This window comes from Capricornis sumatraensis, chromosome 4 (assembly GCF_032405125.1).
Source record: "Capricornis sumatraensis isolate serow.1 chromosome 4, serow.2, whole genome shotgun sequence".
Taxonomy (NCBI): Eukaryota; Metazoa; Chordata; class Mammalia; order Artiodactyla; family Bovidae; genus Capricornis; species Capricornis sumatraensis.
The window spans coordinates 102,656,600-102,728,688 of NC_091072.1; the positions used below are offsets into that span (position 1 = coordinate 102,656,600).

The 72,089-nt window shown below is 37.4% G+C and overlaps 1 protein-coding gene and 2 pseudogenes across 1 annotated transcript; all 3 read right to left on the reverse strand.

Moving 5' to 3' along the window:
* Window positions 1–19,601: 19,601 nt before the first annotated feature.
* On the reverse strand, window positions 19,602–20,530 carry LOC138078374 (olfactory receptor 6C2-like; annotated as a pseudogene).
* A 13,748-nt stretch (window positions 20,531–34,278) lies between these two features.
* Window positions 34,279–35,217, reverse strand: LOC138078288 (olfactory receptor 6C2-like). The gene has a single exon (XM_068970959.1). It carries the CDS (start codon window positions 35,215–35,217, stop codon window positions 34,279–34,281), a length of 939 nt encoding a protein of 312 aa, XP_068827060.1.
* Window positions 35,218–55,161: 19,944 nt separating this feature from the next.
* Window positions 55,162–56,090, reverse strand: LOC138078863 (olfactory receptor 6C2-like; annotated as a pseudogene).
* Between the last annotated feature and the right edge of the window lie 15,999 nt (window positions 56,091–72,089).

Here is a 72,089-nt window from a genome sequence, read left to right on the forward strand (position 1 = left end):
TTTCTAACTCATTTTTGGACATTTATATTGTTCTTGATATTAAAAGATTAAGTGAGAAATAAAGTCACCAGCCATTTGATTCATAAATAAGGAGATAATGTGGTAAAAGAAATGATCAAAACTAGTATTTCATGTTACATCTGGTCTTATCCCAAAGATAATTTATCTTTATAAAATTTATTTGTGGAATTTGCCTCATTAAAGGACTAAAAATGAAAAACAAAGGTTGAAAAATAAAATCACATATCCTTTGATACAATTCAGTGACCATTCATTATTTTTTTAAAGTTTTTTAGTAAAATAAAACAGAACATTATTTCAGTAGCATAAGTAACCTCTCTAGATCATCACAACTGGATATGCTACATGCTCCTTCAGTTCAGTTCAGTTCAGTCGCTCAGTCGTGTCCGACTCTTTGCAACCCCATGAATCGCAGCACATCGGGCTTCCCTGTCCATCACCAAATCCTGGAGTTCACTCAAACTTACGCCCGTCGAGTCAGTGATGCCATCCAGCCATCTCATCCTCTGTCTTCCCCTTCTCCTCCTGCCACCAATCCCTCCCAGGATCAGAGTCTTTTCAAATGGGTCAACTCTTGGCATGAGGTGGCCAAAGTACTGGAGTTTCAGCTTTAGTATCATTCCTTCCAAAGAAATCCCAGGGCTGATCTTCAGAATGGACTGGTTGGATCTCCTTGCAGTCCAAGGGACTCTCAAGAGTCTTCTCCAACACCACAGTTCAAAAGCATCACTTCTTTGGTGCTCAGCCTTCTTCACAGTCCAACTCTCACCTTCTTGTTTGGCTCCAATTTGAACAAGTCAACAAAAAATGATGTTTTGAGAGAATTGGGTACCTAACAGTATGTTCCCAATGGCTCAGTGGTAAAGAATACTCCTACCAATTCAGAAAACTCAGAAGGTATGGGTTCAGTCCCTGGGTCAGGAAGATCCCCTGGAGGAGGAGGAAATAGCAACCTACTCCAGTGTTCTTGCCTAGGAAATCCCATGAGCAGAGGAGCCTGGTGGGCTACAGTCCATGGGGTCACAGAGTCAGACACAGCTGAGTGACTGAACATGAACATGCACAAGTGTGAGAAAGGTGAAAAATGACACCAAAGACTTTTTGCTAATTTTACTAGCTTGGAAACTGCATCAGAATTAAGCAAAAAAGAAAAAAAAATTATAGTTTAGGAATTCTCACTGAAAATATACAGGTAAGAAAAGATTTGTGTTTAAGTTCTGGTTTAAAATACATCAAAATATTTGAAAGCTTTTCAAAAAACATGTAAAGCAATATAAAATAGCCTTCATATTTATCGAATCTTCTTGATCTGTACATGAAACTATTTTTCCAGTTCTCTACCTTCGTGTCTACTTGAAAATATTCATAATATAAAGTTTAGAGCAAACATCATTTTTACTGTTTTAAATAGTAGCTGCAGTCTTGGTAAAATCACTTATAAAATGAGAAGGATGACTATAACTGCTTTTATTCAATACTCTGCTGGATATTCTATCCAGGGAACTAGTTCAAGAAAAATTGAAAAATATCAGAAAGGAGAAAACAAAACAAACAAAAAAATCATTCTCTGCAAGTAACATGATTTTCCTCCTAGGACCTTACTGTATTCGCACTAAATGTTTCTTAAACTGGAAAGTCTCCTCTCCCGGATACCAACCTGAATGTGCCGATCTCATCTGAAAAGTCTTCCAAAAACTATTGCCTATGTTAACTGGACCTTATTTGTGCTCCCATAACAAGTAATTGCTACTTCCATTTTAACACTTCCTCAGATAAATTGTCTGTTACATTAATCAGGGACTGTTGTCCTTTTTACTAGGTTAACTACCCAAACTAACACAACTCTAGACTTACAGTCAATGGTAAGAACACTGTTGTATAAATATGTACCTATTCATTTGCTTACACATTCAAACCTATCTTCTGTACTATTTGGATTTTATCTTGAAACTTCGTCACTGGTTTTGATTGTTTTAATTTTATATGTCCTTGTATTTAAAATGCAGGATTTTTTGTTTTCCACATTTGAAACACTAGTTTTGAATAAAATTATGCTAGTGAATAAAGTGAATAAAGTTTGCTAGTGGATAAAGTTATGCATACCATAATATTAACACCCTCTTTGTCTATGTTATTATTTTCCATGCTGGCCAAATTCTTAGCTGGCAGCTCTGCACTACTTTAGCTGTCAAGCAGATGAACAGTTGTATGACTTCTTGGTGACTATTTTTGCTTTTGTGTTGAATCTGGTAATAAGATACTTAAACTGAAGGTCGAGATATTTGTACAGATGAATACACAATTTTCACAAGCTATTCACCTTAAAATAAATAATAAATATTATTACATCTTTAAAAGATAAATATACAATTTACATCTATTTAATTCCAAATCACCATAGTTGTCTTTCAATCTGTCATTATTTTGGATAAATTCTTACTATTTAGAAATCTCACCTATATTAAAATAGCTTTATGAATGCACCACAGTTTTAAATCAGTTTGCAGCAAACTTTTGTGTGTCTTTGTTTTCTCTAATTGATAAAATGTCTGCAAAAGGCATCTTTTTATAGATATTATTGCATGATTTCACAATAATTTCTGAAAATAACACTTTAAGGAAAAATGAGATACTTTTGTACACATCTATCAAATCATCATCTATAAACTATGTATCACTTTTTGTTTCAACTCACTATGTGAACTATGTAATTGCATCTACTCTGAAATTACTACAAAGTATCAGCCTTTTTTTTTGTTTTTTAGGGTTATTGACACTTGTATTTGATACAGGCTTTCCTCATTGGGTCTTAACTCATGCATTTTATACCATGGAATATTCTTTTGTCTAGTCTGCATTTAAAGCTGTCATCCTTGTCTTTCACAGATTAAGGTTTTTCTTCCCTCTGAAATTTCTATTTCTGATTCTTCAGTGTTTATCTGCATACTATTTTAAAACCAGAGTTTAAGGAATTTCTAATTCTTTATTTGGTTTAGTAGTTGTTCCTCAGCTATCACATCAATGCTTGACTAACGTACTCAAATATTTTTAAAGTTTAAACTAGTCATTCCAGGATTTAGACTCTTATCAAGTTGAATAAAAAGCAATTTGCTTTTTAATTTCCTGGTGAGATTCAATTAGTTATATGATTGGCTCACATTTGTTCTGTTAAAATATTACCTTTCTTCAGAGGTTAGGACAGGATAATCTCTTACTTTATGACCAGTTATTATAGTAAAACCTGAAAGTTTATTGTAACCATCATTGGAAAGGACAGATGACAATGGTTTTTCTAAAAGAACTTTGACATTACTAGGAACTGTAGAGACATACCAAAATAACTGCAATAGATACTTTTAATTAAAAGGAAGGTTTCTCTTTTCAGTATTTCTATTTGAAATTTTTTAAATTTAAATTTATTTAATTGGCAGCTATGAAATCTTTTTAGTATTTCTAAATCCATTATGCTCCAACCTGTGACATCTAGAGCTTCACAGCATAACATGCTCTAACCCTTATTACAAAACATTCTTCAATTATTACAGTGATTAATAAGGAATGTTTGAGAGGCAAAGTTCAAGAAAATTCTTTACATCTTTCAAAGACATTCATATTTTTAAAAAGTGCAAGGATAAGTAGTTTTGTCAATATTATGATCTAAATTTTCATATTAGGTGATTTTAACATAGATACACATTTTTTTCTCTTTAAAAAGAAAAGTGAGAGTATGGCAGAGATAATTTTTCATTGCATAGAAATTCACATTAAATTTATGTAAGCTATAAAAATCAGCATTCAAATATACAATGCAGAAAGATCTCTGAATCTTCATGTAATAATTAAAACATGTTATATCTGATTTTGGTAGAAAACAAGAGAAGAAATAAATCAGATTCATTGAAAATGAAAATAAATGCAGTGGCTATTATATTTACTCTTCTGAGAGTTAATAATACCTTCAGCTGATTCTTTAACAAAAAGAGTCTTAAAGCCTAATCTGATGAAAAGAATCTATTAGAAAAAGTTTGTGTGAGACTTTGTTTTTCAGCTAATTACTGTACTTACCCTGACTAGTGCTGTTAGGATCAGGGTAACTAGAACTGAGTTTTTTCATCTCCAATACACTGAGATTGCCCTCAGGGCATTCAGGCCAGGTCCTTATCCTAAGCAATGCCACCCCCTCCTCCCTGTACCTCCCCCACTTGCTAGCAGGGGATGCAAGCGTCTAGGCTGTTGCACTGCTGGGAGTTGCTGTTGGGCATGTAATCTGTGAGTTTTAATTATTTATTTATTTTCCCTCTGGGTTATTTTGCCCTCTGAGATTCCAACGCTTGCCACAGACCCACCAGAGAGAGTGTTTCGTGGTGTTTGGAAACCTCTCTTTTTAAAGACTCCCTTCCCGGGACGGAGCTCCATCCCTACCTCTTTTGTTTCTCTTTTGATCTTTTATATTTTGTCCTATCTCCTTTTGAAGACTTGAGATAGCAACCTAGACTGTGGGATAGCTATCCCGTGATCCCACAAAAAGCCCTAACCACTCCCAAGCATGCTCACAGAACAAAGGACTGAGCAGAGCTAGCTGGCTGTGGACCGGCCCATCTCCTGCCAGAGATAGGCAGGCGAGGGCAGCCAGAGCCTGAAGGGGGCAATCGTGGCCCCAGAGAGGCATCCTATACTAAACTGCAAGCAGACTTTGTTGCTAACCAAGACTTCTTGGGATTCTGGACGGTCGATATCCACTGCGAAGGTCACAGCCAGAGATCAGCTTCCCAGAAGACAGAAGGTGCGCCCATTGTACACCCAGAAAACCAAGCGGCTGGGACAGGGGAGGGGATAAGTTGTAGTCTTCAGTGGCGGGGGGGGGGGCGGGGGGGCGACAATGCGCGCCAAGGATCTGGTCACCTGAGCTGCTAGGACCTGGGATGGGCACAAAACGCAGGCCCAATCAAGTCTGTGCCTTTGTGGAGTACCCGAGAACTTGACCTGAGCAGCTTGGACCTGGGAAGTGCATGCAAACCAGGGCCTGCATCAGACAGTTCCCAGCAGAGCAACCTAGAGTCTGAGCAGTGTACACTGGGAAAGCACAGAAGCCGTGAGTGGGGTCAAACCCAGTGCGGCTGAATCACTGTGAACATATGCTAGTGATATTTGTTTGCAGTGTTCCTCCCTCCCCAAAGTATGACTGAACATGCGAGCCTAAAAAAAAAGTGACCACCACAGCGCCCCATGTGTCAGGGCAGAAATTAGACACTGAAGAGACCAGCAAACAGAAGAAGCTAACATAAACAGAGGGAACCACTTTGGAAGTGACAGGTGCAATAGATTAAAACCCTATAGTTAGCACCCACTGCATAGGAAGGGGCTTATAGGCCATGAGAAGTACAAGCCCGACCGAGGAACTATCTGAAAATGAACTGACCCCACACTGTCCACAACAGCCCCAGAGAAAGTCTAAGATATATTTTTACTATTATCATTTTTTAAATTAAAAACCAATATTTTATTTATTTATTTATTATTTTTAATTCACCATTACTCCTTTAATTTTCATTTTTATAACCTACTGCTGCTGCTGCTGCTAAGTCACTTCAGTCGTGTCTGACTCTGTGCGACCCCATAGATGGCAGCCCACCAGGCTCCCCCGTCCTGGGATTCTCCAGGCAAGAATACTGGAGTGGGTTGCCATTTCCTCCTCCAATGCATGAAAGTGAGAAGTGAAAGTGAAGTCGCTCACTCTTAGTGACCCCATGGACTGCAGGCTACCAGGTTCCTCTGTCCATGGGATTTTCCAGGCAAGAGTACTGGAGTGGGGTGCCATTGCCTTCTCCTATAACCTACTATTATCTTGCAAAAAAAAAAAAAAGAAGACTCTATTTTTAAAGCAAACTTCATATATATATATATATTTTATATAGTTTTTGTGACTTTGTGTTTTTTTTTTGTTGTTGTTGTTGCTTTGTTTTGTTTGTTTTAATATAGTATTTTTGAGAATCTAACTTCTGTGCAAGATTTTTAATGTTTGCTTTTTGGTATTTGTTATCAACTTTGTACCTTTAAGAACCCAATCTTCAGTACCAATTTTTAACTGGGAGCCAGAGAACTGGCCTGATTGCTCCCTCCCGCTTTGTACACTCCTTTTTCTCCATCAGGTCACTTCTATCTCCCCTCTCCTACTTTTTTTCTCTCCCCAACTAGGTGAATCTCTTTGTGTGTTCTGGGCTGTGGAGAACACATATGGAACTGATTACTGGCTGGATCTGTCTCTCTCCTTTTGATTCCCCCTTTTATACTCCTGGCCACCTCTGTCTCCTTCCTCCCTCTTCTCTTCTCTGTGTAACTCCATGAACATCTCAGAGATCCAGACTGTGGAGAGCACATAGGGAAGTGATTACTGACTGGCTTTCTCTCTCCCCTTTTGATTCCCCCTCTTCTCCTCCCGGTCACCTCTATCTCCCTCCTTCCTCTTCTCTTCTCCATGTAACTCTGTGTACCTCTCTGGTGTCCCTCACTGTGGAGAAACTTTTCAGCATTAACCTAGATGTTTTATCATTGGTGCTGTATAGATGGAGAAGTCTTGAGGCTACTGTAAGTATAAGACTGAAAACCAGAGGCAGGAGGCTTAAGTCCAAATCCTGAGAACACCAGCGAACTCCTGACTCCAGGGAACATTAATCGATAGGAGTTCATCAAACACCTCCATACCTACACTGAAACCAAGCACCACCCAAGGGCCAACAAACTACAGAGCAAGACATACCATGCAAATTTTCCAGCAACACAGGAACATAACCCTGAGCCTCAATATACAGGCTGACCAAAGTCACACCAAACCCACTGACATCTCAATACTTAAAACTGGACACTTCAATGCACTCCAGAAAGAAGAAATCCAGCCCCACTCACCAGAACACGGACACACGCTTTCCTAACCAGAAAACCTTGACAAACCACCTGTCCAACCCCACCCACAGCGAGGAACCTCCACAATAAAGAGGAACCAACTGTCAGAATACAGAAAGGCCACCCCAAACTCAGCAATATAAACAAGATGAAAAGGCAGAGAAATACCCAGCTGGTAAAGGAACAGGATAAATGCCCACCAAACGAAACAAAAGAGGAAGAGATAGGGAATCTACCTGATAAAGAATTCCGAATAATGATAGTGAAAAATGATCCAAAATCTTGAAAACAAATTGGAGCTCCAACACACTGAGAAATTTTCACACTGAAACCTTTGGTTACCTTTATGCCTAGCATATATATTGTAGCTCTGACTTGACTGAAAGTAAAACGTTATTCAGCTCTTTCCCCCTCTGGCTCTGAAATCACTGATATTACAACTTCTCTGTAAGTGGCTTTTCAACTTTTAAGATTTATTTTTGATTTATTTGCTAAACCTCCAAGTAAATAATAAGCAACTGGATCTTTGGTGACCCATATTCAAATATGACTAATGAGTCTTCTTTGTAATGAACTTAGGCAAAAATTCTGAGAGATGCAGTAGTGTGGGCAGTGTCCTCAGAGACACAAAGATGCCACAATAGCAACAGGCATAGGTGAAAACAAAATAGTAAAAATCCAGATGGTCAAGAAGTAGAAATGATAGGGTAATGATAACCCTGTATGTGAGACAGCAAAAGAGACACAGATGTATAGAATAGTCTTTTGGGCTCTGTGGGAGAGGGCGAGGGTGGGATGATTTGGGAGAATGGCATTGAAACATGTATATTATCATATGTGAAACGAATTGCCAGTCCAGGTTCGATGTGTGACACAGGGTGCTTGGGGCTGGTGCACTGGTATGACCCAGAGGGATGGGGTGGGGAGGGAGGTGGGAGGGGGGTTCAGGATGAAGAACACATGTACACCCATGGCTGATTCATGTCAATGTATGGCAAAACCAATACAATATTGTAAAGTAAAAAATAAACAAATTAATAAAAAAAGAAAAAGTAGTTTGCTTTTCCTGTATTTTTTCCTTACATATGGGAGATCACAACTTTATCCCAGCTGCTACTTTTGTCTCAATCATTAAGTAAGATTACAAATTTGGAAAATATTAGAAAACTCAAAGTAGGTGATAACTTGTCTTAATATTCTAAAAATATGAATATGAATATTTTTAAAATACCATTTTTATCTCTCCTTTGAGCACTCCTATGATGTGTCTATATAGGTTCATGTAAAAAAAGTTTTCATTTAATTCAAATTAAGATATGCTTTCTTTTCACAATAAATTTAATTGTGGATGCTGTCACATATGATTTTTACATTAAGATACTTATACTCTCTTTCCATAATAAACACTGGTGTGGTGTTTGTGACCGTTTTTCAGTCTTAATATTATTTTCTTGGATTAATCCTGAGTACTTAAAAAACCCAAAAAATCTATAGTATATGCACTAGTAATTTCTTGACCTGTTGGCTGGAAATGTTAATTTTTCTTGCATCTTACATAAAGAGGGATGGAGGGAGAAAACAAACAAGAAAGAGAGCAAATAACATGTCAAATAAGAAAGCAAATAGTAAGTGAAAAGAATTAAACACTATTTTAGCAGTAATTATGGGAAATGCAAACGCATTAAACACTGTCAGATTAAACAGAAATAAAACCCAATCATAAACTTTTAATAAGACACTGATAATAAATTTTTTTGCTTATGTGACACTTTATGTAAGTACACACATTGGTATTAAAGGATAAAAGGAGAGATATATTGTGTAACACCATAAAAAAAAGCTTTAGTAATTATACTGTTATCAGATAAAGTAAACTTTAAACTAGTTGCTATTTACATAAACAACTGTTCATATCAGCTTTATTTAAGCTATTGTTATTCAGTCTCTCAGTCGTATCCTACTCTTTGCAACTTCATGGATTGCAGCACTCCAGGCTTCCTCTGTTGTCCCCTTCTCCTCCTGCCCTCAATCTTTCACAGCATCAGAGGATGAAATGGTTGGATGGCATCACCGACTCAATGTGCATGAGTCTGAGCAAACTCCAGAAGATAGTGAAGAACAGAGAAACCTGGAGTGTTGCTGTCCATGGGGTCACAGAGTCAGAAATGGCTTTGTGACTGAACAACAAAACTTAGAAAAGTTGCCTGACAAAAATCAACATGCAAAACATAGTACCTCTACACAGTAGCCAGAAACAGTTAGAAAATAAAAATTCAAAATTCATATAAAAAGCGTGTTATTAAATACATAGGAATCGGTTCAGTTCAGTCATTCAGTCGTGTCTGACTCTTTGCGACCCCATGAATCGCAGCATGCCAGGCCTCCCTGTCTATCACCAGCTCCTGGAGTTCACTCAAACTAATGTCCATCAAGTCGGTGATGCTCTCCAGCCATCTCATTCTCTGTCCTTCTCTTCTCCTCCTGCCCCCAAATCCCTCCCAGCACCAGAGTCTTTTCCAATGAGTCAACTCTTCACATGAGGTGGCCAAAGTACTGGAGTTTCAGCTTCAGCATCAGTCCTTCCAAGAATAAATCTACCAAAATACTGTGTGAAATGTCTATGAATACTGTACAAGGCCTCTACACACTTTAAACTGCGAAATTTTTAGAAAGTAATGAAGACACCAATGGGTTGGCTATATACCATGTTTTAATGTATTGGAACTCTCAGTGTTGTTAAGACATTAATTTCCTCCAAATTGGCCTATATATTCGAAGCAATCTTAAAATTACTAATGATAATTTTTGTTTGCAGAAATACCCAACACTTTTAAAGTTTTATGAAAAACAATGGGTTGAAAAGAACCAAAGTCACATTTAGGAAGCAGAAGCAATTTGTTTGAATAACTATACAAGTATCCATGCTCATTCACTCAATTGTGTCAAACTCTTTGTGACTGCATGGAGTGTAGCCTGCCAGGCTCCTCTCTCCAGGATTTTTGCAGGCAAGAATACTGGAGTAGTTTGCTATTTCCTACTCCATGGAATCTTCCAAAACCAGGGATTGAACCCACATCTTTTGTTTTTCCTGCATTGGCAGGTGGATTCTTTACCACTGTGCCACCTGGGAAGACCTTGAGTAACAATACTTAATATGAAAACTAATTTTAAAACTACTGTAAATGAAACAGTAAAATATGAATTCAGAGAAAATATCAATGGCAAATAGATAGGGAAACAATGGAAAAAGTGACAGATTTAATTTCTTGGTCTTTGAAATCACTGCAGATGGTGACTGCAGCCATGAAGTTAAAAGACGCTTACTCCTTGGAAGAAGAGCTATGACAAACCTAGACAGCGCATTAAAAAGCAGAGATATTATTTTGCTGACAAAGGTCCTTATGGTCAAAGCTATGACTTCCCTGTTGCTCAAAAAGTGAAAGGATCTGCCTGCGATGCGGGATACCAAGGTTCTGTCCCTGGGTCGGGAAGATCCTCTGGAGAAGGGAATGGCAATCCATTCCAGTATTCTTGTCTGGAGAATTCCATGGACAGAGAAGCCTGGCAGACTACAGTTCATGGGGTCACAAAGAGTTGGACATGACTCAGCGACTAACACACACATGGTTTTTCCAGTAGTCAGTTATGGATGTGAGAGTTGTACCATCAAGAAGGCTGAGCACCAAATAACTGATGCTTTTGAACTGTGAAGACTCTTGAGAATCCCTTAGACTGCAAGGAGATCCAACCAGTCCATCTTAAAGGAAATCAATCCTGAATATTCATTGGAAGGGCTGATGCTGAAGCTGAAGCTCCAATACTTTGGCTGTCTGATGTAAAGAGTTGTTTCTTTAGAAAAGACCCTGAAGCTGGGAAAGATTGAAGGCAGGAGAAGGGGACAACAGAGGATGAGATGGTTGGATGGCATCACCAACTCAATAGACAAAAGCTTGAGCAAGCTCTGGGATATGGTGAAGGACAGGGAGGCCTGGCGTGCTGCAGTTCATGGTATCGCAAAGAGTCAGACAGGACTGATCTGAACCACCACCACAACAATAATCAATGGAATGAAATTATTAAATCTGAAAAAGATTCACTCATGAAATAATTGATTATGATAGGGTTGCCACTGCATGCAAGGAGAAAATGTCAATCTTTTCTGTAAATAATACTGATTAACTTAGCTACTCACACATAAAAATATTGTTCCTTATCTCAAACCATAGACATAAGTTAATATCAGATGGGCAATTAGCTTTAATTTGGGAAACAGTTGAGAGAACTTACAGTTTAAACCACTATTACCTACTTATGAAAGTTATTAGGTTATGCAAAAATTTCTGAAATAAAAAACCAAGAGCCCTATAAACAACAGAAATAAAATCATGAATTGGTGTTCACTGTGGGAGAGCGCAAGGGTGGGATGGTTTGGGAGAATGGCATTGAAACATGTATAATATCATATATGAAACAAATCACCAGTCCAGGTTTGATGCATGATACTTAATCCTTGGGGCTGGTGCACTGAGACTACCCAGAGGGATGGTATGGGGAGGGAGGTGGGAGGAGGGCTCAGGATGGGGAACACGTGTATGCCTGTGGTGGATTCATGTTGATGTATGGCAAAATCAATACAATATTTTAAAGTAATTAACCTCCAATTAAAATAAATAAATTTATATTAAAAAACATAAAGATCAAGACATAATAGAGGATAAAATAACTATAATACATACTTTTGACAAAGGATTGATGCACAAAAGATTCATAAAACTTCCAAAAATAAATTTAAAAAGGAAATCTAATAAAAAGGCAAATTATTTTGGTAGGCACTTTACACAAAGGATGTCCAATATTCAAAAAGCATATGGTAAGGTGTTCAATATCACTAGTTATGACTAAAATAAGTAGGTTTGACAAAGTTAAACATTGGCAAAAATGTGGAGCAATGATAACATTTATCCATTGATGATAGGAGAGTAAATTGGCACAGTATGTTCAATAAATAATTATTTGACAGTTGAACACACAGCTATCATATAGCTTATCAATTCCATTTTTAGTTCTATATGCTAAAGATATGTAGGAGTGCATATTTTTGCCAAAAAATAATATAATAAAATTCTTAGCAGCTTATAAGTCATATATGTGAAAAGCCTGAATTTCTATTGAGAAAGTGATTAATGAACTGTGCTGTTTCTATTATTGACAACTTATAAATTAAAATAATAAATTATTGCTGACATAACTGTTTGGAAAACTATACAGACATAATGTTGAGCAAATGAAACCAGAATAAAACAGGTCATTCTGTGCATTTCTCTTCATATGGTAATCATGAATATACAAAACCAATAATGTTTAGTCTTGTAATGCAGTATAGCAGATTCATTTGGGAGTATATTGATCTGGAGAGCCATGAAAGAGATTTCTATGATTTTGAAAATATGCTATATTTTCACCTGTGTAATGTTTAGATCAAACCAGTTAATCCTAAAGGAAATCAATCTTGAATACTCATCAGAAGGACTGATGATGAAGTTGAAGCTCCAGTACTTTGACCACCTGATATGAAGAGCTGACTCATTGGAAAAGACCCTGATGCTGGGAAAGATTGAAGGCAGGAGAAGAAGGGGACAACAGAGGATGAGACAGTTAGAGGGCATCATTGACTCAATGAGTTTGAGCAAGCTCCGGGAGATGGTGAAGGACAGGGAGGCCTTGTGTGTTGCAATCCATGGGTTTACAAGGAGTTGGAGGTGACTGAGTGACTGAACAATAACAACAAATGCTTACATGGGTATCTATACTTACAAGAATTCATCAAACTGTACACAGTGAATTTTTTTCTTTATAGTACACCTGAATGTTTAAAAAATATTTGTGGTTTTAGAGAAACATACTGAAATATTATAGATGAAGTAATATGCATATTTGTTTCAGAAAGTCAAGTAGGGGTTGAGAGGAATGGACCAGTTTGTGGATGGGACAATATCAGCTATAAATTGATGCTTGACACTGTGATGCATACAGCAGTGAGCATTATGAAATGTGTATTTATAAAAGCTTAAAATTAAGATAAATAAAGTACATAGCATATGACTTGGCACAGAGTAAGCACCTCAAAATATATGTTTATTAAATTAAAGTTTTAAAAAAAAGTTTGGACATTTCAAAGAACTTAGGAGACTAGTTCTGTTTGGGGCTGATGCCTTCAATCTTTCCCAACATCAAGGTCTTTTACAATGAGTCAGATGTTCACATCAGATGGCCAAAGTATTGGAGCTTCAGGTTCAGCATCAGTCCTTCCAGTAAATATTCAGCATTGATTTCCTCTAGGATTGACTGATTTGTTCTCCTTGCTGTCTAAGGGACTCTCAAGAGTCTTCTCCAGCACTGCAGTTCAATACTATGAATTATATTCTCCTTGTCCTGAATCCCTGATCTGACAAACTTTTGTTGTTTCCAAGCAGTGATCAGTGAACTTAACAATGAAGACTTGACTCATTGGAAAAGACTCTGATCCTGAGAAAGATTGAGGGCAGGAGGAGAAGGGGGCAACAGAAGATGAGATGGCTGGATGGTATCACCGAGTCAACGGACATGAGTTTGAACAAAGTCTGGGAGACAGTGAAAGACAGGAAAGCCTGGCATGCTGCAATTCATGGGGTCACAAAGAGTTGGACATGATTTAGTGGCTTAATAATAACAACATTGTCAAACTGAGGGTGAGGGCATTGGTGAGGCCAATAAAGGAAGTGTGAGAAGATTGGGCAAAAGTGCAAAAATGCTGTGGAAAAACATGAGTCACCAGAGAATCAGAGCTTTTGTAGCAGAATGAACTGGAGTAAAAGCTGTGGAAAATTGAAACAACGAGTTGCCAAAAAGCTTTGCCTGTGTTAGAAGGAGCTTCCCAAGTTCCCTGAACTCATTTCAACCTGCTTCTCTTACTAACCCCTCAGATACAATTGTAGCTCTCAGAACCCACATGGTTTAAATATGCAGAGTCCCATTTTCTATGCTAATTTATCTATATTTAACAGTTCAGCTCTTTTTAAAGGAAAATTAGAGTTATGCTAGTAGGACCAACATTTATATTGGTCCAACATTCCAACATTCAATAGCTCTTTTAATTTTATTTCACAAATTGATTTTACTTATACATTATCAGTATTATATTAAAAAGATATATTATATTTTGTAGTTCAAGCTTGCTGTGAGCATTTTTATTATGTGTAATTTATACTGATTTTAATACATGTAGGGTTTGCTTGAGGTGTTACTTGAAAATAACTTATTGAAAGTGTTTCTCTGGTAAGGCTTCCTTAAGTTAAAAACAAAATTTTTGATCAAACACATAGAATTTGAATTCTGGATCTGCTACTAACGAGTTTGGTTAATCTGAAGTTCTTTCAATATAAATATAGCATGAGACACATGTGCAATTTAGAATTTTCTAGTAGCCATATTATAAAATAAAACTGAAATTTTTAATAAATCCAGGATGTACTCAGTTGTGTCTGACTCTTCGTGACCCCACAGACTATAAGCCACCAGGCTCCTTTGTCCATGGGATTTTCCAAGCAAGAATACTGGAGTGGGTTGCCATTTTCTCCTCCAGGGTTTCTTCCCAACCAAAGGGTCAAATGTCAGTCTCCTGCATCTACTCATTGGCAGATGGATTCATTACCACTGAGCCACTTGGTAATCTTAAATCCAGTACAAAAAATATTATTTCAACCCGATATCAATATAAAATTATTTTTGAGATATGTCACAGTCAAGTTCCTTGAGATGTAACTGATGTCTTATTTGACCTGCTTGTTTGTCAAGGTGTAAATTGTGAAAGTTAGTAAATGCAGTTTCAACTAATATAGGGTCAAGAGGCCTGAATAGGGTCTCTTATGCCCTAGGACAGCAGCAGAGCCTAACAGGAAGAAGGACTTCCTCTTTTTCCTTGGCGAGAGTTCAGCCTATGAGAGATTGTCACAATTCAGCCAATGCAAAGTCATATACTCTTTGTTTACTATGGCCTTCCCAACTTCCTTTCCCCTCTTTAAAAGAGTCCTTTCACCTTTTTCTCAAGCACACATGGAACCTTCTCCAGGATAGATCACATCCTGGGCCATAAATCTAGCCTTGGTAAATTCCAAAAAATTGAAATCATTCCAAGCATCTTTTCTGATCACAATGCAGTAAGACTAGATCTCAATTACAGGAGAAAAACTATTAAAAATTCCAACATATGGAGGCTGAACAACACGCTGTTGAATAACCAACAAATCACAGAAGAAATCAAAAAAGATAATCAAAATATGCATAGAAACAAATGAAAACAAAACAACCCAAAACCTGTGGGACACTGTAAAAGCAGTTCTAAGGGGAAGGTTTATAGCAATACAGACATACCTCAAGAAACATGAAAAAAGTGAAATAAACAACCTAACTCTATACCTAAAGCAATTAGAAAAGGAAGAAATGAAGAACCCCAGGGTTAGTAGAAGGAAAGAAATCTTAAAAGTTAGAGCAGAAATAAATGCAAAAGAAACAAAAAAGACCATAGCAGAAATCAACAAAGCCAAAGCTGGTTCTTTGAGAGGAGAAATAAAACTGACAAACCATTAGCCAGACTCATCAAGAAACAAAGAGAGAAAAAAATCAATAAAATTAGAGATGAAAATGGAGAAATCACAGCAGACAACACAGGAATACAAAGGATCATAAGAGACTACTATCAGCAGTTATATGCCAATCAAATGGACAAAATGGAAGAAATGGACAAATTCTTAGAAAAGCACAACTTTCCAAAACTGAACCAGGAAGAAATAGAAAATCTTAACAGACCCATCACAAGCACAGAAATCAAAACTGTAATCAGAAATCTTCCAGCAAACAAAAGCCCAGGACCAGACGGCTTCACAGCTGAATTCTGCCAAAAATGGAGAGAAGAGCTAACACCTATCCTACTCAAACTCTTCCAGAAAATTGCAGAGGAAGATAAACTTCCAAACTCATTCTATGAGGCCACCATCACCCTAATACCTAAACCTGACAAAGATGCCACCAAAAAAAAAAAAAAAAAAAGTAAGAAAACTACAGGACAATATCACTTATAAACATAGATGCAAAGTCCTTAACAAAATTCTAGCAATCAGAATCCAACAACACATTAAAAAGATCGTACACCATGACCAAGTGGGCTTTATCCCAGGGATGCAAGGATTCTTCAATATTCGCAAATCAATCAATGTAATTCACCACAGTAACAAATTGAAAAATAAAAGCCATATGATTATCTCAATAGAGGCAGAGAAAGCCTTTGACAAAATTCAACATCCATTTATGAAAAAAACTCTCCAGAAAACAGGAATTTAAGGAACATACCTCAACATAATAAAAGCTATATATGACAAACCAACAGCAAACATTATCCTCAATGGTGAAAAATTGAAAGCATTTCCCCTAAAGTCAGGAACAAGACAAAGATGCCCTCTCTCACCACTACTATTCAACATAGTTCTGGAAGTTTTGGCCACTGCAATCAGAGCAGAAAAAGAAATAAAAGAATCCAAACTGCAAAATAAGAAGTAAAACTCTCACTGTTTGCAGATGACATGATCCTCTACATAGAAAACCCTAAAGACTCCACCAGAAAATTACTAGAGCTAATCAACAAATATAGTAAAGTTACAGGATATAAAATCGGCAGACAGAAATCCCTTGCATTCCTATACACTAATAATGAGAAAATAGAAAGAGAAATTATGGAAACAATTCCATTCACCTTTGCAACAAAAAGAATAAAATACTTAGGAATATATCTACCTAAAGAAACAAAAGACCTATATATAGAAAACTATAAAACTCTGGTGAAAGAAATCAAAGAGGACACTAATAGATGGAGAAATGTTCATGGAGCGTAAGAATCAATGTAGTGGAAATGAGTATATTACCCAAAGCAATCCATAGATTCAATGCAATCCCTATCAAGCTACCGATGGTATTTTTCACAGAGCTAGAACAAATAATTTCACAATTTGTATGGAAATACAAAAAACCTCCAATAGCCAAAGCAATCTTGAGAAAGAAGAATGGACCTGGAGGAATCAACCTGCTTAAATTCAGGCTCTACTACAAAGTCACAGTCATCAAGACAATATGGTACTGGAACAACAACAGAAATATAGATCAATGGAATAATATAGAAAGCCCAGTGATAAATCCATGCACCTATGGACACCTTATCTTTGACAAAGGAGGCAAGAAGATACAATGAAGAAATGACAATCTCTTTAACAAGTTGTGCTGGGGAAAACTGGTCAACCGCTTGTAAAAGAATGAAACTAGAACACTTTCTAACACCATACACAAAAATAAACTCAAAATGGATTAAAGATCTAAACGTAAGATCCCAAACTATAACACTCCTAGAAGAAAACATAGGCAAAACTCTCTCTGACATAAATCACAGCAGTATCGTCTATGACTCACCTCCCAGAGTAATAGAAATAAAAGCAAAAATAAACAAATGGGACCAATTTATACTTAAAAGCTTTTTCGCAGTGAGGTAAGGTGAAAAGACAGCCTTCAGAATGGGAGAAAACAATAGCAAATGAAGCAACTGACAAAGGATTAATCTCAAAAATATACAAGCAGCTCCTGCAGCTCTATTTCAGAAAAATAAATGACCCAATCAAAAAATGGGCCAAAGAACTAAATAGATATTTCTCCAAAGAAGACATACAGATGGCTCACAAACACGTGAAAAGATGCTCAATATCACTCATTATCAGAGAAATGCAAATCAAAACCACAATGAGGTACCATTTCATGCCAGTCAGAATGGCTGCTCAAAAGTCTACAAGCAATAAATGCTGGAGAGGGTGTGGACAAAAGGAACCCTCTTACACTGTTGTTGGAAATGCAAACTAATACAGCCACTATGGAGAACAGTGTGGAGATTGCTTAAAAAAACTGGAAATAGAATTGCTTTATGACCCAGTAATCCCACTGCTGGGCATACACACTGAGGAAACCAGAAATGAAAGAGACACGTGTACGCCAGTGTTCTTCGCAGCACTGTTTATAATAGCCAGGACATGGAAGCAACCTAGATGTCCATCAGCAGATGAAGGGATAAGCAAGCTGTGGTACATATACACAATGGAGTATTACTCAGCCATTAAAAAGAATGCATTTGAATCAGTTCTAATGAGGTAGATGAAACTAGAGCCGATCATACAGAGTGAAGTAAGCCAGAAAGAAAAACGCCAATACAGTATACCAACACATATATATGGAATTTAGAAAGATGGTAACGATAACCCTGTATGTGAGACAGCAAAAGAGACACAGATGTATAAAAGAGTCTTTTGGACTCTGTGGGAGAGGGCGAGGGTGGGATGATTTGGGAGAATGGTATTGAAACATGTATATTATCATATGTGAAACGAATCGCCAGTCCAGGTTCGATGCATGAGACATGATGCTCGAGGCTGGTGCACTGGGATGACCCAGAGGGATGATATGGGCAAGGAGGTGGGGGGGGGGGGGTGTTTCAAGATAGGGAACACATGTACACCCGTGTCGGATTTTGTCAATGTATGGCAAAATCAATACAATATTGTAATTAGCCTTCAATAAATAATTTTTAAAAAAAGGGTCCTCATTCTTGTGTGGGGACTTCTATATGGCTCACCATAGAAACAGACTACAAATAGCAATTCTTTATGATCTTGAATAAACACTTTTTTTTTTTCCTGCTGGAGAAGTAATTGGCAATCTTTTTAAGTAAGAAAAATGAAGGGATTCAGCATAGGAGGCAGTCAGCACCATCATACCCTTGTAATAGCCACTTATTCCAGTTTAACAAAGATGAAGGTAGAGATCAGTCCCTCTTCTAATAATTTTCTTACCAGCCAATGCATATTGTTAAAGATTAATGTATAGAAACAAATTCTTATGTATTGGATTGGCCCAAAAGTTCATTCAGAGTTTTCTGTAAGATATTATGGAAAAACTTGAAAGAACTTTTTGGCCAATATAATACATAAATAGTCTTTTTCCTCAAAAATTCACACTGAAAAATTGTTAGCACTTTAATTACACATGTTTTCTGTTTAAATTGATCTGTTAGTCTGGAATTTTTAGAGTATTCAATATTGCAGGAGACTATTTTTCTAATTCATTTTCTACCTTAACATACAATCATTTGTAATAGTTTCTTTTTTTAACTTAAAAATAATATTTTTATTATTGCTCCTTGTGATGGTTTTGTTTTTTAAAATGCCCTGGTCATGTATCCCTTCTAAACTATAAAAATGTAAAGGCAATACTTTTTTTTTTTTTGCCTTTCTATTGTTTCTAATAGTTGAAAAAGTATCGAAAAGCAATCTTGAAATCTAAAAAAAGGGAAAAGCAATCATACAACTACCCTGTTCAAAATGCACAATGAACTTGTATGTTTTCCTTCTTTCATTTCATTGTTAGGCCTTTGGTAAAGTCTTGTTAGTGTGTAATGTCAGTCTGTTTCTTAGAAATGTATAATACTGTCTTTTTAAGAGAGCTGCCTAAAACAGTTTCCATACCAGGAAAGAAATGACTCAAAAGCTTAAAGATACATACCTAGGAACAAATTATCTTTTTATGAAAAATTTATTTCTTTACATTAGCAAATTCCATTAGATCTTTGATAATAATGCAATTTTTTTGATTGCATCACCAAAGGCTTGTTTAACTTGCTTCTCAAGGTGTAAATGAAGAGGTTCAACATAGGAGCAATTGAAGTAGTGAGCATTGTCACACCCTTAATAATACCTGCTGATTCCTTTGCTGAAGGCTTAACATAGATGAAAATACAGCTTCCATAGGTGACGGAGACCAAAATCAAATGGGAAGAACATGTGAAAAATGCCTTTTTCCTTTGCTGGGCAGAAGGGAATTGTAAAATGGTCTTGATGATGCATATATATGACAGAACAACACACATGAAGGTCATGATAAAGGTCAACACTGCACAGACTATGATCATTTGCTCTATAAGCCACATTTCTGAGCATGAGATTTTTAGAAGGGGGACTGCATCACAGAAAAAATGGTCAATGACATTGGAGTCACAGAATTCAAGATGCAGGCCCAGACTAAGTGGAGTGATTATGATCAACAAGCCAGCCATCCAGCAACAAAGGGTGTCTTCTACGGACCATGTTGTTCATGATAGTCACATAATGCAGGGGATTGCAGATGGCCACATATCGATCACAGGACATGGTAGCCAGGAGAAAAAACTCAGTTACACCAAAAAGATCAGCAAAAAATACTTGACTGATACAGTTATTATATGCTATTTTCTTATCACCTGCTGATATGTTATATAAATATCTGGGAATACAAGCAGATGTAAATGAGATTTCTAAGAAGGAGAAATTTTGCAGGAAAAAGTACATGGCCGTTTTCAGGTGAGAGTCTATGAAGGTGAGGGAGATGATTATCAGATTTCCAGTTACACTCAACATGTAAGTGAGAAATAAAAAGATGAAAATCACAATCTTCAGCTGTGGATCATCAGTCAATCCCAGCAGGATAAAGTAGTTACTGTGTGGTTTCTCATCACTGAATCCTGGCGTCTACTCAATCTGCATTTACAATTCAGAAATATTTGATATGCATAGAGTGGTTATTAATGAAGGCAAAACTATGCAAACAAACTCACAGACATTAAAAATTTTTGTTCACAAATATTTTCAGTACTCTGGTATCCTAGCTTCCACAATTGTATATTATTGATCATTTCAGGGAAGATTAAAAAATCAGAATTGCTTTATCTATATCATACTATGAAATATTATTGGTGCTTCTTCCTCATTACATTTTATGTTTTGTTTCCACTTTATATTTTGTCTATATCTTGGATTTGATTTTCCTTTTATATTTGGATTTAGCTGCTAATATATTGGGAAAGTAAGAGTTTTTTCTTGTTCACAGACCAAAACATAAAACTGAATTCCAAACTTTCATTTCTACCTTCATGTGTTTCCTTAAAATTTTGTTATTGACACAGTTGATCACAAATAGTTTGTCTCACTAAATGTATTCCACATCCAGTACTGAAGATGTTGAGCTCTAGGATCACAATTTTAAAAGTTTATATTTCCTTTAAACAACTTCTTTCTTATTCACCTATGCCCCTGACTCTATCTCATATTTTTATTAATGTTTATCTCATAATTTATTGCATAATTATCTCATAGTTTAAAATTACACTAATTTCATACTGTGGTACATAAGACAAGGAATATTTTGATGACAATACGTGGTGTAGAATAGCAATACGTGTTGGGTATAAACATATAAGGATGTAAAAAATCATCACAACTTTTTGGTTTTCAGTCTGTTTAGTTAAGGTTAAGACACATTCCAAAATACTATTATTAATATTACTAACTACAAAAAATTCAGGTTAAATTCTTAAGCATATTCTTCAAGCATGGCTTGAAGAATTTTTAATGCCTGTGAGTTTGTTTATTCACTGTGACTCACTTATGTCATTTGCAAAGTGGAAATAATATTATTATCCTTCACATGTATATATGTGCAGTGTTGAAAAATAAAATGTTAACATTTAGAGTACTTATAAAAAGTGCCTGGCAAATAATGAGTAATAAATTTTAACTATTTCAATGACCTTGTCCACAATGATTTTCCTTTTAGAGACCATGCATTCAATCATCAATACATTGTAATCACATTTTGTCACAATAAATCTAATGAAGCAATTTATTCCAAAGTTTATCAAAGAACTTCTTTTGGCTGTTAGAGTTCAGAAAACTTCATAGGAAACATCTAGTTTTAACCATATAGTAGTTATAGAATTCTCTCATAACTTACTTTAATGCCACATGTTTTCCTGTCATCTTTTGGCTTTCTAATATCTAGACACTTCTTTTTTTTTTTCTCCTGAACTCTATGGTGATAGTTCTTAGCATTTCTTTACTATTTTTCTGAATTTTTTTAATTGAATAAATTTGACATATAACATTGTGTAAATTTAAGTGTATAGGGTATTACTTTGTTACATTATAATTGCTACATGATTGCTCATGTAGTAGATACTTATCACCTTACATAATAATAATATAATATTTCTATCTATATGTACATTAGATCGCTTTGATTTACTTACTACTCATTGCAAGTTTTTACCCAAAGCTTTACTTTCTTAACATATATACTCTTTTTGAGTGTTTTCTTGAACTTATCTCCAAAATGATTGACCTTCAGTCATATATCCAAATATACTGCAAATATAAAACTTCCAAAATGAAACTCTTGATTTTTCACACTCTCCTCCTATTTTTTAATAACCAAACTGGTATTTTATACTTCTTGGATCTTTGTTATATACTTGATATTGAAATAAATACTTCACATAGATTATCTATCTGGAATAGTCTTCCTTCCAGTGCTCATTGTTTCCCAATTCCATCTCTGTTCCCAGTCTTGAATTTTGCTGGCCAAGCACATACTCAGCCACTTGTTTTCATTTTTTAGTTTCCAGGTATATTAATTTGCCTTGGTATACAAATTATGTTATTTTTAGATGATCTATTATTTATTTGTAGCTCAAAATAATCTTATCAATAACTATATACTGCCCAAGATTAAAGTGCTCTGAAAATGACGTTTACTTGATACCCACATTAGAATTTCCACTGATAAATTTTATACAATCAGGAAAGATTAATTTACCAGAGGCAAATATTACCCAAGTCTCAAAAAATGTAAGTGAAATGCAGAATTTATAATACTTACATTCTGACAGTTAATCATAGACTCTCTCTACTAGTTACTTAATTACAACTATTCTTACAGCTACAACTTGAAAATGAATATAATGCTAATAGTATTAAAAGCATGAGAATTTCTGGTTACTACTGATTGAATGGGAAACAGAGGGTGAGATGGTTGGATGGCTTCCCCGATTCAATGGACTTAAACTTGAGCAAAGTCTGGGAGATGGTGAGGAACAAGGTAAGCTGGCATGCTGCAGTCCGTGGGGTCAATAAGAGTCAGACATGACTTGGTGACTGAACACCACCAACAACATTGAATCTGGTCACTTCTACAGTAACAGCAGCTTGGGAATGCATAATTTCCTTAATTTTGTTTGTCTGCAAATACATCAACTTCCTCACAATAGATGTAGTGCTAAGACAAATCTAGGAAATATCTTAAAAAAAAAAAAAGAAAAGAAAAACTTTCAATAATTGAGAAGAAAAGTAGGCTCAAAGGAAATCCTAATAGTTTTGGACATGCTAATGTTTTGAACTAGTATGCTCAGAAAGAGGATTTTCCAGTTTCACCCTTGATATTTATTTCATTTGCTGAATCTGGCACAAAAATTAATAAATAAGAGAGTCCTTGGTGAGTCAGGATCAAAAGCTACTAATGAAGCATCTTGTAATCATCTTGTATCATTTGAACTGTGGGTAAGTGAAACAAGATAAACTAGTATAGCAACAGAGGGAAAACAACCTTTAGAGACAGGAAAAGCAACAGAAACACTTTGAGAGTGGGAGGACAACTGACTTTAATTAAAAACAAAACATAGTACAGTTTCTTTTAACTAATTCTTGTGTAAGGTAAAGAAGATAGCTCTCTCTCTCTCTACTTTTCTATCTGTTATAAAATGAATATATTATATATTAAGACATTTGATGAGACATATGACAATAAAAAATTACAGTGAAAAAGAATAAAGGAAGAGGTAATGGGATGAAAGGCAACATTCTGGAGAATGTCCTTCCATGCTTTTCCATACTCCTGCAGATATATCCATGTGTATCACATGTAATAATTACAAATGCTTTAACCTTATTAAAAATGCTTCCATACTGTGGTACTCAGATTATCACAGTTATTTTACACTTGGGCTTCCCAGGTGGCTCAGTGGTAAAGAATGAACCTGCAATGCTGGAGTTTTAGATTCAATCCCTGGGTTGGAAAAATCCCCTGGAGAAGGAAATGGCAGCCTCAGTTCAGTTCAATTCAGTCGTTCAGTCATGTCTGACTGTTTGTGAGCACACCAGGCCTCCCTGTCCATCACCAACTCCTGGAGTTCACTCAAACTCATGTCCATCAAGTGGTGATGCCATCCAGCCATCTCATCCTCTGCCATCTCCTTTTCCTCCTGCCCCCTATCCCTCCCAGCATCAGAGTCTTTTCCAATGAGTCAACTCTTCACATGAGGTGGCCAAAGTACTGGAATTTCAGCTTTAGCATCATTTCTTCCAAAGAACACCCAGGACTGATCGCCTTTAGAATGGACTGGTTGGATCTCCTTGCAGTCCAAGGGACTCTCAAGATTCTTCTCCAACACCACAGTTCAAAAGCATCAATTCTTCGGCGCTCAGCTTCCTTCAATACTATGGCCTGGGAAATCCCATGAATTGAGGAACCTGCTGAGCTACAGTCCACGGGGTTGCAGAGAGTTGGTGATGACAGAGTGACTAAACAGCAACAATACCACACTTAGATATGTGTGAGCCTATTTATGTCTCAATAATTATTTGTATGCATCATTTTAAACCTATTTAATCTCAGTTCACTGTATTACTATAACAACAGCATTTAAATTCAAATTTGTCATTGTTGTAAATAAATGTTGTTTCCAGTTTTACCATCATAAACTATCACTCTATAGATAATTATGCTGATTCTAATTACCTTTAATCATTTTAGGTTATTTTATAGTTTCTACAATTATAAAAATATTACAAGAAGTTTGAAAAAATATTTCTTTATACTGTCTGGAAAACTGGATCAAAGTAAAATTTTTCTTTGATACTGAGATACATACTTAGAACTATAATCCACTAATACTAATAATTAGTATGTTCCTTCAAGTCACGTGTATAAGAGTATCTTTGTGCATACACTCAAGAATGCTTTTCCTTTAAAAAACTATTATCTTTATTCATTTGTGGATTGATGTAGGTCAAGGTGGGTTGCAGATTGAAGTAAAATTTACATATAATAAGCGGAACCTTTAAAATATTTTAGTTAGTGAATTTTCAAAATATATAGTTCCCTAATCATTACTTTCACTGTAAAGACAAAACACATTTCCATATTCCCACAAATTTCCTTTGTGTCCTTTCCTAGTAAACTTTTTGTTTCTAGGCAGCCAGTGATCTTTCTGTCATTTAAAATCAGATTTGCCTTTTTCTTGTGTTTCTCTTTATTTTTATTTTTATTTGTTTTAAATTTTTATTTTTACTTTATTTTACTTTACAATACTGTATTGGTTTTGCCATGCATTGACATGAATACACCACGGGTGTACATGTGTTCCCAAACATGAACCCCCCTCCCACCTCCCTTTGTGTTTCTCTTGAATGGAATAATCGTGGCATTCTTCCCTTATAATTTTTTAATATTCAATTTTACTATTGTAAATGTAAGTAGTTCACTTACATTACTGAGAAATATCCATGATTTAGACATATTACTAAGTCACTTCAGTCATGCCCAACTCTGTGCGACCCCATAGACGGCAGCCCACCTGTCTCCCCTGTCCCTGGGATTCTCCAGACCAGAACAGTGGAGTGGGTTGCTATTTCCTTCTCCAATGGATGAAAGAGAAAAGTGAAAGTGAAGTCGTTCAGTCGTGCCCGACTCTGTGTGACACCATGGACCGCAGCCTACCATGCTCCTTCGTCCATGGGATTTTCCAGGCAAGAACACTGGAGAGGGTTGCCATTTCTGTCCCCAATGCATGAAAGTAAAAAGTGAAAGTGAAGTCGCTCAGTTGTATCCTACTTTTAGCGACCCCATAGAATGCAGCCTACCAGGCTCCTCCATCCATGGGATTTTCCAGGCAAGAGTACTGGAGTCGGGTGCCATTGCCTTCTCTGTTAGACATATTGCCACTTTGTTAATAGTTTTTTTTGTTTGTTTGTTTTGTAATTCCTTTTTTCCTTTCTTTTTCTTTTGCCCTCTTCTTTTATCGTGTGACGACTTTCTGTAGTGGAGTGTTTCTTTTTTTCCACTTTTTGTTTTGTTTTCACTGTGTACAGTATGTTTACTTTTATGTTGGAAATGCATATGCTTATAAATGTACCCAAACTAAACAAGACCTGACACCAAAGCAAGATAGAACTTACAAGAGTGGAAAATCACAGGTTACTCTTTCTCATGAGTGTAGATGTAAAAATGAAACAAAATATTGAATCCAGAACTATATAAAAAGAATAATACATCATGACCAAGCAGAGTTTGAAGTCAACATAACAAAACACATTAACAAAATAAAGGAGAGAAAAATCATCTCAATACATCCAGAAAAAGCATTTATCAAAATTTAGCACACATACATGATATCCTCAGAAACTAGAATTAAAAGGGAAAATTTTCAATCTGATGAAAAGCATGCAAGAAAAACTTACAGCTAACATATTTTAACACTGAAAAAATTGGATGCTCTCCCCTATTGTTAGGAACAGGACAAGACTCACTCACATAACTTCAGTTCAGTACTAGTTGAAATTTCCAGCAATTTCAATAAAGCAAGAAGAAGAATAAATACATAAAAAATTTGAAATAAGGAGGTAGAAATGCTTTTTTTCATACATGATTGTGCACACAGGAAATTTTAAGGCATTTACAAAAAAATTAAAAAATAAAAAGAACTACTGAACTAATATGTGAATTTAATAAGATTTCAGATGCAAAATCAATGTACAAAAATAAATTTCATTTCTATACACTCAAAACAAACTTGAAAATGAAACTTAAAATACCATTTATAATAGCATAAAAATCAGAAAATATTTAGAAATATATTTGAGAAAATATGTGTAAAGCTTCTTCAGTAAAAAAATTGCTGAGATACATTTTAAAAGACTCAAATAAGTGTGGAAATATGCCACATCTATGGGTTGACAGATTCAGTGTTGCTTGTCAATTCTTCCCAAATTGATTTATAAATTCAAATGCAATTTCAATCACTATCCCAACTAGATTTTTTTTTTTTTTAGAAAATCTGACAAGCTATATGTAAAATTTATGTGGGAAAGGGAAGCAGCTGATATCAAGTCAAACCAATCTCAAAAATGCCGCAGAATTTATAATACATAGATTCAAGACACTTTAAAGCCACAGTGACAAAAACAGTGAGGTACTGGTGTAAAGATCAACACACAGATAAATAACATAAAATGGATCATCCAGATTCACAGATACGTGGCCAACTGACTTTGACAAAGGCACTGGAGTAATTCAGCATGTAGGCAAAGATTTCGTGGGACACACAATCAAGCACAAACCATAAAAGGAAAAACTGATAAACTGGATTTCATCAAAATTAAAACTGTTCTTCAAAAGACATCATTAAGAAAATAAAAAAGCAAATCACAGACAGGGAGAAAATAGTCACAATACACATATTTGAAAAAGGATTTGTATGAGATAGCACTGAGGTAGAAATTGTTAGGTAGTCAGTGTAGAAGTCAGAGTCTTTGTTCTTTTTCTAATTTAAATTCTCACACACAAGTGTTTTGGCTCCACTAGCCTAAGTCTGTATTTGTTCCAGGTTCCAGGCATTCAGAAGAATGCCTTCCTGGTCCGGAGGATCATAAAACATTCAGATCCAGGACAAGACAATTAACTCTTGTCCAGTTTATCAAGGAGAAAATTTCTGGGTAGACAATTAGCTTCTAAACATACATCCATGCTGTGCTATGCTTAGTCGCTCAGTAGTGTCTGACTCTTTGGGGCTTCATGGACTGTAGGCCCCCAGGCTCCTCTGTCCGTGGGGATTCTCCAGGCAAGAACACTGGAGTGGGTTGCCATCTAGCCCCTAAATAATAGTCTGGGGGTCTTGAGAAAGGGTCGAGGGATGGCGTCGATATGTCTAGAAAAACTGAGAAACTGGGAGATCCAAGAAAGCCATAAATACGACAAACTGGACATTGCAACATTTAAACTGATTGATCAAAAATTACATGTATCTGGGCCCGAGCCAATCAAAAACGAACAGATCAATGCTAATAAAGATGTAAAAACTGCTGATATTCCCATCTTTTGGGGCTCTTTACCCCTTCTCAGTGTCTATGCTGAGGGCTTTGTGTCTCTATCCTTTTAAACATGAACTTTGCCTGCGTGAGTGTTTGAGAGTTTGTGAAATTCATTCTTTGGCTCCATGAACAGAACCCCGTTTCCCGTTTCAGCCCCAACAGATGTTCACTAGCCCAGAAGTTCTCTGAAACCCATCTTTCTGGATTTTATGGAGGCTTTATTATGTAGTTATTATTGATTAAATCATTGAACTAAATCTCCATCAAGTACCCTCTCTCTTTGCTGAGGTAGGGGATTTCAGTTCAGTTCAGTTCAGTCACTCAGTCGTGTCCAACTCTTTGTGACCCCATGGACTGCAGCACACCAGCCCTCCCTGTCCATCACCAACTCCTGGAGCTTGCTCAAACTCATGTCCATTGGGTAATGCCATCCAACCATCTCATCCTCTGTTGTCCCCTTATCCTGCCTTCAATGTTTCCCAGCATCAGGTCCTTTTCCAATTTGGGGACTGTAAATTCCAATCCTCTAATCAATTGACTGATTTCTCTGGCATCCAGGCTTCATCCTAAGGTGATTTAAGGGCTTCCCATATCTTCTCATTAACATAAGGAAAGATATCTTTATTGCTCTCATCCCTCAAGAAATTCCAAGTGTTGTAAGAGCATCCTGTCAGGAACTAGATGATGACAAATAGGTAATTTTTTATAAATCAGAAAATCACACAGCCCAGAGATCTTTATCGTTCATGATAAGGTAACAGTACCAGTGTTTTGATTACTGTGTTGTTTTCTGAGCCCATTTTGTTTTTTGGCAAATATATAATAGATATTCTGATGATCCTTTCATAAAATTTCAAGGGTGAAGCATAGACATGTTGTAAAAATGTAAAATCTGAAAGGAATAACCCTTTTAATAACAGTAGGTATGGATTAATGATGGGTTGATTATCATGTACAGGAATATTAAGTAGAATCAAGGTTTAGATCTTGGTATTCACTGAAATCATATTGATAAAGGCTTGTCTCTTATCTGAAAAATGTGTATGTACGTATATATTATGAAAAGATTTTATTGTGGTAAGAACACTTTGTGAGATCTACCCTTTTAACAGAATTTTAGTGTAGAATACATTATTGTTGATTGTAGGTATAATGTTGTAAAGCAGGTCTCTAGAGTTTATGAATTTTACTTAACTAAAATTTTATGGTTTTTCATTAATAATTCTTCATTCTCCTGACCCTTTCAGCCCTGTTCCCTGGTAATCACTATTCTAGTCTTTAATTTTTATTAATTTGACTATTTTAGAAACTTCATGTAAATGAAATCATGAAGTTTTTGTCTTTCTGTATCTTGTTTATTTCACTAAGGATACTATCTTCAAGGTCCATCCACACTGTCACATCCTGCTGAATTTTCTTCTTTTTGAAGGCTGAGTTATACCACATTTAACTTATCCATCAATCGGTAGGTAGACATTTAGGTTGTTTCTACCTATTAGTTATTGTGAATATTGCTGCAATGAACATGAGTGATGATGAGCACACATCTCTTTGAGATCCTTTTCAGTTCTTTTGTGTGTATATCAGGAAGTGGGATCATAGGGTAGTTCTATGTTTAATTTTTTAAGGAAACTGAGTGACTATTAAAGAAAAAAAAATGAAGGAAAAAAAGGGTGATCCAATAAATAATAAGAATATATATAAAATACAGTGAAATAGAAGTTGTAAAAGACTAAATGTGAACACAGAGAGGCCTGTAGGTTCAAGAGCCTATAGCATAAATTGTAGTAATAGAGGAAATAATTTCAGATGATGATCTGTGTGTTTCTTTTTCTAGGAAATGTGGTAAATAGTTTGTGTTCCTCCAATGTATAACCTTTTCATACTGTTCATGGGGTTCTCAAGGCAAGAACACTGAAGTGGTTTGCCATTCCTTTCTCCAGTGGACCACATTCTGTCAGACCTTTCTACCATGACCTGCCAGTCTTGGGTTGCTCCATGGGCATGGCTTAGTTTCATTGAGTTAACAAGGCTGTGGTCCTAGTGTGATTAGATTGACTAGTTTTTTCTGTGAGTATGGTTTTAGTGTGTGTGCCTTCTGATGCCCTCTTGCAAAACCTACCATCTTACTTGGGTTTCTCTTACCTTGGGCATGAAGTATCTCTTCACAGCTGCTCCAGCAAAGTGCAGCCTCTGCTCCTTACCTTGGATGAGGGGTATCTCTTCACTGCCACCCTTCCTGACCTTCAATGTGGGATGGCTCCTCTAGGCCCTCCTGCACCCATGCAGCCACTGCTCCTTGGACATGGGGTTGCTCCTCCTGGCCACCGCCCCTAGCCTCGGACACAGGGTGGCTCCTCTCAAGTATCACTATGAACAAAGCTAGTGGAGGTGAGGGAATTCCAGTTGAGCTATTTCAGATCCTGAAAAATGATGCTGTGAAAGTGCTGCACTCAATATGCCTGCAAATTTGGAAAACTCATCAGTGGCCACAGGACTGGAAAAGGTCAGTTTTCATTCCAATCCCAAAGAAAGGCAATGCCAAAGAATGCTCAGACTACTGCACAATTGCACTCATCTCACATGCTATTAAAGGAATTCTCAAAATTCTCCAAGCCAGGCTTCAGCAATACCTGAACCGTGAACTTCCAGATGTTCAAGTTGATTTTAGAAAAGGCAGAGGAACGAGAGATCAATTTGTCAATATCCGATGGATCACGAAAAAAGCAAGAGAGTTCCAGAAAAACATCTATTTCTGCTTTATTGACTATGCCAAAGCCTTTGACTGTGTGGATCACAATAAACTGTGGAAGATTCTGAGACAGATGGGAATAACAGACCACCTGATCTGCCTTTTGAGAAATCTGTATGCAGGTCAAGAAGCAACAGTTAGAACTGGACATGGAACAACAGACTGGTTCCAAATAGGAAAAGGAGTGCGTCAAGGCTGCATATTGTGACCCTGCTTATTTAACCTATATGCAGAGTACATCATGAGAAATGCTGGACTGGAAGAAATACAAGCTGGAATCAAGATTGCCAGGAGAAATATCCATAACCTCAGATATGCAGATGACAATACCCTTATGGCAGAAAGTGAAGAGGAGCTAAAAAGCCTCTTGATGAAAGTGAAAGAGGACAGTGAAAAAGTTGGCTTAAACTTCAACATTCAGAAAACGAAGATCATGGCATCTGGTCCCATCACTTCATGGGAAATAGATGGGGAAACAGTGGAAACAGTGTCAGACTTTACTTTGGGGCGCTCCAAAATCGCTGCAGATTGTGATTGCAGGTTACTCCTTGGAAGGAAAGTTATGACCAACCTAGACAGCGTATTGAAAAGCAGAGACATTACTTTGCCAACTAAGGTCCGTCTAGTCAAGACTATGGTTTTTCCTGTGGTCACGTATGGATGTGAGAGGTGGACTGTGAAGAAGGCTGAGTGCCAAAGAATTGATGCTTTTGAACTGTGGTGTTGGAGAAGACTCTTGAGAGTCCCTTGGACTGCAAGGAGATCCAACCAGTCCATTCTGAAGGAGATCAGCCCTGGAGTTACTTTGGAAGGAATGATGCTAAAACTGAAACTCCAGCACTTTGGCCACCTCATGCAAAGAGTTGACTCATTGAAAAAGACTCTGATGCTGGGAGGGATTGGGGGCAGGAGGAGAAGGGGGCGACAGAGGATGAGATGGCTGGATGGCATCACTGAGTCGATGGACGTGAATCTGAGTGAACTCCGGGCGTTGGTGATGGACAGGGAAGCCTGGCATGCTGCGATTCATGGGGTCGCAAAGAGTCGGACATGACTGAGAGACTGAACTGCACTGAACTGAATGTATAATCATTCATAGCATTAAAAAATACAATACCTTCATATACAACTTTTCATATTTCTTTTGAAAACATTTGTAAGTTTCCAAGATTCCATACATCTGGCTGTTTTTTCTTTATTTCTTTTACTTAATTTTTGATGTGTGATTGCCTATTTTAAAGACATTGTGAGTTGGCATTTCAATATATGTGTCTGCATCTGGCAGGCTTTTGCAATACCAACATATTTACATTCCTCAAAATAGTTGTTTTCCATTCTCACAATTTTCCCCTTCATTTCTTTCATTTTCTTTCTTTCTTTCTTTTTATTTTTTTTTTTGAAAAAAACTTATAACATATAACAGGCTTCTCCTGAGGTACAGTGGTAAAGACTCTGCTTATAAAGACTCTGCCTGTCAATGCAGAAGACACAAGAGACACCAGTTTGATTCCTGGATTGGGAAGATACCCTGGAGTAGGAAATGGCAACCCACTACATTATTCTTGCCTGGATAATCCCATGGACAGAGGAGCCTGATGGGCTAGAGTCCATGGGGTCACAAAGAGTTAGACACGACTAAGCATGTATGTATTACTATTATTACCATAACGTTGAAAAGTTTTGTTATTAAAAATTCAATATGCATTTTTTGTAATTTTTGTTTTAATATTTGGTATTTAGTTTTGCTATAGATTAACTGATAATAGGTGCCTGTGTTTCTTGCTGGGTTCTCTACTCTCTTCCCTTGATCAACATGTCTGTTTTTTTGCCTGTACCAAACTGTTTTGTTTAGCTTTTAGTATTTAGTATTAGTATTTAGCAAAATGCTATTTACTATTTCTATAATTGTAAAGGTTTATTATTCTCCTTCATAAAAGTGCCTATTTTCTGCAAGTTAACTTTTGCTTTCTTTAACATAGTATTGCTTCTGTTAACTCCCAAAGGTACATGGGAATAAAATTATACTAGTTGTTCTCTATTGTTCAGTTCAGTTCAGTTCAGTCACTCAGTCGTGTCTAACTCTTTGCGACCCCGTGAATCGCAGCACGCCAGGCCTCCCTGTTGATCACCATCTCCCAGAGTTCACTCAGACTCATGTCCATCGAGTCCGTGATGCCATCCAGCCATCTCATCCTAGGTCATCCCTTTCTCCTACTGCCCCCAATCCTTCCCAGCATCAGAGTCTTTTCCAATGAATCAACTCTTCGCATGAGGTGGCCAAAGTACTGGAGTTTCAGCTTCAGCATCATTCCCTCCAAAGAAATCCCAGGGTTGATCTCCTTCAGGATGGACTGGTTGGATCTGCTTGCAGTTCAAGGGACTCTCAAGAGTCTTCTCCAACACCACAGTTCAAAAGCATCAATTCTTCGGCGCTCAGTCTTCTTCACAGTCCAACTCTCACACCCATACATGACTACTGGAAAAACCATAGCCTTGACTAGATGGACCTTAGTCGGCAAAGTAATGTCTCTGCTTTTGAATATGCTATCTAGGTTGCTCATAACTTTTCTTCCAAGGAGTAAGCGTCTTTTAATTTCATGGCTGCAGTCACCATCTGCAGTGATTTTGGAGCCCCCCAAAATAAAGTCTGACACTGTTTCCACTGTTTCCCCATCTATTTCCCATGAAGTGATGGGACCAGATGCCATGATCTTCGTTTTCTGAATGTTGAGCTTTAAGCCAACTTTTTCGCTCTCCTCTTTCACTTTCATCAAGAGGCTTTTTAGCTCCTCTTCACTTTCTGCCATAATGGTGGTGTCATCTGCATATCTGAGGTTATTGATATTTCTCCCAGCAATCTTGATTCCAGCTTGTGTGTCTTCCAGTCCAGCATTTCTCATGATGTACTCTGCATATAAGTTAAATAAGCAGGGTGACAATATACAGCCTTGACATACTCCTTTTCCTATTTGGAACCAGTCTGTTTTTCCACGTCCAGTTCTAACTGTTGCTTCCTGACCTGCATATGGATTTCTCAAGAGGCAGGTTAGGTGGTCTGGTATTCCCATCTGTCTCAGAATCTTCCAGTTTATTGTGATCCACACAGTCAAAGGCTTTGGCATAGTCAATAAAGCAGAAATAGATGTTTTTCTGGAACTCTCTTGCTTTTTCAATAAATAATTTAAAAGTTTTTCATTTGAAAGTCATTTGAAAAACTAATGGCAACCATTACTTATTCTTTCTCTGGAAAATGTAAAAATTTATCAATGTACTATTCTTCTCTCTTGGTAGGTCTAATTTGGAGATATGCTTCTGTTTTAGCTGTTGTGTTTCATTTTTGATACTTTTATTTTGGAGGTCAAGGTAGAATTTAAATTAAAAAAAAATTAATCTGCTCATTTATGGAAGGATCTTAAATGATGTTTCTGAAGAAGTCGTCACTAGACCAGGATGAATGAGAGTGTTTTGAGTAAATTAACCTGATGGAAAAACTTGGTCGTTCAGTATGTGTTTATTTGGCTTTACATTCTCTTATATATTTTTGGAAAATATTGCAATTCTTTTGATTGAATTATTGAAGGCTTGTTTGACTTGCTTGTTTCTCAGTGTGTAAATGAAAGGGTTCAGCACTGGAGAGATGGAAGTAGTTAGCATGATTACACCGTTGTTAATGGCCACTGAGTCCTTTGCTGAAGGTTTGATGTAGATGAAGATGCAGTTACCATAGGTGATTGAAACCACAATCATGTGGGAAGAGCAAGTAGAAAAGGCCTTTTTCTTTTGTTGGGCAGAAGGGAATCCTAAAATTGTCTTGATGATACAAGTATAAGACAGAGCCACACACATCAGTGTCATAAGGAAGGTCAGCACAGCACAGATGATAACAGTCTGTTCCATGTACCAAGTATTTGAACGCGAGATTTTCAGGAGGGGAGATGCATCACAGACAAAATGATCAATGGTATTAGAATCACAAAATTCCAATTCTAGGCCTAGGCTAAGTGGGGGGATTACAATGAATAGACTGGCTACCCAACAACAAAAGACAAGTCTTCTGCAGACCGTGCAACTCATGATGGTCACATAATGCAGGGGTTTGCAGATGGCCACATAGCGATCATAGGACATAGCAGCTAGGAGAAAAACATCGGTTACACCAAAGAGGTTAGTAAAAAATACTTGGCTAGCACAGGCATTGTAGGTAATGACCTTGTCACCTGTTGCGATGTTATATAGGTATCTGGGGATACAAGATGATGTGAATGAGATCTCCAAAAAGGAGAAATTTTGTAGGAAATAGTACATGGCTGTCTTAAGGTGGAAGTCCAGGAAGATGAGGAAGATGATGGTCAGATTCCCAGTTATGCTTAGCATGTAGGTGAGAAAGAGAAAGATAAGAAGCAAAACCTGCAGTTGAAGGTCATCTGTCAGCCCCAGCAGAATGAATGTGGTTACTGTACTATTTCTCATTGCTGACTGCTGAGTTCTGTTAAATCTACATGTTAATGTTGAAATGTTTCATTTTAGATTATTTTTAACAGTGTGGAAGGTATCATATTCAAGTTTTTCCTAATTTATCATTATTTAAAAATACTTACAATTGAAATATTCACTTTGTACAGGACTACTTTTCACTGTGTTGGGTCTATCATTTCGTAGGAGCAAAGAAGTCTTGTGATATTCAAGAGTTCTCTGTTTGATGTTGTTTCTTGATATTTTGTTCTTTATTAAAATATTAAGATATGTAAGATCATTTGGGTTCACTGTGCCCACACTCTGTAGTCATTTGAAATCTCTGTTTGAGCTCTATAATTAAAGAATTTTCTTTTCTATTTTTGTTCATTGCATACACTTCCCCTCAACACCTCTAAACTCTATCATGTGTGCATGTACACACACACAGAGACATACACACACACATAAACACACACACACACACACACACACAAAGTTCTTCAACTCCCCACCTGACACTGCTTCTGTCAATGTTTATCTTTCACGAAGTAATCACTTATAACCCACAGTGATTCTAAACATAGAATGTCTTAATGCACAATATAGTTGTACTTATGCATAATATATGTTTATATTTTCATGAAATGCCCTGGTAAATAAACTTCAAAGATAGTACAGATGATGTATTTTTCTGACTCTTTTATCTGTCTGTTAGTATTCTCTTCTTTCATATCTCACCATACTAATATCCCCTTTTTATTTTCATTAATTCTTATGTTTTGCTATGTCTTTCAGATGGTCATTTGTAAATCAATATCTTTGTTTTGTAATACTTGATTCTCAGATGAAATTTGACATATCTATTTGAACATTCACATGGACTATGTCACAAATAAAATGCATGATTTATCTCTCTCCTTTCTCCTCTTAATATGTTCCTTTCAATAAAGATAATAGATTGCATTTATTAAGCACATTCCATGTGACAGATTTTCTGGTAAATACTTCTGCCACATCATATGCTTTCTGTCTTCAACTCACTTGAATAACTTCTACTAATTTTCAGTTTCTCCTTGAAGGCCTCTGGAAAGTTTCCTTAAAGTGTGATCACTATGCTAGCTCTCATTCCAGCCTCTGCATTCCCATAGGAAACAATGCTTGCTATCATTTTAACACTTAAGAAAGAACAAGTATTTATGCATTAAGTTTCCTCTGGACCCCTCAATTCATGTGCATGTGGACTCACTTTATTGTGTGAACTAATGTATTGCTTTACTGATATGGGACAGGGTCAGCTCTGACTGTCTCAGTAGAAAATGCAGTTAAGGCCTCAGGGTTACAGTACCTGACATGAGGAAGAATAAATGAATGAGGCTCATGGATTGTCTTACAGAACAGCCTAAAAGGATTGGAAATATATCAGCAACTAAATTAGATTAAGTTGATATGTAAGAGAAATATTTCTGTTGCTCGTCTCCTACCTTCCTCCAACTCTTCCTAAATCTCAGGCAACACATGCATCATGTCATTGAATGAACTTAGCCCAGTTGCTACCATTGGATATCATTCAATGTTCTAAAAAGTCTGTTTTTTCTTTTAAAGTTATACAAAGTTTAATAAAACAAGTTTTAAAAGAAGAATCAGTGATATGTGGCTAACTGGTTTTTGTTTATCCTGCTGTTTCAAAAGACATGTTTGAAATGAGGGCAAGAATCTCTGATGAGGATAAAATTTCAGCCACATAATTCTGTGGGGAAACTGAGAAGTATACTTACACAATTAAATGAATATACCTCTTATTTTTTTATGTGAATTTAATATATTTCTGGATGGTCCTCAAATTTTAATCCTGTTAGATGCCAGTATATTTTAGTGCATAAAAATCTCTAATAAAATGATATGTTTATATCCAAAGGAACTGTATTCTAAAAACATGAGAAAAGTATATTTTATCAAATATAGAAATTTATCACTCACATTTTCAATTTTTAAAGGACAGGTAAGATATATTTTCCAAAGCATAGCAGACTTAAATCACACAAGACTGAATAAAATTGAAATGACCAATCTCACTTACTATTATGACTGTCAATCATAGTTTCTGTTGTTTTTTGAAACATATGCAGTCTTAAAATTCCTAAATTGAAAATGACAGTTAAATGAAGCTTTTCATATGAACTTTTGGTTACTTTTTCTTATGAATCCACTGTCATGTTCACAACAAATCTAAGATGCCTCTTAGAGGTAGCATCCATCTTCAAACAATTACATGGATTTCCTTGTTGTATCATTATAACTTCTCTCAAAAATAAAGAAATATAATTTTATATGAGGGCGATGGAATGTCAGAAATCTCCAGTTTGAGGAAAGTTTCTATGCTGAACTCTCAGGGCTATGAACACATTGACTATATCTAGCTTGACATTTGCTTTATTTGATAAAAGTACAACCAAGTGAATAAACAAAGATTCCCTGGTGACCCAAGAACAAAGTCAGTAATGAATCTTTTGAGTAATAAAATTTGTGGTAAAAAAAACATGGTAACTATAGCTTCTTTGAATATAGTTTCCTTGGAGACTGGAGGATTCCGCAGATAAAAGCCAGTAGGAAAACAGAAGGGGTTTCCGCAGTATAAAGAATTTGCCTGCAACGCAGGAGCCACAGGAGACACGGGTTTGATCCTTGGGTCAGGAAGATTCCCTGGAAAAGGGCATGGCAACTCACTCCAGCATTCTTGTCTGGAGAATCCCATGGACAGAGGAGCCTGGTGGCCTACAGTTCATAGGTCACAAAGAGTCGAACACGACTGAAATGATTTAGCATGCATACATACAGAACAACAGAAGAGTCTGGTTGTAAAACTAAATTTTAATTTCTTCTTACTGTCACATGGAGTAAATTGAAGATCATAAAAAAACACATTTCTTATTTACTAGTCTATATCATAAAACACTTATTACCTTTAGGAAATTCTAATTAGATAAGAAATTTTAAAATATGTAAAATCATATAACCCATATAGACTTGTTTCTTCAAATGTATCCACATATTTATAAGACTACTAAAAATAAGCATTAACAACAGATTATGTATAATTGGATACATAATAAGTCAATGTTCTTAATCTTCTAAACATAGTCTAAATTAATGTATGTATAATTACATATTAATTATTTATTCTTATTAATTCATGTTCAACATCTTAATACCTTAATGTTCCTTCAGATATTAAAATCAAAATATGATAAATTCATGTCCTTTAAAATTTTCCATGCTCCTTTGGTCAACTAGTTTATGACAAAGGAGGCAAAAATATGCAATGTGACAGGACAGTGTCTGATAAATGGAGCTGGGAAAACTGGACATTGTGTGTGCGTGCTTAGTTGTGTCTGACTCTTTGTGACTCCATAAACTATAGCCTGCCAGGTTCATCTGTCCATGGGGTTTTCCTTGCAAGACTACTGGAGTAGGTTGCCATTTCTTCCTCAGGGGATCTTGCCCACTCAGAGATTGAACCCATGTCTCCTGTTTTGGCAAGTGGATTCTTTAGCACTGAGTCACCTGGAAAGCCTGGGAAAACTGGACAGCCACAAGCAATAAATAAATAAAATAGTATAAAACTAGTACTACCTTACACATTGCACCAAAATTAACTCAAATGGATAAAAGACTTGAATGTAAAACCTGAAACTATAAAGCTCTCAGTAGAAAACACTGGCAGTAAGTTCCTTGACTTTGGGCTTGGTGATGTTTTCTTGAATTTGACACCAAAACCAAAGGCAACAAAAGCAAAAATAGACAAGCGGGGCCTCATCAAACTAAAAAACGTCTGCACATCAGTTCAGTTTAGTTCAGTCACTCAGTCGTGTATGACTTTGTGACCCCAGGGACAGCAGCATGCCAGGCTTCCCTGTCCATCACCAACTCCCGAAGCTTGCTCAAACTCATGTCCATAGAGTTGGTGATATCATCTGATCATCTCATCCTTTGTCATCTCCTTCTCTTGCCTTCTATCTTTCCCAGTATCAGGGTCTTTTCCAAAGAGTCAGTTCTTCACATCAGGTGGCCAAAGTATTGGAGCTTCAGCATCAGTTCTTCCAATGAATATTCAGGACTGATTTTCTTTAGGAGTGATTGGTTTGATCTTCTTTCTGTCCAAGGGACTCTCAAGAATCTTCTCCAATGCCACAGAAAAAAGCATCAGTTCTTTTGCACATAGTCATCATGTTATACATTAGATCCTCAGACATCCTTAAACCTAAAAGTTTGTACTTTTTAAAATAACTGAACTCTCCTTATTTCCTCTATCCCCTAATTTTTGGTGACCACTTTTCTACTATGTCTGAGTTTTATTTTATTTTTTAGATTCCATATATAAGTGATACCATGCAATAGTTAACTTTGTTGTCTGACTTCTCTCACTTAACTTCATGCTCCCAAGTTCAATCCAAATTCTGTCTTAAAAAGACAGAATTTCTTTCTTTTCAGTGACTGAATATGCACTGTACATATGCATGTGCATTTTTTCTGTACCAGGAGGAAAACTACTTTCTTTCAGCTTCTAGAGGCTGCATGCATTCTTTGACTCCTGTTCCTTTCCTTGTATCATTCCAGCCTCTTGTTTCAATTGTCACATCTCCAACCATAATTTGATTCTTTTTCCTTCTGATTAAGTGGTGCCCATTCAGATAATCCAAGATAAACTTATTTTAAGGTCTATAACTTTATCACATCTATCAAATTCCTTTTGCCATTTAAGGTAACATTCATAGGTTTCAGGAGTTAGAATATCTTTAGTTGGATCATTATTCAGCCTATTGTATATGAGCACAACAGTCTAAGAAAGACATGGTCAAAATCTACAGTTATTAGTGAGTAAAGTTTATTCTAGCCCACGTCCTTGTTGATCAGGTAAGAACAATTTGCAGAGTTTGGAATTGTTAATATTCTGTCTTTAAATATTTTGTCTGATGGAATTTTAAATTTTAAAAAGAAAGACTCAATGGAACATCTTAATTGGGCAGTATATATTTTTAGAGTTACTAAAAGGGTAATTTATTACATATACATGCTACAGTAGTAGTTTCAAACAAACAATAATTTTGTGAAATCAAGTATGGATTTATTCATCAGGTTACTTTAGGGTGATTTTTCATGCTGAAGTAGAGTTGATTATCCACTATAGGTTATTTCAGCTCAGTTCAGTTCAGTCGCTCAGTCGTGTCCGACTGTTTGAGACTCCGTGAAAGCAGCACGCCAGGCCTCCCTGTCCATCACCAACCAACTCCCGGAGTCCACACAAACCTAGTCCATTGAGTCAGTGATGCCATCCAACCATCTCATCCTCTGTCGCTCCCTTCTCCTCCTGCTCTCAATCTTTTCCAGCATCAGGGTCTTTTCAAACGAGTCAGCTCTTCCCATCAGGTGGCCAAAATATTGAAGTTTCAGCTTCAACATCAGTCCTACCAAAGAGCACCCGGACTGATCTACTTTAGGATGGACTGGTTGGATCTCCTTACAGCCCAAGAGACTCTCAAGAGTCTTCTCCAACACCACAGTTCAAAAGCATCAATTCCTCGGTGCTCAGCTTTCTTTATAGTCCAACTCTCATTCCATACATGACCACTGGAAAAACCATAACCTTGACTAGACGGACCTTTGTTGGCAAAGTCATGTCTCTGCTTTTGAATATGCTATCTAGGTTGGTCATAACTTTCCTTCCACGGAATAAGTGTCTTTTAATTTCATGGCTGCAGTCACCATCTGCAGCGATTTTGGAGCCCAGAAAAGTAAAGTCAACCACTGTTTCCGCATCTATTTGCCATGAAGTGATGGGACCAGATGCCATGATCTTAGTTTTCTGAATGTTGAGCTTTAAGCCAACTTTTCACTCTCTTCTATCACTTTCATCAAGAGGCTCTTTAGTTCTGCTTCACTTTCTGCCATAAGGATGGTGTCATCTACATATCTGAGCTTGATATTTCTCCCAGCAATCGTCATTCCAGCTTGTGCTTCATCCAGTCCAATGTTTCTTATGATGTACTCTGCATATAAGTTAAATAAGCAGGGTAAGAATATACAGCCTTGATGTACTCCTTTTCCTATCTGGAACCAGTCTGTTGTCCAGTTCTAACTGTTGCTTCCTGACCTGCATACAGATTTCTCAAGAGGCAGGTCAGGTGGTCTGGTATTCCCATCTCTTTCAGAATTTTCCACAGTTCATTGTGATCCACACAATCAAAGACTTTGGCATAGTCAATAAAGCAGAAATAGATGTTTTTTTCTGGAACTCTCTTGCTTTTTCCATTATCCAGCAGATGTTGGCAATTTGATCTCTGGTTCCTCTGCCTTTTCTAAAACCAGCTTCAACATCTGAAGTTCACAGTTCACATATTGCTGAAGCCTGGCTTGGAGAATTTTGAGCATTACTTTACCAGCATTGAGATGAGTGCAACTGTGTGCTAGCTTGAGCACTCTTTGCCCTTGCCTTTCTTTGGAACTGAAATGAAGTCTGACATTTTCCAGTCCTGTGGTCACCACTGAGTTTTCCAATTTGCTGACATATTGAATGTAGCACTTTCATAACATCATCTTTCAGGATTTGAAATAGCTCAACTGGAATTCCATCACTCCACTAGCTTTGTTTGTAGTGATGCTTCCTACGGCCCACTTGACTTCACATTCCAGGATGTCTGGCTCTAGGTGAGTGATCACACCATCGTGATTGTCTGGGTCGTGGAGACCTTTTTTTTTTTTTTTTTTTTTTTTTAACAGTTATTCTGTGTATTCTTGCCACCTCTTCTTAATATCATCTTCTTCTGTTAGGTCCCTACTATTTCTGTCCTTTATTGAGCCCACATTTGCATTAAATGTTCCCTTGGTATCTCTAATTTTCTTGAAGAGATCTCTAGTCTTTCCCATTCTATTGTTTTCCTCTATTTTTTTGCACTGATCGCTGAAGAAGGCTTTCTTATCTCTCCTTCCTATCCTTTGAAATTCTGCATTCAAATGAGTATATCTTTCTTTTTCTCTTTTGCTTTTTGGTTCTCTTCTTTTCATAGCTGTTTGTTAAGCCTCCTCAGACAGCCATTTTGCTTTATTGCATTTCTTTTTCTTGAGGATGGCCTTGATTCAAGTGTCCTGTACAATGTCAGGAACCTCCGTCCATAGTACATCAGACACTCTGTCTATCAGATCTAGTCCCTTAAATCTATTTCTCACTTCCACTGTATAGTTATCAGGGATTTGATTTAGGTCATACCTGAATGGTCTAACGGTTTTCCCCACTTTCTTCAAGTTCACTTTGAATTTGGCAATAAGTAGTTCATGATCTGAGCCACAGTCAGATCCCAGTCTTGTTTTCACTGACTTTATAGATCTTCTCCATTATGGCTGCAGAGAATATACTCAATCTGATTTCAGTGTTAACCATCTGGTCATGTCCATGTGTAGTCTTCTCTTGTGTTGTTGGAAGAGGGTGTTTGCTATGACCAGTGCATTTTCTTGGCAGAACTCTATTAGCCTCTGCCCTGCTTCATTCTGTACTCCAAGGCCAAATTTGCCTGTCATAGTTTATTACAGTATATGATCTATAATTCACTGTACTCTACAATAAATCCTTGTAGCAAGTCTAGGTTCAATGCAGGGTGCAGGAATCTTGGGGCTGGTGCACTGGGATGACCCAGAGGGATGGTGTAGGGGGTGGTGTGGGAGAGGGGTTCGGGATTGGGAACACATGTACACCCTTGGCAGATTCATGTTGATGTGTGGCAAAATCAATACAATATTGTAAAGTAAAAAAAAAAAAATGTATCTGTTGGGTCATTTTAGTGGATTCCTTAGTAGAGGGAGAATAGGAGATGTCAGAAGCCAAGTACTAAAATTAGCCTTAGAAAGACTCCCTTTTTTTTTTTTTTAAATTTTTTTACATCTTCGTGACTTTTTAATTTTATAACTGGAAGTTTGTACCTTTCACCACCTTCACCCATTTTGCCCACCTCCACCCATCACCACTGGCAATCACCAGTTTGTTCTCTGTATCTATTACCTTGGTTGTTTTATTTTATTTTTATTTTTTTAAGAGTTGTATATGTGAGATCATATATTTCTCTTTCTATGTCTCATTTATTTTACTTAGCATAATGCCTTCAAGTCCATCCACGTTGTTACAAATGACAAGATTTTGTTTCTTTTTTTATGATGGAATAGGATTATGTTACATTTTCTTTACCTATTCCTCCTTTAATGGACATTTAGATTGTTTCCATGTCTTGGCTATTGTAAATAATCCTGCAGTGAATGTGGAGGTGCATGTATCTTTTCAAGTTCATGTTTTTGTTTTATCTGGATAAATTCTCAGAAGTAGAATTGCTGAATCATATGGCAGTTCTATTTTTAATATTTTTTTTTGCTTTTTATATATAGAAATTTTTTATTTCCACCTGAAATAGTTTGTGTTTCCAATTCATTGCCATTTTTTAAAATTTATTTTTTTATCAAAGGATAATTGCTTTATAGCAAACTTCAACATGATTCAGCCATAGGTATACATATGTCCCCTCCTTTTTGAACATCCTTCCCAAATCCCTTCTGATCACAGCTCTCTAGGTAGATACAGATCCCCTGTTTGAGTTTCCTGAGCCGTACAGCAAATTCCTGTTGGCTATCTATTTTACATATGGTAATGTAAGTTTCCATGTTACTCTTTCCATACATTTCAACCTCTCATCCCCTCATCCCATGTCCATAAGTCTATTCTCTATGTCTGTTTCTCCAATTTTTTTTTTTTTTCTGTAAAGTCACTCAGTCGTGTCTGACTCTTTACAACCCCATGGTTTGTAGCCTACCAAGCTCCTCTATCCATGGGATTTTCCAGGCAAGAATACTGGAGTGGGTTGCCATTTCCTTCTCCAGGAGATCTTCCCAACCCAGGGATTGAACCCAGGTATCCTGAATTATAGGCAGACTCTTTACCATCTGAGCCACCAGGGAAGTCTTGCTGCCCTTTAAATAAGTTATTCAGTACCTATTTTCTATATTCTGTATATGTGCATTAGAATACAATATTTATATTTCTTTTTCTGACTCACTTCACTCTGTATAACTCTCTGACTCATCTCACTCATCAGAACTGACTCAGATGGATTCCTTTTTATGACTGAGTAATATTCCATTGTGTATATGTACCACAACTTCTTCATCTATTCATCTTTTGATGGACATCTAGGTTGTTTCCATGTTCTTAGCTATTGTAAGTAGTGCTGTAATGAACAATGGGATGCAGGTCTTTTTCAAACCTGGTTTCTTCAGGGTATATGCCTAGGAGTGGGATTGCTGGGTCTTATAGTGGTTTTATTCCTAGTTCTTTAAGGAATCTCCATACTGTCTTCCACAGTAGATGTATCAATGTACATTCCCACCAACAGTGCAAGAGTGTTCTCTTTACTCCACACCCTCTCCAGCATTTATTGATTGCAGACTTTTTGAGATGGCGATTCTGACCAGCTATTTTAACTTATATGCAGAGTACATCATGAGAAACGCTGGACTGGAAGACACACAAGCTGGAATCAAGATTGCCGGGAGAAATATCAATAACCTCAGATATGCAGATGACACCACCCTTATGGCAGAAAGTGAAGAGGAACTAAAAAGCCTCTTGATGAAAGTGATACAGGAGAGTGAAAAAGTTGGCTTAAAGCTCAACATTCAGAAAACAGATTCATGGCATCTGGTCCCATCACTTCATGGGAAATAGATGGGCAAACAGTGGAAACAGTGTCAGACTTTATTTTTTGGGCTCCAAAATCATTGCAGGTAGTTATTGCAGCCATGATATTAAAAGACGCTTACTCCTTGGAAGGAAAGTTATGACCAATCTAGATAGTATATTAAAAAGCAGAGATATTACTTTGCCAACAAAGATCGGTCTAGTCAAGACTATGGTTTTTCCAGTGGTCACGTATGGATGAGAGTTGGACTGTGAAGAAAGCTGAGCGCTGAAGAATTGATGCTTTTGAACTGTGGTGTTGGAGAGGACTCTTGATAGTCCCCTGGACTGCAAGGAGATCCAACCAGTCCATTCTAAACGAGATAAGTCCTGGGTGTTCACTGGAAGGACTGATGCTAAAGCTGAAACTCCAGTACTTTGACCACCTCATGCGAAGAGTTGACTCATTGGAAAAGACCCTGATGCTGGAAGGGATTGGGGGCCAGAGGAGAAGGGGACAACAGAGGATGAGATGGCTGGATGGCATCACTAACTTGATGGACATGAGTTTGAGTGAACTCCAGGAGTTGGTGTTGGACAGGGAGGCCTTGTGGGCTGTGATTCATGGGGTCGCAAACAGTCAGACATGACTGAGTGACTGAGCTGAACTGAACTGAATGATGAGTGATGTTGAGCATCTTTTGATGTGTTTGTTTACCATCTGTATGTCTTCTTTGGGAAAATGTCTGTTTAGGTCTTTTTCCCACGTTTTGATTGGATTGTTTGTTTTTCTGGCATTGAGTTGTATGAGCTGCTTGTATATTTTGGAAATTAATCCATTGTCAGTTGTTTCATTTGCTATTATTTTCTCCCCAAGGGTTGTCCTTTCTCTTTGTTTATAGTTTCCTTTGCTGTGAAAAAGTTTTTAAGTTTAATCAGGTCCCATTTGTTTACTTCTGTTTTTATTTCCATTATTCTAGGAGGTGAGCCACAGAGGACCTTGCTTTGATTTATGTCATCGAGTGTGTTGCCTATGTTTTCCTCTAAAGTTTTATAGTTTCTCGTCTTACATTTAGGTCTTTAATCCATTTTGAATTTATCTTTGTGTATGGTGTTAGGAAGTTTTCTAATTTCATTCTTTTACATGTAGCTGTCCAGTTTTCCCAACACCATTTATTGAAGAGGCTGTCTTTGTCCCATTGCCTATTCTTGCCTTCTTTGTCAAAAATAAGGTACCATAGGTTCATGGGTTTATTTCTGGGCTTTCTATCTTGTTCCATTAGTCTATATTTCTGTTTTGTGCCAGTACCATGCAGTCTTGATGACTGTAGCTTTGTAGTATAATCTGAACACAGGAAGGTTGATTTCTCCAGCTCCATTTTTCTTTCTCAAGACTGCTTTGGCTATTTGAGGTCTTTTGTATTTCCATATGAATTGTGAATTTTTTCGTTCTAGTTCTGTGAAAAAAATGCCATTAGTAATGAAAGAGTCAATTGCTAGGCAGGTTGATAAAAAGTCTGGAGGTCCCCATGGAGAGAGGGTTCTGGGGTTCTCCAGGAGGAGATAGGGATCTGGAATCCTCAAGGAGAAGGGAAGGACAAACTTTTTTCCCCTCTACATTCCTTAGGATTATATAACAATAAAGTATCCTGCTTGAGGACAGTTTCTGGAAAAAACTTTCTGGCTAATCCTGTTATCTTAAAATGTAAATTATGGGAGTGGGTCTAGTACAGTCTTTACAACCTCCAGACATTCTTTTGAGTCACTGTAATAACTAATTAAAAAGTATATAACTCCATTGCTAACACTGCCAAAGCGGCACTCTTTCTGTCCCCTTCTGATGTCTTTGTCAGAAGCTTTCTCTATTCCTTTTATACTTTAATAAAACTTTATTACACAAAAGCTCTGAGTGATCAGGTCTCGTCTCTGGCCCCAGAGTGAATTTTTTTCTCCCAAAGGCCAAGAATCCCTGCCTATTTCATGGTTCTGCAACAACTTTTCAGTAATTTGATAGGGATCACATTAAATCTGTAGATTGCATTTGATAGTATATTCATTTTCACATTATTGATTCTTTCTACCTAGGAACATGGAATATCTCTCCATCTGTTTATATCATCTTTGATTTCTTTCATCAGTGTCTTCTGATTTTCTGTGCATAGTTCTTTTTTCTCCTTAGGTAAGTTTATTCCAAGATATTTAATTGTTTTTGTTGCAATCAAGAATGGGATTGATTCCTTAATTTCTCTTTATGACTTTTCACTGTTAGTATATAGAAATGTAAGGATTTCTGTGTATCAATGTTAGATATAAAGTTAGGTTGTCTATTCAATGTTTTTCTTGTTTCTTGAGGTAGGATTGTATTGCTATAAACTTAACTCTTAGGTCTGCTTTTGCTGCATACCATAGTCTTTGAGTTCCCTTATTTTTTTCCACTTAGGGTGGCTGAGTTTTCTATTATATGGTATTAACTTTCTTTCTTGCTCAGGGTATTTCAGTGTTGCTTCTTCTCTATTCACTCTATCTTTAGGAAGCTTTCAGTTATTTCATTGTCCTACTCAAAACAGAGTGATCAATGCAAATTCAGTTATTTAATAATTTGATTTCTAAATAATTAAACTCTTTAAAATAGAACAGGTACTGCAATCATGGAATGAATAATAATTACAAAAGTTATAATGTAGGAGTTTCTGCAAAGAATTATGTGAGAAGCTGAAAAATTTATTTAGAATAAATACCTTGGTGTGTGAAAGCCAAAGTTAATGGTCTTGAATAGATTCAAGCTCATACAATTTGGTGAAAAGAAAAATGTTAGAATGAGCCTGTACCCTCAGAATCAATATCTTATATATTGGTCAAAGGATCCTAATTAGGACAGAGTATATAAGTAAGACCTGATTGAAGGGACATCTAGTGCTCAAGGTGGCCCAATTTTTGATGTGGATTCCTGCATTTGTTCAAAGTCATTGGTCATATCATAGTGGCATTTTTGAGCCCATTGCCCTGGTTTCATTAGACCTTTCCTGAAAAGTCACAATTGCTATACTCATAAATTCAGTTCTATATACCAATTCATAAATAATTTAACTTTTATCTACCTTCTTAGGGAGAGTGTTCATATGCTATTGACCTTACTTTTTGTCCAGAACTTCCTGCTCTTCATTGTTTCATGTTAAAGTATATCTGTTTTTTGTAAATATTATATAAATACAAACTATTTTCTAATATAACAAATGTTTTCAAATCTTTATAAATTGTAAATGCTTATATTAAGATGGAATGCTATATTTTAAATAATTTTTCCCTTAAAATCACGAAAAGTTTTTCAGTTTTCACAAATTAATACCTTCACTTGGTATTTGTAAGTTTCCTAAAGTGTCCATTAAGGACATTTTAACATTAAAATGGGCATCATAGGGCATCACACACTGTAACAAACGCTAGCATTGGAGTCAGATATAAATGGATTTGCACCAGGAAATTACCTCTTACTAACAATTTGGAAAACTCAGCAGTGGCCACAGGACTGGAAAAGGTCAGTTTTCATTCCAATTCCAAAGAAAGGCAATGCCATAGAATGCTCAAACTACCACACAATTGCACTCAACTCACATGCTAGTAAAGTAATGCTCAAAAATCTCCAAGCCAGGCTTCAGCAATATGTGAACCGTGAACTTCCTGATGTTCAAGCTGGTTTTAGAAAAGGCAGAGGAACCAGAGATCAAATTGCCAACATCCGCTGGATCATGGAAAAAGCAAGAGAGTTTCAGAAAGACATCTATTTCTGCTTTATTGACTATGCCAAAGCTTTTGACAATGTGGATCACAATAAACTGTGGAAAATTCTAAAAGAGATGGGAATACCAGACCACCTGACCTGCCTTTTGAGCCACCTGTATGCAGGTCAGGAAGCAACAGATAGAACTGGACATGGAACAACAGACTGGTTCCAGATAGGAAAAGGAGTATGTCAAGGCTGTATATTGTCACCCTGTTTATTTAATTTATATCCAGAGTACATCATGAGAAATTCAGGGCTGGAAGAAGCACAAGCTGGAATCAAGATAGCCAAGAGAAATATCAATAACCTCAGAAATGCAGATGACACCACCCTTATGGCAGAAAGTGAAGTGGAACTAAAAAGCCTCCTGATGAAAGTGACAGAGGAGAGTGAAAAAGTTGGCTTAAAGCTCAACATTCAGAAAACGAAGATCATGGCATCTGGTCCCATCACTTCATGGCAAATAGATAGGGAAACAGACTTTATTTTTCTGGGCTCCAAAATCACTGCAGATGGTGACTGCAGCCATGAAATTAAAACACGTTTACTCCTTGGAAGAAAAGTTATGACCAACCTAGATAGCATATTGAAAAGCAGAGTCATTACTTCGCCAACAAAGGTCCATCTAGTCAAGGCTATGGTTTTTCCTGTGGTCATGTATGGATTTGAGAGTTGGACTGTGAAGAAAGCTGAATGCCAAAGAACTGATGCTTTTGAACTGTGGTATTGGAAAAGACTCTTGAGAGTCTCTTGGACTGCAAGGAGATCCAGCCAGTCCATTCTAAAGGAGGTCAGCCCTGGGTGTTCTTTGGAAGGAATGATGCTAAAGCTGAAACTCCAGTACTTTGGCCCCCTCATGTGAAGAGCTGATTCATTGGAAAAGACCCTGGTCCTGGAAGGGATTGGGAGCAGGAGGAGAAGGGGACGACAGAGGATGAGATGGCTGGATGTCATCATTGACTCTATGGATGTGAGCTTGAGTGAACTCCGGGAGTTGGTGTTGGACAGGGAGTCCTGGCATGTTGCTATTCATGGCGTCGCAAAGAGTTGGACATGACTGTTTGACTGAACTGAACTGAACTGAGCAGTGTAACTCTGCTGGGCTTTAATTTACTTACCTGGGAAGACAAAACGCCTTTTAAATGTGTTTTCCATAAATTAAAATGTAATAGGTGTCTAGTAATTTTCTAATTGTTAGCTGCTGTAATCATTGTCATCATGATATGAAAATGGACATGTAAAGAAACAGTATTATCAGTTCATGATTTAGATTTAATTTTAATGTTAAACTCATTTCCCCTAAACCATCCTTCTCTTGGGTTAATTGTTTAAAGTCAAGGATGGAATAACCTAGAATGGTGCTTCTTTGGAAGGACTGATGCTAAAACTGAAGCTCCAATACTTTGGCCAGCACATGCAAAAAGCCAGTTCATTGGAAAAGACCCTGATGATGGGAAAGATTGAAAGCAAAAGAAGAACGTGGCAGAGGTTGAGATGGTTGGATGGAATCACCAACTAAATAGACATGAATTTCGGCAAAGTCTGGGAGATGGCAAAGATCAGAGAAGCCTGACATACTGCAGTCTGTGGGGTTGCAAAGAGTCTGACACGACTGAATAACAACAACCACAACAGAATGGTCCATGGAGTAAAAAAGGCCTCAAATGCTGAGGTGGGAATAGGCAAAAAGCACAATTAGTAAATCTATAATATTAAGATGAAGTCATTTTTTCTGTCAGTGGTTTTATCAAGACTTGGTAAATTGCAAAATGATTCTTTTGTTCCATGGCACTGTATTACTCTGTTTTCTCACTGATACATGTAATCCCTATAAAGCTTGCTCACTATGTAGGAAAGCCTTAAATGCTTAAAGACAGAGGTTGAGGATGTCTGATCTATTCATGAAAATTTGATTCTTCCACTTTAGAAAATTCCCTTACTTTATTAAGAACAATGCAAATCTTTTGATAGCATCATCAAAGGCTGTTTAACTTGCTTATTTCTCAAGGTGTAAATGAAGGGGTTCATGAAAGGAGCATTGAAAGCAGTAAGTACTGGCACACTCATTAATAGCTATTGATTCCTTTGCTGAAGGTTTAACATAGATGAAATACAGCTTCCAAAGATGATGGAAATCAAAATCAAGTGGGAAGAATATGTAGAAATTGCCTTTTTCCTTTGTTGGAGAGAGAAAATTGTAAAATTGTCTTGATGATGTATATATAGGATAGAAAGACACACGCAAGGGTCATGATAAAGGTCAATGCTGCACAGACTATGTTCCTTTGCTCTATGAGTCATGTTTCTGAGCATGAGCTCTTTAAGAGATCTCATCTTTAAGCATGAAATCTGCATCACACACAAAATGGTCAATAACATTCAGTTCAGTTCAGTTCAGTAGCACAGTCGTGTCTAACTATTTGAGACTCCATAAACTGCAGCACACCAGGTCTCCCGATCCATCACCAACTTCCGGAGTTTGCCCAAACTCATGTCCCTCAAGTTGGTGATGCCATCCAACCATCTCATCCTCTGTTTTCCCCTTATTCTCCTGCCCTCAATCTATCCCAGCATCAGGATCTTTTCAAATGACTCAGCTCTTCTCATGAGGTGGCCAAACTATTGGAGCTTCAACATCAGTCCTATCAATGAGCACCTGGACTTATCTCCTTTAGGATGGACTGGTTGGTTCTCCTTGAGGTCCAAAGGACTCTCAAGAGTCTTCTCCAACACCACAGTTCAAAAGCATCAAATCCTTGGTGCTCAGCTTTCTTTATAGTCCAACTCTCACATCCATACATGACTACTGGTAAAACCATAGCCTTGACTAGACGGACATTTGTTGGCAAAGTCATGTCTCTGCTTTTGAATATGCTATCTAGGTTGGTCATAACTTTCCTTCCAAGGAATAAGCACCTTTTAATTTCATGGCTGCAATCACCATCTGCAGTGATTTTGGAGCCCAAAAACATAAAGTCTGACACTGTTTCCACTGTTTCCCTATCTATTTGTCATGAAGTGATGGGACCAGATGCCATGATCTTAGTTATCTGAATGTTGAGCTTTATGCCAACTTTTTCACTTTCCTCTTTCACTTTCATCAAGAAGATCTTTAGTTCTTCTTCACTTTCTGCCAAAAAGGTTGTGTCATCTGAATATCTGAGGTTATTGATATTTCTCCCAGCAATCTTCATTCCAGCTTGTGCTTCATCCAGTCCAGCATTTCTCATGATGTACTCTGCATATAAGTTAAATAAGCAGGGTGACAATATGCAGCCTTGACATACTCCTTGTCCTATCTGGAACCAGTGTGTTGTTCCATGTCCAGTTCTAACTGTTGCTTCCTGACCTGCATACAGGTGGCTCAAGAGGCAGGTCAGGTGGTCTGGTATTCCCATCTCTTTTAGAATTTTCCACAGTTTATTGTGATCCACACTGTCAAAGGCTTTGGCATAGTCAATAAAGCAGAAATAGATGTTTTTCTGGAACTCTCTTGCTTTTTCCATGATCCAGCGGATGTTGGCAATTTGATCTCTGGTTCCTCTGCCTTTTCTAAAACCAGCTTGAAAAGCTGGAAGTTCACAGTTCACGTATTGCTGAAGCCTGGCTTGGAGAATTTTGAGCATTACTTTACTAGCGTGTGAGATGAGTTCAATTGTGTGATAGTTTGAGTATTCTTTGGCATTGACTTTCTTTGGGACTGGAACGAAGGCTGATCTTTTCCAGTCCTGTCGCCCTGCTGAGTTTTCCAAATTTGCTGACATATTGAGTGCAACACTGCCACAGCATCATCTTTTAGGATTTGAAAGAGCTGTACTGGAATTCCATCAGCTCCACTAGGTTTGTTTGTAGTGATGCTTTCTAAGGCACACTTGACTTCATATTCCAGGATGTCTGACTCCAGGTGAGTGATCACATCATCGTGATTATCTGGGTCATGAAGATCTTTTTTGTACAGTTCTGTGTATTCTTGCCACCTCTTCTTAATATCATCTGTCTATACCATTTCTGTCCTTTATTGAACCCATCGTTGCTTGAAATGTTACCTTGATATCTCTAATTTTCTTAAAGAGATATCTAGTCTTTCTCATTCTATCGTTTTCCTCTATTTCTTTGCATTGATCCCTGAGGAAGGATTTTTTTTTTGGGGGGGGAAGAGTTTCTTATCTCTCCTTGCTGTTCTTTGGAACTCTGCCTTCAAGTAGGTTTATCTTTCCTTTTTCCCTCTGCTTTTCACTTCTCTTCTTTTCACAGCTGTTGGTAAGACCTCTTCAGACAGCCATTTTGTTTTTTGCCTTTCTTTTTCTTGGGGATGGTCTTGCTCCCTATGTCCTGTACAATGTCATGATCCTCTGTCCATAGTTAATCAGCCATTCTGTCTATGAGATCTAGTCCCTTTCACTTCCACTGTATAATCATAAGCAATTTGATTTAGGTCATACCTGAATGGTCTAGTTGTTTTCCCCACTTTCTTCAAGTTATATCTGAATTTGGCAATAAGGAGTTCATGATCTGAGCCACAGTGAACCCCCAGTCTCAATAACATTCGGTTCAGTTCAGTTGCTCAGTCGTGTCCGACTCTTTGCCACCCCATGAATCGCAGCACGCCAGGACTCCCTGTCCATCACCAGCTCCCGGAGTTCACTCAGACACGTCTATCGAGTCGATGATGCCATCCAGCCATCTCATCCTCTGCCGTCCCTTCTCCTCCTGCCCCATATACCTTTCAGCATCAGGGTCTTTTCCAATGAGTCAACTCTTCGCATGAGGTGGTCAAAGTACTGGAGTTTCAGCTTTAGCATCATTCCTTCCAAAGAAATCCCAGGGCTGATCTCCTTCAGAATGGATTAGTTGGATCTCCTTGCAGTCCCAGTGACTCTCAAGAGTCTTCTCCAACACCACAGTTCAAAAGCATCAATTCTTCGGTGCTCAGCTTTCTTCACAGTCCAACTCTCACATCCATACATGACCACAGGAAAAACTATAGCCTTGACTAGACAGACCTTAGTCGACAAAGTAATGTCTCTGCTTTTGAATATGCTATCTAGGTTGGTCATAAGTTTTCTTCCAATGAGTAAGCGTCTTTTAATTTCATGGCTGCAGTCACCATCTCCAGTGATTTTGGAGCCCCCAAAATAAAGTCTGACACTGTTTCCACTGTTTCCCCATCTATTTGCCATGAAGTGATGGGACCAGATGCCATGATCTTCATTTTCTGAATGGTGAGCTTTATGCCAACTTTTTCACTCTCCTCTTTCACTTTCATCAAGAGGTTCTTTAGTTCTTCTTCACTTTCTGCCATAAGGGTGGTGTCATCTGCATATCTGAGGTTATTGATATTTCTCCTGGAAATCTCAGAGAAGGTAATGGCACCCCACTCCAGTACTCTTGCCTGGAAAATCCCATAGATGGAGGAGCCTGGTGGACTGCAGTCCATGGGGTTGCTAAGAGTCGGACATGACTGAGCAACTTCACTCTCACTTTTCACTTTCATGTTGGAGAAGAAAATGGTAACACACTCCAGTGTTTTGCCTGGAGAACCCCAGGGACAGGGGAACCTGGTGGGCTGCCATCTATGGGGTCGCCTGGAGTCAGACATGCCTGAAGTGACTTAGCAGCAACAGCAGCCTGGCAATCTTGATTCCAGTTTGTACTTCATCCATCCCAGCATTTCTTATGATGTACTCTGTATATAAGTTAAATAAGCAGGGTGACAATATACAGCCTTGAGGTACTCCTTATCTCATTTGGAACCATTCTGTTGTTCCAACTCAAGTAATGTGTAAAACAGTGCTCCCATAACCCTGTCTGTACTCTCCTGTGCAACCATGTCCTTTTATAAATTATTTCTCTTCTTTTCTTTGAATTATTATTTATGAAATCTTCTATGTACAACTTTACTTTGATTGTATAGATGTGGATTCAAAAGAATATTTGCTTAATTTTGTCTAGTATTTCTCTTTTTCCTAATAGTATTATGTATTTTCCTCTATTTTCTCAGTATAAAGTAATGCTGATAGCTTTTTTCATGTATTTTGAATTATGTGGTTATTTATTCATTTAAAATATTTACATAAATCATTCATTACATGTGCTTAGATATTATTATTGTACATATTTGAGAAGAGTTCAAATTTTTGCATCCTATACTTTCTCTTGCAGTGAATTTTATTATATGATAAATAATATTATGAAGTTAATTTCTTTCCAAAAGAAAAATTTTAAAGAATTTGACATGCACACTATCATATATTGATTTCAATAATGAGAGTACAAACAGCTAGAGCAAGTTTAATGGAAGCTGTATTTAAGAAGTGTTCAGAAAATTAACATGACAAGTATATATTATTAGAAAGAAACTTAAGAATATTCATAAAGATTCAAACTTCAACATTAAAAAGCTTAAAATCTTCAGATATAAAAGATTTTTTGATATTTATTCTTATTTTTAAGATAATATCTAAAAATATTATTTTTTACTTAGGAACAAGGCAATTCTTTTGATTGAGTCCTTAAAGGCGTTCTTAACTTGATTGTTTCTCAAAGTATAAATAAATGGGTTCAATGTAGGTGAAATAGATGAAATGATTAGTGAAATCACTTTATTAATGGTCACTTCTTCCTTTGCCATAGGATTCATGTAAATGAAAATGCATGAGCCATGCCACAATCATATGAGAAGAACAGGTTGAAAAGGCCTTTTTCTTTTGCTGAGTAGAAGAAAACTTAGATATTGTCTTGATGATGCAAGCGTATGACAGAAATACACCAGTAAGAGTCATATTTAGGGTCAGCACAGCACAGATTATAACCGTCTGTTCCATCAACCATGTGTCTGAGCATGAGATTTTTCACTAAAGGAAATGCATCACAGCCAAAATGATCAATCTTGTTTGAGTCACAAAATTTTAGATTTAAACCGAGGCTGAGTGGTGGGATTAATACACACAAACCAGCCATCCAGCAAGAGATGATGAGAATTCTGCAGACTCTGTTGCTCATGATGGTCACGTAGTGCAAGGGTTTACAGATGGCTACATAGCGGTCATAAGACATGGTAGCCAGCAGAAAAAATTCTGTTACTCCACATAGATCAGTAAAAAATACTTGAATGACACAAGCATTATAGATAATGACCCTGTCACCTGTGGCTATGCTATACAGGTATCTGGGGATACAAGAAGATGTGAAGGAGATCTCCAAGAAGGAGAAATTTTTTAAGAAAAAGTACATTGGTGTTTTCAGATGGGAATCCACAAATGTGAGTGTGATGATGGTGAGGTTTCCAGTTAAACTCAGTGTGTAGGTGAGGAATAAAAAGATAAAAATCAGAACCTGCAGCTTAAGGTTGTCAGTCAGTCCCAGCAGAATGAATGTTGTTACTGTACTGTTTCTCATCACTGACTCCTGACTTCTCTCCAATCTGTATGTGATATTCAGAGAAATTTGCTGATTTAATATTTCATGTATTCAAACTTTTTTACTTCATCATATACGATTATATATATATATATATGTATGTATATATGTATATATGATTATCAGGTCAGTCTCTCAGTCGTGTCCGATTCTTTGTGACCCAATGGACTACAGCACGCCAGGCCTCCCTGTCCCATCAACTCCCAGAGTTTACTTAAACTAATGTCCACTGAGTCAGTGATGCTATCTGACCATTTCATCCTCTGTCCTTGCCTTCTCCTCGTGCATCAATCTTTCCCAGCATCAGGGTCTTTTAAAATGAGTCAGTTCTTTGCATCAGTGGCCAAAGTATTGGAGTTTCAGCTTCAGCATCAGTCCTTCCAATGAATATTCAGTACTGATTTCCTTTAGGATGGACTGGTTGGATATCCGTGCAGGCCAAGGGACTCTGAAGAGTTTCCTCCAACACCACAGTTCAAAAGCATCAATTCTTCAGAGCTCAGCTTTCTTTATAGTCCAACTCTCACCTCCATACATGACTACTGGAAAAACCATTGCCTTGACTAGACAGACCTTTGTTGACAAAGTAATGTCTCTGCTTTTTAATATGCTGTCTAAGTTGGTCATAACTTTTCTCCAAGGAGTAAGCGTCTTTTAATTTCATGGCTGTGATCACCATCTGCAGTGATTTTAGATCCCACAAAAATAAAGTCTCTCACTGTTTCCATTTTTTACCCATCTGTTTGCCATGAAGTGATGGGACCGGATGCCATGATCTTAGTTTTCTGAATGTTGAGTTTTAAGCCACTTTTTCACTCTCCTCTTTCACTTTCATCAAGAAGCTCTTTAGTTCTTCTTTGCTTTCTACCATAAAGGGGGATGTCATCTGCATATCTGAGGTTATTGATATTTCTCCTGGCAATCTTGATTCAGCTTATGCTTCATCCAGCCCAGCATTTCTCATCATGTACTTTTCATATAAGTTAAATAAGCAAGGTGACAATATACAGCCTTGATGTACTCCTTTCCAGATTTGGGACAAGTCTGTTGTTCCATGTCCAGTTCTAACTGTTGCTTCCTGACCTGCATACAGATTTCTCAAGAGGCATCTGGTATCTGGTATTCCCATTTCTTGAAGAATTTCCCACAGTGTGTGGTGATCCATGCAGTCAAAGACTTTGGCATAGTCAATAAAGCAGATGTTTTTCTGGAACTCTCTTGCTTTTTCGATGATCCAATGGATTTTGAATATTTGATCTCTGGTTCCTCTGCTATTTCTAAATACAGCTTGAACATCTGGAATGTCATGGTTCATATACTGTTGAAGCCTGGCTTGGAGAATTTTGAGCATTACTTTGCTAGAGTGTGAGAAGAGTGCAATTTTGTGGTAGTTTGAGTAATCTTTAGCATTAGCTCTAGTTGGGATTGGAATGAAAACTGAACTTTTCCAGTCCTGTGGCCACTGCTGAGTTTTCCAAATTTGCTGGCATATTACCAATTGAGCTATCAGGGAAGCCCATATATGATTATATTTGTACACATATTTACATTTTATGTCTATCCTGAGCTTAGGATTTTCCCAAGTGACTAAACTGTTGAGGAAGTGTAATTTTATGGTTAATAATATTGTTTTTTACTCTCAAGAACTCTCTATTCAAAAAATAAATCACAAAATTTCAACCTTGATTTCATATCTCTTCTTAAAACTTTGGGTCTTTTCAAATAACACTGTTAGTATAAGAGAGACTCTAGAGCAAAATTTGAGGTCTTTGTTCCAAAAATATTTTTTGTTTTCTCATTTTAGGTTGTGTGCTTAGTTGCTCAGTCATTTCCAACTCTTTGGGAGTCCACAGACTGTAGCCCACCAGCCTCCTCTGTCCAAGGGATTCTCCAGGCAAGAATACTGGAGTGGATTGCCATTTCCTTTTCCAGGGGATCTTCCTGACATAGGGATCAAACCCAGGTCTCCTGCATTGCAGGAGGATTCTTTGCCGTCTGAGCCACCAAGGAAGCTCTTGTTTTTATGTTGTGTTCTTAATTCTTATGGTCAGCATTAGCTCTGCTAATCACCTCCTCCACCCGCTGCTACACAGTCCACTAGTTTTTCTGAATTTGTGCCTTAATTTTACTGAATACATGTGTTACCTTGTGCTGACCCAGTGATGGATGACTGCCTTTGCTTTCCTCTGCATCTTTCAGTAGCAGAACTACCTTACATGATGTTGCACCATAAGGAGTAAAACATTTTTAATATATCAATCAGTGTGTCAAATCTTCAGATTTTGTGACATCAGTTAACAGAAACTAATTTATCCTTGTGAACCTAGTTTGTTTTGTCCACTGATTCTTTTTTTAATATAAATTTATTTATTTTAATTGGAGGTTACTTACTTTATTGTTTAATGTAGTGCATTCTCTTCTTACTGAGGTTGAGGCAGAATTGATTGTGCTTATTCACTGAAGTTTATTTAGCTCCAGTGTTTCTAATAGAAAAATTGCTAACTGAGGATTATGGTTTAATTGAAAGTTAGAACCTTAGGAAATTTAGTCTCTCATTCAACAACTAAAAATATTTATAATGAATTGTGATGTAGAGGGGATAGACATGCATATATATTTATACCCCACCTACCTTCCTTTCATCTTTTCTCTTAATCTTCCAGATGATGTGTGCTCTATTGTGAAAACTTACTCAGCTCTTCAATAATTGAATATTATTAAATTCTCAGAATATATTTTTTTCCCAAACTGTTATGACTTATTTTATAATAAAAGTTTTAAAAAGATTGACACTATAGGGTAAGCATCTAATTTCTGATGATTTTATTTTTCAAACAAATGTTTGAAATGAAAACAGCCACCTGTAATGGCACTATTTTTAATGTGAGGTTGAATATTTTTCTGTCCTCTTCATTATAGAGGATTGGAATACAAAAGTAGGAAGTCAAGAGATACCTGGGGTAAAAGGCAAATTTGGCCTTGGGGTACAAACAAAGAAAGGCTAACAGAGTTTTGCCAAGAGAATGCACTGGTCAATGCAAATACCCTCTTCCAACAACACAAGAGAAGACTCCACACAGGGACATCACCAGATGGTCAATATCAAAATCAAGTTAATTATATTCTTTGCAGCCAAAAATGGGGAAGCACTATACAGTCAGCAAAAACAAGACCAGGAGCTGACTGTGGCTCAGATCATGAGCTCCCTTATTGCCAAATTCAGACTTAAACTGAAGAAAGTAGGGAAAACCACTAGACCATTCAGGTGTTACCTAGATCAAATCCCTTACAATTATACAGTGAAAGTGACAAATAGAATCAAGGGATTAGATCTGATAGAGTGCCTGAAGAACTATGGATGGAGGTTCGTGACACCATACAGGAGGCAGTGATCAAGACCATCTCCAAGAAAAAGAAATGCAAAAAGGCAAAATGGTTGTCTGAGGAAGCCTTACAAATAGCTGAGAAAAGAAGAGAAGTGAAAGGAAAAGGAGAAAAGGAAAGATATACCCATCTGAATGCAGAGTTGCAAAGAATAGAAAAGAGAGATAAGAAAGCCTTCCTCAGTGATCAATGCAAAGAAATAGAGAAAAACAATAGAATGGGAAAGACTAGAGATCTTTTCAAGAAAATTAGAGATACCAAAGGAACATTTCATGCCAAGTTGAGCACAATAAAGTACATAAATAGTATGGACCTAACAGAAGCAGAAGATATTAAGAAGAGGTGGTAAGAATACACAGAACTATTCAAAAAAGATCTTCATGACCCAGATATTCATGATGGTGTGATCACTCACCTAGAGTCAGATACCCTGGAATGCAAAGTCCAGTGGGCCTTAGGAAGCATCACTACAAGCAAAGCTAGTGGAGCTGATGAAATTCCAGTTGAATTATTTCAATCCTAAAAGATAAAATTGTGAAAGTGCTGCACTCACTATGCCAGCAAATCTGGAAAACTCAGCTGTGGCCACAAGCCTGGAAAAGTTCAGTTTTCATTCCATTTCCAAAGAAAGGCAATGCCAAGAAAGTTCAAACTACTGCACAATTGCACTCCTCTCACATACTAGCAGAGTAATGCTCAAAATTCTCCAAGCCAGGCTTCAACAGTACATGAATTATGAACTTCCAGGTGTTGAAGTTGGATCAAGAAAAGGCAGAAGAACCAGAGATCAAATTTTCAGCATCTGCTGGATCATCAATAAAGCAAGGTAGTTTCAGAAAAATATCTAATTTTGCTTTATTGACTTTGCCAAAGCCTTTGACTGTGTGGATCACCACAAACTGGAAAATTTTTTGAGTTGGGAATACCAGACCACCTGACCGGTCTCCTAAAATATCTGTATGCAGGTCAGGAAGCAACAATTAGAACTGGACATAGAACAACAGACTGGTTAAAAATCGGGAAAGTAGTATATCAAGGCTGTATATTGTCATCCTGCTTATTTAACTTATATTCAGAGTGCATCACAAGAAATGCTAGGCTGGATGAAGCATAAGCTGAAATCAAGATTGCCAGGAGAAATATCAATAACCTCAGATATGCCTCAGATATGCAGATGGCACCACCCTTATGGTAGAAAGTGAAGAAGAACTGAAGAGCTTCTTGATGAAAGTGAAAGAGGAGAGTGAAAAAGTGGCTAAAAACTCAACATTCAGAAGACTAAGATCATGACATCTGCTCCCATCACTTCATGGCAAATAGTTTGGGGAAAATGGAAACAGTAAGAGACTTTATCCTTTTGGACTCCAAAGTCACTGTAGATGGTGATTGCAGCCATGAAACTAAAAGACGCTTGCTCCTTGAAAGTAAACTTACGACCAACCTAGACAGCATATTAAAAAGCAGAGACATTACTTTGTCAACAAAGGTCCATCTAGTCAAGACGATGGTTTTTTCAGTAGTCATGTATGGAGGTGAGAGTTGGACTATAAAGAAAACTGAGCACTGAAGAACTGATGCTTTTGAACTGTGGTGTTGGAAGAAACTCTTGAGAGTCCCTTGGCCTGCACGGATATCCAACCAGTCCATCCTAAAGGAAATCAGTACTGAATATTCATTGGAAGGACTGATGCTGAAGCTGAAACTCCAATACTTTGGCCACTGATGCGAAGAACTGACTCATTTTCAAAGACCTTGATGCTGAGAAAGATTGAGACTTCTTGGAGAAGGGGGCGACAGAGGATGAAATGGTTGGATGGCAATATTGATGGGGTGAACATGAGTCTGATTAGGCTCCAGGAGTTGCTGATGGACTAGGAAGCCTGGTGTGCTGTAGCTCATGAATTCTCATAGAGTTGGACACGACTGAATATGAAATGATCTTTCTATCCATAGTGACCCTGAATATTTACTACTTAGATTAGATGCAGGTTTTTTTTTTTTTAATTTACATATGCCTTCCCAGCAATGGCATTTATTCATTCTAAAGATCAGGATTTCAAAAACCTATAAGTACATTACAAATATAAACTATTACTGGAATTCTTTTTTTGTTTCTTGAGGAAAATATAACCTAGATCCTACAAGGGAAATTATAATCAAATAGACTTACTTTATCATATTTACTCTTTTTTTAAAAAACTCTCCAGAAGGCAGGTGTAGAAGGAATATACCTCAACATAATAAAATACATGTGCAATAAACCCACAGCAAACATTATCCTCAATGGCAAACAATTGAAAGCATTTTCTCTAAAATCAGGAAAAATACACGAGTGCCCACTCTCACCACTACTCTTCAACATAGAATTGAAAGTCCTAGCCACAGCAATGATAGAAGAAAATGAAATAAAAGGAATTCAGATTGGAAAAGAAGTAAAAGTCTTCTTGTTTGCAGATGACATGATTCTCTACACAGAAAATCCAAAAGATACCACCAGAAAATGACTAGAGCTAAACAATGAATATAGTAAAGTTGCATGATATAAAAGTAATACACAGAAATCCCTTGCATTCCTATCATACTTACTCTTTTTTTAAAAGTAAATCAGAGCTTCTGGTGGTAGTTTAAACATGGAAAAATTAATACTGCACTTTTAGAAGTTGTATTTGATTAAAGGTATTTATGTCTTCACATTCACTGGCATGTCTAGGAACACATAGAGCTCCCTTTGTTTATCATGTCCAAAAAACTGGAAGAACTTTCTTGAAATGAGCTTTATAGTATTATAAAGCTCCAAATGCTTTATTTGTATCTCCATCATTGAAACAAAAATATATTACAGTAAGAGCTGAGTAACTCTCTCAACTGCTGGAGGAGATGCATGTTAAATCGGAAGGACAGAAAAAAAAACTTTTTCCGTCAGTGCCAAGAGTGATTTTCTTTATAATATGCAGAAAATTCCACTGAGAGGGGGAAAAAAAAAAGCGAATGGTCCTTGCTGATCTATAGTCAAGAGTCATTACCTAATTTTCTGAGTAATGAAGTTTGGCAAAAACACAATGAAAATAGGCTTTAGTGGGGACTATGTCCTTGGAGACAGGAGGATGTTACAGCAGCGTTTGACACACGTCAGGAGGACAATTATATCATTACATAAATCATTTAAATTTTTTTTTCACATTTGGTAAGGCATCTTGAAGATTTTAATTATTATATGAATAAGATATTTAATTATATAAATGTTTTATTATTATTAGACAATTTCAATCAGATAATAGAAAGGAAATGTTTATAAAATTACACAAGGCTACTGCTTACATTATAGACTTTATCCTTCCAGATATTTCTTTTCTTAAAAGACATCAACTATGCAGCAAAAAGAATAAAATACTTAGGAATATATCTACCTAAAGAAACTAAAGACCTATATATAGAAAAATATAAAACACTGATGAAAGAAATCAAAGAGGACACTAATAGATGGAGAAATATACCATGTTCGTGGATCGGAAGAATCAATATAGTGAAACTGAGTATACTACCCAAAGCAATTTACAAATTCAATGCAATCCCTATCAAGCTACCAGCCATATTTTTCACAGAACTAGAACTAATAATTTCAAGATTTGTATGGAAATACAAAAAACCTCGAATAGCCAAAGCAATCTTGAGAAAGAAGAATGGAACTGGAGGAATCAACTTGCCTGACTTCAGGCTCTACTACAAAGCCACAGTCATCAAGACAGTATGGTACTGGCACAAAGACAGAAATATAGATCAATGGAACAAAATAGAAAGCCCAGAGATAAATCCACACACATATGGACAGCTTATCTTTGACAAAGGAGGCCAGAATATACAATGGAGTAAAGACAATCTCTTTAACAAGTGGTGCTGGGAAAACTGGTCAACCACTTGTAAAAGAATGAAATTAGATCACTTTCTAACACTGCACACGAAAATAAACTCAAAATGGATTAAAGATCTAAATGTAAGACCAGAAACTATAAAACTCCTAGAGGAGAATATAGGCAAAACACTCTCCGACATAAATCACAGCAGGATCCTCTATGATCCATCTCCCAGAATTCTGGAAATAAAAGCAAAAATAAACAAATGGGGTCTAATTAAAATTAAAAGCTGCTGCACAACAAAGGAAAATATAAGCAAGGTGAAAAGACAGCCTTCTGAATGGGAGAAAATAATAACAAATGAAACAACTGACAAACAAATAATCTCAAAAATATACAGGCAACTTACACAGCTCAATTCCAGAAAAATAAATGACCCAATCAAAAAATGGGCCAAAGAACTAAATAGACATTTCTCCAGAGAAGACATATGGATGGCTAACAAATACATGAAAATATGCTCAACATCACTCATTATTAGAGAAATGCAAATCAAAACCACAATGAGGTACCACTTCACACCAGTCAGAATGGCTGCGATCCAAAAATTTGCAAGCAATAAATGCTGGAGAGGGTGTGGAGAAAAGGGGACCCTCCTACACTGTTGGTGGGAATGCAAACTAGTACAGCCACTCTGGAGAACAGTGTGGAGATTCCTTAAAAAATTGCAAATAGAACTGCCATATGACCCAGCAATCCCACTGCTGGGCATACACACCGAGGAAACCAGAATTGAAAGAGACACATGTACCCCAATGTTCATTGCAGCCCTGTTTATAATAGCCAGGACATGGAAACAACCTAGATGTCCATCAGCAGATGAATGGATAAGAAAGCTTTGGTACATATACACAATGGAGTATTACTCAGCCATTAAAAAGAATACATTTGAATCAGTTCTAATGAAATGGATGAAACTGGTGCCGATTATACAGCGTGAAGTAAGCCAGAAAGAAAAACACCAAAACAGTATACTAACACATATATATGGAATTTAGAAAGATGGTAGTGATGACCCTGTATGCAAGACAGCAAAAAAGACACAGATGTGTATAGCGGACTTTTGGACTCAGAGGGAGAGGGAGAGGTTGAGACGATTTGGGAGAATGGCATTGAAACATATATACTATCATGTAAGAATTGAATCACCAATCTATGTCTGATGCAGGATACAGCATGCTTGGGGCTGGTGCACGGGGATGACCCAGAGGGATGTTGTGGGGAGGGAGGTGGGAGGGGGGTTCATGTTTGGGATCGCATGTACACCCATGGTGGATTCATGTCAATGTATGGTGAAACCAACACAGTATTGTAAAGTAAAATAAAGTAAAAATAAAAATTAAAAAAAAAAGACATCAACTATATTATAAAAATTATTCAAAAATACATTTAAAAATTGCCACCATATCTTGTAATTGGATACAAAACATGCTTTTATGGTTGCACAATAATATGCATTCATTAATGCTACTGAATTTTAAGCTTAAACATGGTCAAAAGTATATATTTTATTATGTATGAGTGTGTGCTCAGTCATTTCAGTTATGTCAGACTCTGCACGACCCCTTGGACCATAGTCTGCCAGGGTCCTCTGTTCATGGGAATTTTCTGGCAAGAATACTGGAATAGTCTATCTTGCTTTCCTCCAGGGGATCTTCCCAATCCAGGGATCTGACCCATGACTCCTGTGTCTCTTGCATTGCAGGCAAATCCTTTACCACTGTGCCACAGAAAGTCCCCTTTGTTATGTATACCTCTCAACAATAAAAACATACAGTTTCATATATTCAAACATATACTAATTTATCACATACTATCAATTTGCTTTTTCCAATTATTCGCTATTAATAATGTTCAGTCAGTCAGTTAGTTGTGTCCAACTCTTTATGACCCATGGACTGCAGCACGCCAGTCTTCCCTGTCCTTCACCAACTCCTGGAGCTTCCTCAAACTCATGTTCATCGTGATGGTGATGCCATCACCATTGATAACTTTAGCTCTATGAATATTTTGGCAAGTTTTAAACCAATACCTGAATTAAATGTACAATGTTCTTTATTTTCCACAGTTATCATTCATTCTATCCAAAGTAACTTTATGCAAATCTTTTGCATGTGTGATTATAATTTCTTGATAAAAATAGTATTTCACTTTTGGAAAATGTATGTTACAAGAGTCATGTGATTAGTTTATATCAAATGTTTCCCACCATAAACAGGTTTTAATGTACATTATTTTTATTTTATGCCTCTTAATATTTTGGTTTTCTAAATAAATATATATATATTTCTTTTAAGATTATGTTTTTAAGTGTGTCAGTATTGAGTTTCCAGTATTTATCAGTATTTTTATAGCTTTATATAGTCAAATCTATTGATATCAAGTTGTTTTGCTTTTTAACTTTAAATAGCATTATTGAAGTAAAATCGACATACAATGAACTGCAGTATTAAAGTCACTGTCTGTAGTGACTTTGGAGCCCAAGAAAATCTGTCACTATTTCTGTTTTCTCTCCATCTATTTGCCATGAAGTGATGGGACTTGATGCCATGACCTCCATTTTCTGAATGTTGAGTTTTAGCCAACTTTTTCACTTTCCTCTTTCACCTTCATCAAGAGTCTCTTTAGTTCCTCTTTGCTTTCTGCTATTAGGGTGGTGTCATCTGCATATCTGAGGTGATTGATATTTCTCCTGGCAGTCCTGAGTCCAGCTTGTGCTTCATCCAACGTGGCATTTTGCTTGAGGTACTCTATATAGGAGTTAGATAAGCAGGGTGGCAATATACAGCCGTGACATTCTCCTTTCCCAATTTGGAAGCAGTCTGTTGTTCTATGTCTAGTTCTAACTGTTGCTTCTTGACCTGCATACATGTTCCTAAGGAGACAGATAAGGTGGTCTGGTATCCCCATGTCGTTAAAAATTTTCCACAGTTTGCTCTGATCCACACTATCAAGGGCTTTAGCATAGTCAGTGAAGCAGATGTAGATGTTTTTCTGGAATACAGATAATCAAATATAAAAATCTTCATCTGTGAGTTTATATGGGATCTCTAGGATTGAGGTGCTTTTTGTACAGATCAGTGGTTTCTGGGCTGAGAGTGAAAGTATGTCCAGTCATAATCCCTGTACAGGGAGGACAGTAAGAGTGTGTACCTCACCTCTTCACATCCCTTTATGTGAGGCAGCCTTTGTGTGGGGGTGATACCCTTATTTTAATGCTGTTCATGCAGTGTTTCCTTTTCTTGTAATAAACTGTAGTTCTAAATACTGTCACTTAGGGTCCTACAAGTCTTTTCTAACAATCATCGTTTAAGTTCCACCATAGTGCACCATGGGCTTCCCTGGTGGCTTAGATGGTAAAGAATCTTCCTGCAATGCAGGAGATCCAGGTTCTATCCCTGGGTCAGGAAGATCCCCTGGAAGAGGGCATGGCAACCTACTCCAGTATTCTTGCCTGGAGAATCTCCATGGACAGAGGAGCCTGATGGGCTACAGTCCATGAAATTGTAGAGTCAGACATGACTGAGCAACTACATCTACTACTACTATTACTGCTGTAGTACACAGTGCAGCATGCTGTAAGGATTTGTGCATTTTATCTAATCTGTCAACTTATGTTACGTATTTTTAGGAATCTTTTATTTTTCTTTTAATATCTATAAAATCTATGATTATATCACCTCTCTCATTCTTTATATTTGTAATCTTTGGCTTTTACTTTCTTTCTTGATTTTCTCTAAGAATCTACTTTTCTGTATTGTTCCCTTCCTTCATTTCAAATTCTTTCAATGATAATTTTTATTATTTTCTGCTTTTATTTTTGATTTGATTGATTTTTTCTAGTTTTGTGGGGAAAATTGAGAATTCTTTAGAGATTTTTCTCCTTTTTAAAAAATAGTGTAATCATTTAGTACCATATATTTCCCTTTCAACAATACTTGGCTGCATCCAAAATATTTTGATGTGTTGTACTTTAATTCTCACTCATTTCAAAATATCTTAAATAATTCTTTTGATTTCTTCAATGAACCATGTTTTATTTTGATTTATTTAGTTCTATATGTTTGGAGATTTTTCTTATGTCTTTCTGTTGATTTAAAAGTTCTATTGTGTCATAGTTCATGCTTTGTATGAATCTGAATTATTTTATAACTCAGAGAAAGATCAGATTCATTATTCATATTTCATGCATTTTTCACCTCAGGTTATATAGTTTTAATTTCTAGAAGTACAATTTAAGTCTTTCTAATATATTTCATGAACAGAAGACAGAATTTTAAGACAGCGTTAGCCTGGATTTTCCAGAGAGACAGAACCAATAGGGTATACACAGTGAGGAATTGGCAGTTGTCTCATGAGCTTAGAGAGGATTTCAAATGCAAAGTTTGTAGACGACACTCATGATTAACTTCTGTTTGAGTTCAAGGGCAGTTTGCTGAAGAATCTGAAAGAGTAGATTTGTAGATTAAGTTTGAAGGTGATTTGCTGTAGAATTTTCTCACTAGGGGTTAGCTGGATAAAGCCCACTCCTTCATGGAGGACAATTTACGTTGCTCAAATTCACCAATTTAAATGTTCAGTTCAGTTCAGTTCAGTTCAGTCGCTCAGTCGTGTCCGACTCTTTGAGACCCCATGAATTGCAGCACGCCAGGCCTCCCTGTCCATCACCAACTCCCGGAGTTCACTCAGACTCACGTCCATCGAGTCAGTGATGCCATCCAGCCATCTCATCCTCTGTCGTTCCCTTCTCCTGCCCCCAATCCCTCCCAGCATTAGAGTCTTTTCCAATGAGTCAACCCTTCACATGAGGTGGCCAAAGTACTGGAGATTCAGCTTTAGCATCATTCCTTCCAAAGAAATCCCAGGGCTGATCTCTTCAGAATGGAGTGGTTGGATCTCCCTGCAGTCCAAGGGACTCTCAAGAGTCTTCTCCAACACCACAGTTCAAAAGCATCAATTCTTCGGTGCTCAGCCTTCTTCACAGTCCAACTTTCACATCCATACATGACCACAGGAAAAACCAAAGTCTTGATTACACGGAACTTAGTCCACAAAGAAATGTCTCTGCTTTTGAATATGCTGTCTAGGTTGGTCATAAGTTTTCTTCCAATTTTGGTCATAAGTTTTCTTCCAAGGAGTAAGCATCTTTTAATTTCATGGCTGCAATCACCATCTGCAGTGATTTTGGAGCCCAGAAAAATAAAGTCTGACACTGTTTCCACTGTTTCCCCATCTATTTCCCATGAAGTGATGGGACCAGATGCCATGATCTTCATTTTCTGAATGTTGAGCTTTAAACCAACTTTGTCACTCTCCTCTTTCACTTTCATCAAGAGGCTATTTACCTCCTCTTTACTTTCTGCCATAAGGTTGGTGTCATCTGCATATCTGAGGTGATTGATATTTCTCCCAGCAATCTTGATTCCAGGTTGTGTTTCTTCCAGTCCAGCGTTTCTCATGATGTACTCTGCATAGAAGTTAAATAAGTAGGGTGACAATATACAGCTTTGATGTACTCCTTTCCTATTTGGAACCAGTCTGTTGTTCCATGTCCAGTTCTAACTATTGCTTCCTGACCTGCATACAGATTTCTCAAGAGGCAGGTTAGGTGGTCTGGTATTCCCATCTCTTTCAGAATTTTCCACAGTTTATTGTGTTCCACACAGTCAAAGGCTTTGGCATAGTCAATAAAAAAGAAATAGATGTTTTTCTGGAACTCTCTTGCTTTTTCCATGATCCAGTAGATGTTGGCAATTTGATCTCTGGTTCCTCTGCCTTTTCTTGTTTTTGTTGACTGTATAGAGTTTCTCCATCTTTGGCTGCAAAGAATATAATCAATCTGATTTCAGTGTTGACCATCTGGTGATGTCCATGTGTAGAGTCTTCTCTTGTGTTGTTGGAAGAGGGTGTTTGCTATGACCAGTGCATTTTCTTGACAAAACTCTATTAGTCTTTGCCCTGCTTCATTCTGCATTCCAAGGCCAAATTTGCCTGTTACTCCAGGTGTTTCTTGACTTCTTACTTTTGCATTCCAGTCCCCTCTAATGAAAAGGACATCTTTTTTGGGTGTTAGCTCCAAAAGGTCTTGTAGGTCTTCATAGAATCGTTCAACTTCAGCTTCTTCAGTGTTACTGGTTGGGGCATAGACTTGGATTACTGTGCTATTGAATGGTTTGCCTTGGAGATGACAGAGATCATTCTGTCGTTTTAGAGATTGCATCCAAGTACTGCATTTCGGACTCTTTTGTTGACCATGATGGCTACTCCATTTCTCCTGAGGGATTCCAACCCGCAGTAGTAGATATAATGGTCACCTGAGTTAAATTCACCCATTCGAGTCCATTTTAGTTCGCTGATTTCTAGAATGGCGACATTCACTCTTGCCATCTCTTGTTTGACCACTTCCAATTTGCCTTGATTCATGGACCTGCCATTCCAGGTTCCTATGGAATATTGCTCTTTACAGCATTGGACCTTGCTTCTATCACCAGTCACATCCACAGCTGGGTATTGTTTTTGCTTTGGCTTCATCCTTTCATTCTTTCTGCACTGACCTCCAGTAGCCTATTGGGCACCTGCTCACCTGCGGAGTTTCCTCTTTCAGTATCGTATCATTTTGCCTTTTCATATTGTTCATGGGCTTCTCAAGCAAGAATACTGAAGTGGTTTGCCATTCCCTTCTCCAGTGGACCACATTCTGTCATACCTCTACACCATGACCTGCCTGTCTCGGGTTGCCCCACAGGCATGGCTTGGTTTCATTGAGTTAGACAAGGCTGTGGTCTTAGTGTGATTAGATTGACTAGTTTTATTTGAGTATAGTTTCAGTGTGACTGCCCTCTGATGCCCTCTTGCAACACCTACCATCTTACTTGGGTTTTTCTTACCTTGGGCGTGGGGTATCTCTTCTCAGCTGCTCCAGCAAAGCGCAGCCACTGCTCCTTACCTTGGATGAGGGGTATCTCCTTACCGCCGCCCTTCCTGACCTTCAACATGGGATAGCTCCTCTAAGCCCTCCTGTGCCCATGCAGCCAGGTTCCTTGGATTGCTCCTCCTGGCTGCCGCCTCTGGCCTCGGGCGCGAGGTGGCTCCTCAGGGCCACCACCCCTGGCCTCGGGCGCAGGGTGTCTCCTCCTGGCTGCAACTGACCTCGGATATGGGGAATACACCCTTACAGAGACAGCCAGGATAATGTTTGGCTCCCTGGTCACCCTTACTCCAGGTATCTCTTGACTTCCTACTTTTGCATTCTAGTACCCTATGATGAAAAGGACATCTTTTCTTGGTGTTAGTTATAGAAGGTCTTGTTGGTCTTCACAGAACCATTCAAGTTCAGCACTTCAGCATTAGTGGTTCAGGTAGAGACTAGGCTTACACTGAGATTGAATGGTTTGCCTTGGAAATGAACCAAAATCATTCTGTCATTTTTGAGATTGCACCCAAAGTACTGCATTTCAGACTTTTTTGTTGACTGTAAGGGCTATTCCATTTCTTCTAAGAGATTCTTGCCTGCAGTAGTAGATATAATGGTCATCTGAATTAGGATTGCCCGTTCCTGTCCATTTTAGTTCACTCATTCCTAGAGTGCTAATGTTCACTCTTGCCATCTCCTGTTGACCAATTCCAGTTTACCTTGTTTCATAGGACTAACATTTCAGGTTCCTATGCAATATTGATCTTTATAGCACTGGAATTTACTTTCACCACCAGACACACTCACATCTTGGCTTTGTTTCCGCTTTGGCTCAGCCTCTTGATTCCTTCTGGAACTACTTTTCCACTCTTCTACAGTAGCACATTGGACACCTACTGACCTCAGGGCTTCATCTTTCAGTGCCATATCCTTTTGCTTTGTCATACTGTTCATGGGGTTCTTAAGGCAAGAATGCTGAAATGGTTTGCCATTCTCTTTTCCAGTGGACCATGTTTTGTCAGAACTCGCCACCATGACCCATCTCTGTTGGGTGTGTTCAGTTCAGTTTAGTCAGTCAGTTGTGTCTGACTCTTTGCCACTCCATGGACTGCAGCATGCCAGGCTTCTCTGTCCATCACCAACTCCTGAAGCCCACTCAAATTCATGCCCATCGAGTCAATGATGTCATCCAGCCATCTCATCCTCTGTTATCCCCTTCTTCTCCTGCCTTCAATCTTTCCCAGCATTGGGGTCTTTTCAAATGAGTCAGTTCTTCACATCAGGTGGCCTAAGTATTGGAGCTTCAGCTTCAGCAATGAATATTCAGGACTGATTTCCTTTAGAATTGACTGGTTTGATCTCTTTGTAGTCCAAGGGTCTCTCAAGAGTTTTCTACAACACCACAGTTCCAAAGCATCAATTCTGTGGTGCTTATCTTTTTTAATGGTCCAACTCTCACATCCATACATGACTACTGGTAAAGCCATAGCTATGACTAGATGGACATTTGTCAGCAAAGTAATATCTCTGTTTATCTGTTTGTTTGTTTGTTTTAAATATGCTGCTGGGTTGTTCATAGTTTTTCTTCCAAAAAGCAAGCGTCTTTTAATTTCATGGCTGCAGTCACCATCTGTGGTGATTTTGCAGCCTAAGAAAATAAAGTCTCCCACTATTTCCATTGTTTACCCATAAATTTGCCATGAAGCAATGGGACTAGATGCCATGATCTTAGTTTTTTAAATGTTGAGTTTAATAGATGGGTGTGTGGAT

Excerpts from the sequence above, each read along its gene's own strand:
- LOC138078288 (XM_068970959.1), bottom strand. The coding sequence starts at position 35,217 with ATGAGAAATAGTACAGTAACCACATTCATTCTGCTGGGGCTGACAGAT.